Source organism: Lipotes vexillifer, unplaced genomic scaffold, assembly GCF_000442215.2.
Source record: "Lipotes vexillifer unplaced genomic scaffold, Lipotes_vexillifer_v1.1 scaffold1208, whole genome shotgun sequence".
Lineage (NCBI taxonomy): Eukaryota > Metazoa > Chordata > Mammalia > Artiodactyla > Lipotidae > Lipotes > Lipotes vexillifer.
This window is the reverse complement of record NW_006799247.1, coordinates 32,738-104,375: the sequence shown is the minus strand read 5'-3', so window position 1 is coordinate 104,375 and position 71,638 is coordinate 32,738. Positions and strand designations below refer to the sequence as shown.

The following is a 71,638-nucleotide window of genomic DNA, read 5'->3' as shown; positions in this document are numbered from 1 at the left end:
CCCAAAAAAAAAAAAAAAAAAAAAAAAAAAAGAATATGCACGGAGCAAAGAGCGGGGAAAGTGGCTGAGCCAGTAGGATGGCAGAAAGCCTGACGCTTCCTCAAATCCTCAGAAAATTCTACAATCCACAAACACCTGGTGTAAATTGGTTTCTTGCAGAAATCAGTGAAGGGAGAAGGGCCAGGAGACCCCAGCTAACATCTGGGTTCCTACTGAAAGCCTTATCTCACCCTCTCTTCCTGACCTTTGAAGGGGTGATGACCGTGAACAAGCGACAAAGCACTTCATCAGTCTCTCTGACCAGCCTCCAGCTTAACCTCTTTGCTTCTATCTTAGATAACTATGTGATCTAAGGGCAGGACTCTCAAATTCTAGACTCCTGACTGCCCAGTGCCATAGAGGCAAAGCTGTGAGACAGGTGTGAGAAGGATCATTCCATCTTGGGGAGAAATGAATTGAAGTACATTATGTGATTTGCCAAAACAACACTCTGAATTTAGCATTGGTGCCATCTGAAATTCTGCCAAGGAAAAACATCTAATCAGGGTGATTGAGCAAAGTGCTTTTCGCCTGCTATGATGCTGCTGAGCTTAATCAAAAAGCATTTGTGAAGTACTTAATTACGGGTGTTGCTGTGCTGGATACCCACAGAGAGAACTAGGTGCCCCAGGCCCCCCTCCTGCAGTTTACAGTATAGAGAAGTGGGGGGGGGGAGGGAGGGCAGAGGGAGAGACAGGAAGGAAGCTAACACATCATGAGTTCCTCATTTGTGCCCAGTCCCATCAACATGTGATTTAATCCTTATGGAACCTTATAAGACAAGTATCATTTTGTCCATTTTATATATGAGGAAAGGGAGGCTCAGAGGGGAAATTGTAGAGCTGGAATTTTCTAAGTGCCAGGCTCTCTCCTGGACACCACAGTGCCTCCGAGAAGACAGGCTGACGTGGAAAGTGTGCTCAGAGCAAAATGGCCCCTTAAAACAATAAGACAGCTTCCCAGCATTTGGGGATGGAAGGCAGAGATGATGAATGAAATGTAATTCGGGATCAAAGAAAGTATGTCCTGTAGACATCCTGAAAGAGACTTCTTTATTCAGTACTGAAAGCTTGAGGCAAAAACACTTTGCTTATTCTCTCAGGCTTGGGGTGGTGCAGAGTGCAGGGGACTGAGAAGCGGCTGCCCCTCCCACGCCCCTCCAGGCTGTTATGAGATCCCGAGATTGCCCTTCGTCTTTAACGCCTCTGGACAGTGAATCTGCCACAGATGCAGGACCATTCGGAGAGTAAGGTAAGGCTGCAAGGCTACGGCGGGGTCCACAGAAACGCCCAAGCACAGAGCCCGCTGCTGCTGGTGGCGGGGCCAGGACCCTGCCACCACGCAGACGTTTGCTCGCTGCCTGGCATCCGTCTGCCACTCACTGTCAGCACGGAATGTCTGTGTGTTTGGTGCCTCTGCTGCCCTACGCCAGGCACCTACACGGTTTATCTCCCTGTGCCCCTACCAGCCCTTGGTGTTTCACGTAGATCTTGTTCTCCAGGTCTTGAACTAATTGAGGAGGGTCGCGGTGAGTCCCCAGGTCAGTGCGCCTCAGGCCTCGCCCCACTGCTTTTCTGTACCTCTGCTCAACTGCCGCAAGTGTTCTTATCTGTTCCTCCACCATCCCTCTCTCTCCTCCTCCTTCCCACATCTCTCCTAACCCATCCTTCTTGATCGTATTTATCCCACTCCCCACCTTCCAGTAACATCTTATTTTTATCCCTTTCCCCTCATTTCTCTTTGAGTTCAATTCAGCCTCCATTTGTTGCTTGTTCAGTTCTGGGCTGTGTGTGTGGATCACACTTTAAAGCAAAAGTTTGACAAAGAATCATGCTTTGGAAGGCTACTAGACATAAATTTGGAAAGTTCAGACATAAGTATCCAACAATATAAATAGAATATATATTTAAAGGCTGAAGGTGTCTATGTGTCATTGGAAAGCAGCCAAGAGAAATAAAATGGGGGGGAAATGACTTAAAAACCTACCTCAGGGCTTCCCTGGTGGCGCAGTGGTTGAGAGCCCGCCTGCCGATGCAGGGGATGAGTGTTCGTGCCTCGGTCCGGGAAGATCCCACATGCCGCAGAGCGGCTGGGCCCGTGAGCCATGGCCGCTGAGCCTGCGCGTCCGGAGCCTGTGCTCCGCGGCGGGAGAGGCCACGGCAGTGGGAGGCCCGCGTACCACAAATAAATAAATAAATAAATAAAATAAAATTAGAAAATAAACAGACGAGAAAGGCTTTGGTCTTTTTTTAACCTTCTAAGCTCTAAATATCTGGTTTAAACTTTGCTAATTTCTCAGTCACTAAAGGATAAAAGTCAACTTAAAATGTAAGTTAAAAGGTATGAGAAAAGGATACCTTGAAAGAAAGAAATTCAGGTTTGTTTCCTTTAAGCAGCTGGAGAAAATCTGCTGTTAGGGAAGGAAGAGGAGCCACCGGTCCAGACAGGAGCGTCAAGGAGCCAAGGGCATTACATTAGTGCATCTTTCTCCCGAGTCAGGCCTGATCCTTTACTCTCTGACTCCCCTTGTCCAGGACTCCTCCTCACATTCCTGTTGATGTTTGTTTTCCTTACAGTATTTTTCTTAATTTCTTCGGTTATAGTTTCCCATCTTTGATTCAATATATTTAATTCAAACCATGTTTTAGGCATGTTGACTATGAGGTAGGGCCACTGTTGTGGCCTCTCCCGTTGCGGAGCACAGGCTCCGGACGCGCAGGCTCAGCGGCCATGGCTCACGGGCCCAGCCGCTCTGCGGCATGTGGGATCTTCCCGGACCGAGGCACGAACACTCATCCCCTGCATCGGCAGGCGGGCTCTCAACCACTGCGCCACCAGGGAAGCCCTGAGGTAGGTTTTTAAGTCATTTCCCCCCCATTTTATTTCTCTTGGCTGCTTTCCAATGACACATAGACACCTTCAGCCTTTAAATATATATTCTATTTATATTGTTGGATACTTATGTCTGAACTTTCCAAATTTATGTCTAGTAGCCTTCCAAAGCATGATTCTTTGTCAAACTTTTTTTTTTTTTAAATGAAAGCTTCTTTCTTTCTTTCTTTCTTTATATATTTATTTTTGGCTGTGTTGGGTCTTCGTTTCTGTGCGAGGGCTTTCTCTAGTTGCGGGGAGCGGGGGCCACTCTTCATCATGGTGCGTGGGCCTCTCACTGTCGTGGCCTCTCTTGTTGCAGAGCACAAGCTCCAGACGCGCAGGCTCAGTAGTTGTGGCTCGTGGGCCTAGTTGCTCAGCAGTATGTGGGATCCTCCCAGACCAGGGCTCAAATCCGTGTCCCCTGCATTGGCAGGCAGATTCTCAACCACTGCGCCACCAGGGAAGCCCTGTCAAACTATTTTTAATTGTAAAAATAACATACCTGTTCCAGAAAATGCATCAAGAAGCACAAGTGTACTTAAAGAAGGAAGTAGGAAAATGTTCATTTATTGCATTATTTGAAATATCAAATAAAACAAGCTAAATATCCATTATTTGATGGTATTATTTGAGAATATATATTGAGTTTATATAATATGTGAGGATATATATTGAGGTTAAACTATGATATTCATAATTAGAATACTATTCAGCAATTTTAAAAAAATGAAGTGGATCCATATACATTCTCCAAAAAAACTCAGTTCTACAGTGTAGAAAAAAATAGTTATGATATCATTTTATTCATTAAAAAAGTATACATAATAGAAAAACCAAATGCAAGCTATATAAGTATACAGAAAAAAGTCTGCAAGAAAACACGTGCCAAACTGCTCATGGTGTAGTCATGAATCACCTGTTTAATGAAACATTTAAAAGTTAAGTGTTAAAAGTCACATATAGTAAACACTTTAAAGTGTGGAAAAATTTAACCTGGAAAGAAAGTATTCTTCAATACCCTTAACTCCTACTCAGTAGAGGTAACCACAGCGGAAACATATATAATATACGTATAATTGCAAATTGGAAATTTTTTACTTGCTATGGCATTGAGATCTACCCCTATGCTCTTTAATAGTAAGTTTCTTTGGTGCAATATTTTATTTAACTAGTCCCCTACTGATGGATATTCGGATTATTACTGTTTTTAATAAAGAAGAGAGTTTAGAAACAATATTCCAACAAATGTCCACAAACAAATATCTTTCTTATCTTTTCTAGTATAACATCAGGAAAAACTCCTAGAGTCAAAGGATAGATGTTTAAAACTTGGATTTGATTTGATGGGTTAGACAGATTTGGCCAAATTTTTCTCATAATGGTGTGTGAATGTTTCCCACACTGTCATCTAAACTTTCCACCTTTGTCAACCTGATAATTAAAATAGCATCTTCTGTTGTTTTAATTTGCCTTTAAAAAATTATGGGTGAAATTGAACATATTTTTCCTATGCTACTTGCATTTCTGTTTCTGTGAACCACTTATTATCATTTGCCCCCTCCCCTTTTTTTACATTTTTGTTTAACCGTGATTTGAAGCACTCTTTGTATAATAAGGAAATTAGCTCTTTATCATGACAGTTAAAGTTAGAATCATGCAATGATTCATAATTACACAGTAAGCAGTTTTGTGTGTGTATTCCAGACTTTTTATTAACTATATTTTTATTGTGGTAAAATATTTATAACATATGATTTGCCATGTTCCCGATTTTTAAGTTTACAATTCAGTGGCATTAATTACATTCACAATGTTATGCAACCATCACCACTATTTATTTCCAAAATTTTTCATTTCCCCAAACAGAAATCTTTACCCATTAAAAATAATTCTCTACTTCCTCCTTTCTCCAGACCCCTGGTAACTTCTGATCTAGTTTCTGTCTCTATGAACTTGTCTATTCTACATATTTCTTATAAGTGGAAACATATAGTACTTGTCTTTTGTATCTGGCTTATTTCACTTAGCATAATATTTTCAAGGTTCATCCATAATGTAGCATGTATCAGAACTTCATTCCTTTCGATGGCTGGATAATATTCCATTGCATGTATAGACTGAACTTATTTATCCAGTCATCTGTTGATGGATGCTTGAGCTGTGAGTGAGGGGAGGTGCTGGAAGGGAGAGGCCTGGCCTCCGCACCCTAACCCCTGCAGAGAGAGGCTCATGTCCCCAAGATGCCCAAAGAGTTCAGGCCAGGTGCCGGGGCCTGACTGGCACAGGAATTGCTAAAAGAGGAGTTGGTGGGTGATTATGTGCACGGTGTGACTGTCTTGTGTGTCTCACCATGCACCTGTGAGGAACAGCTCAGCTCTGGAGCTCTTCATTCCATCTGTTTACATTTGTGATGTTTCCAGAGCCTCATCTGTCAATCTTCTTAATTTCAGTGGCAGGAAATCGTAACTCTAGCTGAAAATTACAGGGATTTAAGTCCCCTGACTCCTTTCATATGTAAATATGTAAAATCTATCCTATGTATACATATACAGTATATATATATATATATTCACACACACACATTACCATTATTGCCTTTAACAAGACTGCTATTATTTCTACTCATACTATTTAATGATGTTTATATTTCCTATCTGTAATTCTAAAATAAACATGGAGAACTGCAAAACAACAACAAAACAGAAAGAAAAGAAAAAGGAGTGTTCCACCTTTTGACTATTGTTAATAATGTTGCAGTGGACACTGTCAGACAAGTACCTGTCTGAGTGCCTGCTTTCAATCCTCTTGGGTATACACCTAGGAGTGGAATTGCTGGTCTTATGGTAATTCTGTTTAACTTTTTTTTTTTTTTTTTTTTTTGCGGTATGCAGGCCTCTCACTGTTGTGGCCTCTCCCGTTGCGGAGCACAGGCTCCAGATGCGCAGGCTCAGCGGCCATGGCTCACAGGCCCAGCCGCTCTGCAGCATGTGGGGTCTTCCCGGACCGGGCCACGAACCCGTGTCCCCTGCATGGGCAGGCGGACTCTCAACCACTGCGCCACCAGGGAAGCCCTGTTTAGCTTTTTTGAAGAACTGTCAAACTGTTTTCAGCTACCTCATTTTACTTTTCTACCAGCAATGTTTGGGGATTTCAGTTTCCCCACATTGTTGCCAATATTTGCTGTTTTCCATTTTTCTGAGTATAGTAGGTATGATGTGCTATTTCATTGGGGTTTTGATTTGCATTTCTCTGATGACTAATGGTGTTGAGTACTTTTTCATGTGCCTATTGGTTATTTGTATGTCTTCTCTGGAGAAATGTCTGTTGAAGTCCTTTGCCCAATTTTTAATTGGGATGTTGTTGAGTTGTAGGAGTTCTTTATATATTTTGGATATTAAACCCGATCAGATATATGAGTGTCAAATATTTCTCATTCTGTGGGTTGTTTTTTCACTTTCTTGATAGCATCTTTGGATGCACAAAAGTTTTTCATTTTAATGAAGTCTAGTTTACCTTTTTATTCTTTTGTTGTCTGTGATTTTCGTATCATATTTTTTAAAAATTGCCAAATTCAAGGTCATGCAGATTTGACTCTATATTTTCTTCTAATAGTTTTACAGTTTTAGCTCTTAAATTTAGTTTTTAATCCATTTTGAGTAGTTTTTGAATATAGTGTGGATATCCAGTTTTCCCAGCGCAACATGTTGAAGAGATCATTCTTTCTTTCATTGAATGATCTTGGCACCTTTGTTGAAAATTAATTGATTATAGATGTGTGGGTTTATTTCTGGGGTATCAGTTCTATTCTACTTGTGTAAATGTCTAACCTTATGCTAGTATCGCACTGTTTTGATTACTACAGATTTGTAACAAGTTTTGAAATCAGGAAAAGGATGAGTCTTACAAATTTGTTCTTCCTTTTCAAGATTATTTTGGCTATTCTGGGTCACCTGAAGTTCTGTATGATTTTTAGCATGAGTTTTTCCATTTCTGAAAAAAATATTGTTAGGATTTTCCCAGTGATTTCGTTGAAACTGTTTATCACTTTGGATAGTATTGTCATCTTAACAATGTTAAGTCTTGCAATCAATGAATGTGGATGTCTTTCCATTTATTTAGGTCTTTAATTTTTTTCAGCAATGTTCTTCAGTTTTCAGTGTACAAATCTTGCACCTCCTTGGTTAAATTTATTCCTAAGTATTTGATGCTATTTTAAGTGGAGTTCTTTTACTCTGGAATGTTTGCTGCTAATGTTTAGAAATGCAAATCATTTCGTGAGTTGATTGTGCATCCTGAAACTTTGCTGAATTTGCTTCTTAGCTCTAATGGTGTTTTTGCGGATTTCCTAAGGTTTTCCAGATGTAATATCATGTCTTCTGTGAATAGAGATAGTTTTACTTCTTTCTTTTTTATTTGAATGCTTTTTATTTTCTTTCTCTTGCCTAATTTCTTTAGCTCTGTATGCTTTTATAGCATATATTTCCATATCAAAATATTTGTTTTTTGCATTATGTGTGTACTTTCTTTTTCATGAAAAAATTTTGCAACCTGCTTTTATGACACATGAAATTATAGAGCTGCTTTTTTTTTGCCAACATATATAGATCTATCTCATTTAAAAAATTGTTGGATAGTATTCTAATTATACCATACCATAGTTTATTTAACCATTCCACAAATAATGGATATTTAGGTTATTTTCAATTATTTGGAATTTATATTTTAACTTTATGCTGTCTTTTATTCTTATGCAAAAGTTTCAAATCTTTTATGTAGTCAAATTCATTACACTTTTTTCCTTTGGTGCCTCTGGGTTTGGGGTTATGCATGGAAAGTCTTTCTTTACTATAAGTCTATGTTAAAAATTTTCTTTTTTCTAGCACACTTGTTGATTTATCTTTTATGTTTAAATCTTTATACTTTTAGGAACTTATTTTGGCTTAAGGAATGTGGGAGGGATCCAGTTTCATTTTCTTCTGAACGGCTGTCTGGTTTTCCCAACATCATTCATCAAATAATCCACCAACTAGGAGGTACTTATAAAAGAAATATAAAGTTCAAGTTGAAAAAGGACTAGGACATTTTTATTCCTAGGAGGGTTATGCAGACAAAGACTCATGCTCTGGAGCATGAGTCTCCTGAAAGAAGATGAAACCTACTTATCATTCAGAACTGAATTGGAGCCAGATTAAGAACAACTGCTCAGCCCAGTGTGTGAGACTATGGCTTCTAATTTGGGTTCTTTGCTCATTCCCTTTAATCCAAATATCCCTCCCTTTCTACTTTTCTCTGTGGAATTCAACTCAGTTACCACCTCAACCACAATGAAATATTTATTTGCTCTCCAAAAGTTTCTGGTTTTTCTCGTGCTTTACTTCAAACCCACATATCAGGACATCCAGGAATCCTTTTTAACTGTCAGCTGAGAATAGAAACCTGAAAATGAGAAAAGGTTGACAGGAGAATTGGGCTAGTGCTGGAGACCAGAACATCGTATGGTATGAGGGTATAATTGGGAGAATTACAGGCATTTATGAGTATAGGGTACTCAGTCCATATAGAAATTAAGCCTAAAGACAAGAGTCTAAGGGCAAATCTGAGAGCAGCATTTACAAAGACTAGCCAGGAGGCAAAGAATAAAAACAAGGAAACATAGGACTTACTAATTTTTTTAGTTTCCCACAATGCCTATCAGTTTCCCATGTTGGAGGACTTTAGCAAATATTTATTAATGAATGAATAAATGAATGAGTGAGGGAGTGCTGAACATAAAGTCAAACTCCAGTGTCCCTGTGATTAACAGATGATCTTGGGAAAGTCATTTAAACACTCTTACCAATTTTCTGAACTATAAAATGAAAGTAATAATATTGTGCAACCCCACCTCTGAGGATTGTCATCAGGACCAAAATAGAAATGTTGTTTAAACATGTGTAAAGGCTTTGTCAATTGTCATCCCTCCATAAATGCTGTGCCTAGGCTCCTTCTTAGAGAGGCAGGATATACACATGTCCGTGTACAAATTTACATATTATTTTATTTTGTCTTCTGTTTTTTCTCCTTTTAACACTCTAGTAACTTAATTTTCACTTATTTTTTTTTTCTTTTTTTTTCTTTTTTTTTTTTTTTTGCGTTACGCGGGCCTCTCACTGCTGTGGCCTCTCCCGTTGCGGAGCACAGGTTCCGGACGCGCAGGCTCAGAGGCCATGGCTCACGGGCCCAGGCGCTCCGCGGCATGTGGGATCCTCCCGGACCGGGGCACGAACCCGTGTCCCCTGCATCGGCAGGCGGACTCTCAACCGCTGCGCCACTGGGGAAGCCCAATTTTCACTTATTTTAAAGAACAAATTCATCGCTAGCTTATATTAACAAAGATGCTGTAAACAGCAAATCATCACACATCCTGCTTTATGTCACCTCTGCCCACACAACTTCAGAGACTGAAGCTACAAGTGTTTCTAAATACTGGAAAATCAAAATAACTACTTTATAAGTTATTGGAGGACATTTCAAATGTCACAATTCAGCACACAGAATTGTGAATTGTATTTTAAAAGAAAAATTTTACTTCTTAATCTTACTTGATTAAATGAGACATCACTGCAGAAAGCTGAAAGCCTCATCTTCTGGTTCTTTCTGGTATAAGGAAATCCTCCATGAAAATGTTAAGAACTAACCTGGCTGGATTGCAGAGCCTGGGACTTAGCATTAGAGTAGAATAAGGCAAGAGCAGAGATCAGATGAGACCAGCTCTAGAATTATTAAGTAGTAGCCTTGATTTCCATGAAAGTTACAAAATTCATTTCTTCCTGAGTTATGATAAAAGTTTTTTTCTAAACTTTCAGGGAAATTTTGGTTCTGGTCTAAAACTTCACATATTTGGTGTCTATCCAAGGACAAATTATTTTTGGAAGTTTTAGCAAATTTGTTCTCCCACTCTCGAATTAGTCAGTGAAACCAAAATAAAATTTTTCTGTCTTCAAAAACAAGTGTGTTTATAAAAGTCAGGCACAAGAACTCCTGGAGAACATAAACCAATAACGTGGGAGGAAGTACTGGATCATGTCTGAAATTTCATTGGTTCTGAGGACCTCTAATGGACCATTTTCACCCAAATTTGAAATGTGTGGTTGCAACTGGATTCTATTTGTGGTACACAGTGCTCTGAAAGACACGAACATTTATGGAACAAATAAATGGAAACTGTGGAATATCTCCAATTACTCACAATATCCTTACATTTCTTTCTGGAAAAAGTTTTCTAGAAAAAGTACATAAGCCAAAGATAATTTGACACACTAAAATAACTGTTGACTTACTTTTTCTGACTGTTCATTGAAAGGGAAAATTTCAGTGACACATCTCTGGGGAGCTAAGAGAAACTTAACTACAAAGTATTATCCAAAGCCAGAATTTGGAATATGTGCATTCGTGAGGTACAGGGAAACTTAAGAAAATTGTGAAAATGTCACAACTGTGAAAGAGAGTAAAGAGATCTCACTTTAAAATCAATGATAAATATTAATTAGGTACCTATCATTTGCATAATACATGATACTAGATATATTAGGCTGAAAAATGTGTGAAATAAAATTTGTAATTTATGGCAAGACAAGAAAAATTTAAGCATAAAAAATTTTCTCTGCCTTTTGGCCTCCTATGTCCCCTCACTGTGCATTGTGTGTCTGCATTGTTCATCAAACAAACCTCTCCACTGGCAGAAATATCTGCTCAACCATAAAGAGCAACATTCTCCTAGCACCAACAAGACAACTCCTTAAAAGATAACGTTCCTTCTTAATCTTGTAAGGGGCCACAGTGACCCATGACCCACTACTCGCTTTGTATGTATACACCTGGATTGTGTAAACTGTCAGTAATATGTACGTCATTTGATGGACAGCTCTCTATCTCAAAACTTTATGTAACTGTGCTTTGACTTTTAATGGGTAGAATAGTTTTTGGAGCTTTCTGAGAGGCTGTTCCTGGCTTATAATCCTCACTTTGTTTCGAGTAAAATTTTCCATTTCTTTGTTATATCAACATTAATTTTTCGTTGACAAATGGAAGTTACAGTGAATTAAGGACACATTGTGTTTTGACGTTGGAAAAAATGAGATATTATTAACACTGTAGTATCTGTGATAGGGGCTAAGCACTGTGCTTGGAACTGTATAAATGGTGACAACACTCATAGGAAAGATGGCACTTCAGACCTGAATCTTTACCAGGTGAACTGTTTAGCCGAAAGACAGGTTCTCTGCTCTCCTCTTACTCCTCATAGGTAAACAAGTGCAAGAATCTTCACCAAAAATATTTTAATCATGCAAAAACGAAGTGTCAGACACTTTTATAAATATAATTTCTTCATAGGGCTATGTTTATTTAACTTGTTTTGTCTATCACTAGAGCATTATGTAGACATGAGATTTTAATAATCTTTCCTGATGATGACAAGGTTTTAATTCCCCATACCTATCATATATGTGTTCAGTTCTATAAAAACACAATTTGGAGGCTGCCTTTCGGACAGAATTCCACAGAACCATATTCCTGTACCTAACCCATTGTTTCTGCTTATAGTCCCTTAGTATGGATATTGATGACTTTTAGTGGCAATTATATATTTCTCTTTATTTCTAACTTTTGACCCAGACACAGTAAACGTGACATAGCATCTACTCCTGCATGTCTAGGCCTACACAAATTGGTGAGGCAAAGATAAGCTTGTTCTACTTCTTCCTTCTAAATATTCACTCTTACCTTTCCATAGAGCACCCTTTTCCTCCACTCACTGTTATTCCTGGAAGTTAAGGTCTCCTACGGAAGCACACCTCTTAAGCTGACAACCTCACTCCCCACCAACCCACTCCAATAAAACCTCATGAAGTTCAGAATTCTATTTCTTAAGACCATTGCTCCCCCTGGTTTATACTGGGTAATCATAGATTATTTCTACCCTAAAGTGTAAGCAAGTCCTTTAACCTATCAAGTACACCATCATCTTTGTCCCTTTGTAATAGGGAAGAACCTTTGTATTCTAAGTTAATCACTAAAGGGATGTTGCCTATAAGCTTAAATTATACATAATGACCCATCACTGGGAACCCTGCCTCCCAGGTAATGAGCATTAATCTAAAATACCTTTGTTTAGCTCACAGGAAACATCCTGCCAGGCCCACCTGTGAATGACTGCAGGGAGGAAGAAATTAACACATTCCCCTCTGGAGGCTGATGGGAACCAGGAAGTGTTTGATTTTACTCCCTCCCCTTTTAATATAAAAGAAGCCTGAATTCTAACTCAGGCAAGATGGTCCTTTGGGACACTGGTCCACCATCTTCTTGTTTGGCTGGCTTTCCGAATAAAGTTGGTGTTCCTTGCCCCAACAACTTGTCTCTCGATTTATTGGCCTGCTGTGCAGCACGCTGTACAATCTTGGACTTGGTAACACCTCCAACTATTTTTATTTTGAAAAATGTTAACCTTTGGAAAAAAGACTTGCTGAATGATTTGAATAATAGTATTTTAATGTGTTATTAAAACAGTGACTATGTATGTTAATAATGCTTCAACAAACTTGAATTAGACAAAAATGTGACTAATATTTGCTGGGTGTTTTGTAGAGACCACCCTGTACAAGAGCATTACATGCATATTTCATTTAGTCAAATAGCTCTCTGAAATTAGAAATAGTAACAGTTCCATTTTTACAAATGAGGAAACTGAGCCCTAGAGAACTTAAAGATCACACCCTTAGTAAGATGCAGAATTCAAACCTCCATGACTAATTCCAGAACCCTGGCTTACAGTTTACTATACCTGTTAAAATACATGTCAACATAATAACTAAATGCAGTGTGTGAACCTTGATTGGATCCTAGATGGTGGAAATCAAAGCAGCAAAAAAGACATTTGGGGGACAATTTGGAATTTTTTTGCAAATATGGAATTACTATTAGTTTTCTTAAGTGTAATAATATAATTGTAGTTAGGTAGGAAAATGTCTTTATTTTTAGCAATGAAGTATTTAGGAATGAAGTTTCATTATGTCCTCAACCTACTTTCAAATGCTTCAGTTAAAAAATGTGTGACACACACACAAGCATGCACCCTCACACAGAGCAACTAACTGTTGGCATAATGTTAACCACTGTTGAATCAATGTGAAGGGTACCTGGATGTTCACTGTACTAGTCTTTCAACATTTCCCTAGGTTTGAAATTTTTTTAAATAAAATGTTGGGGGAAATGAACATTTAGACAAGCCTCTTAAATAATTCATAGAATCTCAGGAAATTTTAAAGATTTAAAATTTTCATGAGATTTTAAAGATCAAGTGGAGTCTTACACCATCTTTTCCTTTGCTGCTACTTAAATGATTTTATTTCACCAACGGTATAAACAAGATTACACCCTACACAATGTACAAATAAGCATTAAAAACTATGAAAGTGTATGTATTGTAGTATCAGCATAGGGACTGGTATTAACAGAAAATTTTACTTTCCTTACAGTTTTACAACGATCGTGTATTTTCAGAAAAATGTCATAAAATTTTCAATTCCACTTAAAAAAAGGAGAGAGAGAGAAAGCCCTAAAAATTCCTTATTGCCTCCTGTCCCTCTGGTGAAAACTGTATGTCCTGGAAATCAGTCTTTATTCTGTTCGTGTCCCTCTGCAGGTGGAATTTTGAGCTGTAAATAGGAACTTGGGATTCCACCGCTTTTTCTGTGCACGGAGCTGTGCTGCAAACAATAATTAAGCACGACCGAGAAAAGTTAATGTTTTACAAAGAAGTAAGTGGCGGCCAAAAACAGTTCGATTCTTGGATTTGGAACGCATCCTTTGGTGCCCAAATCTCCGGCCAACCTAGAACGCGAGCGCAGGTTACGGGATCCCCAGGCACAGCAGCGTTCCCAGAGACAGCGGCGGCCGGAGGCTGGCCTTCAGGGAGTATAACGTCCCCCGACTCCTCGGCCATTCCGGATCTAGGTGTCGGGGCATCTGCCAATAGTAAGCGAGAGGCGAGGCCAGTCCATCCTGCCCTCTCTGCCAATCGGGAGCGAGGGGGCGGGTCCGGGAAGGCTGCTGGCCGTGGAGCCCTGGAGCGAGGAAGAGGGGTCCGCCCTCTGCGCCTCGGCTAATTGAAAGCGAGGGGCGGGTCCCGGGGCGGGTCCCGGAAGGCGGTGCCAGGCGCAGGTGCGAAGACTGGGCGGTAGGGCTGCGGCCTCCGCCGGCGGGCAGTATGGAAGACGTGAGTGCGCGGATGCTGGTGGCGAGCGACAGGCCCGGAGCCCACTCTTCCGGTGCTGGGCGCGCTGGGCGGAGATGGGGGTGGGGGCATCCCTGGCCAGAGGAGCGCCTACTGCGCGGGGCTGCCCGGGCGCGGGGCTGTGGGAGGAGGCACCGGGGCGGCGTCGGGGTCCGGGGCGGTGTCGGAGTCCACGCCGGCCCCGGGCTTATTTTCCGGGCAGAAGGCCGGGCGCGCGCCAGCCCCGTGCGGGCGCGTGTCGGGTCACGGAACTGGGGCGACCCGAGGTGAGCGCGGGGCCCCGGGCGCTGGGTCGCTCGGACGCCCTGGCGTAGGGGCGAGTCCCCGTCCTCTTGGGTCCCGGCCTTGGCCCTGAGGGCTGTGACTTGGAGCGGCTGCGGCAGACCTGTCGTTATCATCACTCGAAAACCCACATTAGAGAAAAACAATGTCGTGGTATTTTGAATCGAAGCATGGTAGGAGTGAAGGGATTTTTAAATCTCTTTACTTAGATGGATCCAAACCAGATTATTAAAAAACCAGTGCACTAGTTACAGTGTATATAGTGTACAGAGTGAAGAGAAATTGCAAAAATCTTTGCTTAAATGTATTAAAACATTTTTAGGAAAAGCATGTATTTGTGCCCCAAATTAACTGGGTTACCCATTGGCACAAAATTCTTGCTCTTGAAAAATGCAAAGTTGATAGTTATATTAAAGCACTGATTTGAGTTAATTAATAGGAATATTACTGTGATCCTACCACTGAATGAGGTGCATCAGGCAAGACACATGAAACACAGTTCCAGCCCTACACAAGACCTTAGATTCTTGTGCAAATAGTGACTATAGTTCAGTTATCTTGACTAAATAAAGACCGAACAATTTCTAATGATAAGACTAAAAAATTCTATTTTTTTTTTCAGTTGAGAACGTGGAAAGCTAACTGTAACACCTGGAAGTAGATTTGAGACTCATATATATTTAAAGAAAAACTGTTTGTTTCTAAATTTTTTAAGAGTGAGATTCATGAACTGACAATGTGTGGAGAAAATGAGTAAGAGGAAAATTAGAGACTCATCAAAATGTGTGCAGTAAATGCTTCTTGGTTGGTGCTAAGCTGCCCCAGGGTTCTTGGGTCTGTAGCTTTTAGCGTTAGGATTAGTACAACCCTAGAAATTTGTTTCACCAAACAGTTGGAGAGTAATGTTTCACCAATAACTACATAGCTTTAGATCTGAGCAAGTCGCCTGCTTTTGGTATTTTGTGGATATGGTTTCTGCCACTCAGTAGAAAGCTAAAAACTGTGTGCCATGTCTTAGGCCCAGACACCTAAATGAGTTAAAAGAGGCAAAGGCTTTTTAGTTAACGGTTCTTTGTTTGCAAGTGGGTGAACCAACTGTGGCTACTTTAAGGAAGAAAGGGATTTATTTGAAAGGATATAGGGTAGATGAACACCTAGGCTTCTGAAAGGAACCAAACAAGGGCAGCTCAAGGGATCCAGAGACAGGGGTCCTTTCAGAATCTGCCCTGGGATGGATCGCCTCAACCATGGACTCCGTTTGCTTTGCTGCTCTGAGAGAGAGTTGGATTGGCCCAGCCCTTTCTGGTTCCATGACCACCCCAGGACAGAGGAGGGTGAAGAGCATCAAAGGATGTTCCCCTTGAGACTTAATGCAGAGGTAGACATTGGGTCCCCAAAGGAAGTAGCTATTGTCACAAAAGAAGAGGGAGGAGATGGTGTGGAAAAAACAACAGCTATCTTCACTTGCAGATGGTGAGTTCCAGAGGATGCTGTTTGTATGGTTTTCCCACATTTCCTATAGGCTCCAAAGGGCAGTGTATTTGATGTAGTCACCAAATACATTGTATTTCATGAACATTGAAAAAGTGACATAGAAACCATATTGTCCCCAGCCCCTTCAGTGTAGTCAGGGAAAACAAAAGGCATACACATAAAGGAAGCAATACAAGGCAGCATAAGAAATATTCCAAATTAATATTATGGGCAGTAATTTTTTAGGAGTTTTAAAGTAGAAAGAAAACACTTGGCAGGACAAGTTTTATAGAGAATATAAGTTTTGGTTGGACTTCGAAAGATGAGTTGGATTCTGAAAAAGATAAGAGAGGATATTTGTGGGGCATTCCAGAAAGCTCACACAGGCTAGAGGAGAAGGTGCATGAAAGGGAACGAGTGGGAGATAAAGTAGACTATTGTCTTACAGTCAGGGTTTCAATGCTACCTTTTAAAAAGTTCCCAGATCCCAACTGTTCAAGAAGTTGGGCCGTCTTTCATTCACTCAACACACATATTGAGTACCTGCTGTGTATCAGGTACTAAAGGTACAAAGAACATAGTATAATGTAGAGTCCTGCCCTTGTGAAGCACACCTTATTCGAACCACTTTGATACCTTGTCCTTCCTTATGCCTGAAAGAACCAAAAACCTGTATATAATATATGAAAAAACAGGCGCGGCCGCCCCCGGAAGTGGACTTCGCCTGCCAAAATCGGTTTCACGGGGAAGGTTATCAGGAAGGCTATGAAGAAGGAAGTAGCTTGGGTATGATTGAAGGAAGACAGTATGGCACGTTACATGGAGCTAGAATCGGATATGAGGTCGGGTGCTACCAGGTTTTGCTTTTGCTTGGAGATGCCTGCTGCACGGCTACGCCACTGAGAAAGACAGCAAAAAGATGAAGGTCTTAGAATCGTTGATTGGAATGATTCAGAAATTCTCTTATGATGACCCTACTTATGATAAACTTCATGAAGACTTAGAGACAATTAGAGGGAAATTTAAGCAGCTTTGTTCATGACTAAACGTCCAGCTTGACTTTAAAACTAGTGCAGCAGGTTCTGGACTTTCATTTTGAGGATGACAGACGCACAAAGGTAAAACATCAGGGAACAGATGTTCTTTTGTCAAGTGTTTAAAAATGTGATTAAAGGCAAAACAGTGATGGGGGATTCATTGTTTTGCAGGGCAGGTTCCAGCTTGGCTGGTGAAAGGGCTTCCTTCCCCCGAGGTCTGCCGGGTAGCCTCGGTGCTCCCCACGGGCCCCCTCCACATAGGCCTGTCCTTTGTTGGGCCCTGTCTGCTCTGCAGCGTGAACGCGGCCCTGGCAGAGCCCTCACCATTCTGCTCTTCTCTGGTCCAGGGTCCAGGCCCCTGGCTCACGGGTTCTCGTCACCTGGCAGGCCTGGCTGGATCTAGACTCAGGTTGGCTCTGGATAGGATAAACCTCCCCTTTACCCCCCAGGCTTTGGTCAGTGCTCAGAGGGACAGTTTTTTTTAAAATGAGAGCCACAGGGTTGGCACGAAGCAGGTTAATGGGAAGGAGTGATGGGTACTGTGACATTTATTGACCCTTGAGATGTGCCAGTGCTGTGACCTGCTTCTCATGTTTGATTTAGTCCCTTCAAGAGCCCATGAGGTAGGCGTTATTCCCATTTTATAGACAAGGAAACTCAGGCCCAAGAGACTGCCTGGTCCAAGGGCAGTGGGCGGCAGAGCTGGAACTCCAGCCCTGTCTCCTGCTGCCTGCTCTGGAATGCATGGTTGCACCCACAGTCTCGGGGTCCCTGCCTGCAAGTCCCCACTATGCCCCGTGGAGCCCTGGGGCATCTCATGTGGCCATGGGTGTGGGCATCTGGCTGAGAGGAGGAGAGGCCAGCCCTGTCCCCAGGGAGCCGGGACGTGCTCTTCCTGTGTCCCCGGGTGGGTGGGGATCTGCAGTATCAAAAATGGTCAAGGGGAGGAGACTTTAGGGTCACTGCTCTATGTGCAGAAACTTTGGAGCCTTACTGCAGCCTCCTTCTAGTGTGAGTTCTTCTGTCTTCTGCCGGGACTTAAAAGGCATCATCTGTACATGGTGCATGGCCTCAGGTGCGCCTTTGTCACAGACACCAGCAGCGCTTATCTCTGGCTGGTGGGATGGAGGGGCTTTTGTTGTTGTTTTTCTGGGTGATTTTTTGTGCTTCCTAAGCTATCTGTTTGGAAGATGTATTATTTTTATAATTGGAGAAAAAATAAAGAGTATATTTTAAAGCAAAAAAGCCCCCCAAAATGAAACAAAACAAAAAATACATGAAAAAATACTTGTTGAGATCATAGACATCAGGCGATGAAGGACAGTGATCTTGGAGAGATGGGAAGCAAATGACGTGAGCCATATGATTGCCCCAACTCACTTCCTTGAGAGAGTTTTCGGGGTGGGCAGAGGAAGGGGGACCAAGTGGGGCTTCAGTAGACCCCGAGTTGAGGAAATGGAGCTGAATCTGGGGATACCGAAGCAGCTGGAGTTCACAAGACAGAGAACCCAGAAAGGAGAGCGCTGCGCAGAGGGAGAGCTCGGAAGAGGTGCAGAGTCCCCTCAGGTATTCAGCTGAGTCCTGTTCTTCATGCCTCTGAGGAAACTCCCTGAGGACTGGGAAAATAACCACTCAGAAAGACCAGAGGGAGCAGTACTGTCATGCAGGGCCAGGAGTAGGGCCTGTTCTTCCAGCCAGACTGGAAACCTCATAATCACAGGGTATTAGGTTTTCAGAAGGGTCTTGCCTCACTTGTGGGGAATAATTAGCACTAGACCAAACATGGTATGGTCCCACCTAAGAAAGCCCCTTAAAAGAAAGACCAAAAAGATCAAGTGACGTAACTGAATCCCAGAACAAAGCTCAATAATATAGGAATACAAAAATGTCCAGCACCCAAAGAGGTAAATTTTGCAATGTCTGGCCTCCAGTCCAGAATTACCAGGCACTGCTAATTATGTGATGTAGTGGAGGTGTTAGGTAATGATATGGTGGTAATCATTTTCCAGTATATAAGTGTATCAAATCAACTCATGGTATGCAAACTTACACAATGTGACATGTTAATTATATCTCAATAAAGTGGAAAAAATGATCAAGCATGCAAAGAGGCAGGGAAATACGACATAACGAGTCAATTAAAACTGATTCAAAAATGACATGCTAGAAATAGCAAACAAGGACATTTAAAAAAATTATAACTTTTCTATATGTTCCAAAGGTTAAAAAGACACAGGGGAGATATAAAATAAACCCACTCAAACTTGCAGAAATAAAAACTACAATGTCAGATGAAAAAGGAACAGCACTGAGGCATCAGAGAAGGCAGCATTTTTGCTAAGACAGACACTTGACAGGTGGGGAGGGATGAAGAGGCACAGAGACTGGAAGGATGGCCTGGAGAGATTCATGGACATTAGTTAAGGGAAGAGCCGTAGAGGTGGGACAGCCTCTAACTGAGAAAGCTAGAAGCAGAGGAGTCTTGAAGAGAATAGAAATCATCAGAATTGCTCCATGAGGTATGGCAAACTAAACAGGAAGCTATCTAGGCATTGAATTTAAAAAATTGCAGCAGCATTGAATGCCTGGGAGTGGAAATTGAGAAGCCCATTCCAGATCTGATCATTTCCCAGATTGCTGTGTTATCTTTATAATCCTGGTGCACAGCAGCCTGCCCTTACACCATTGGTCCCCCTCTCTACCCCTTCCAAAGTGAAGAGCCCATATCCTCTGTCTCCAAATCCAATTCTCAGACTTCCCCTTTTCCCACTAAATTTTCATTTCCCTCTTGTTCTAGTGCAATTATCTAACCTAAATTTTTTGCATCATTTGTACTATTCATTTGCTAATTTATTATGTACTGCCCCATAATATGCCACACACTATATTCTATTGTGCATTCTTATATTGTTCAGTCCTGCATGCCTTTATCCTAACCTCCCCGATGAAAATGTAATCTCCTTTTGAATAGGGACTGTGTCTTACATTCTTTTATCTCAGGAACAGTGCCTTATATGTAACAGTTTTCAGTGAGGCTCTGAGACTGAGAGATTGTTTTATGCACCAGATACCTAAGATGCTGTTCCTGTCAAGACCCTAACTTTAAACATGACTAACAAGATTTTGAGGTTGCAGCTCAGCCTTTGCTGGCTACTTCAGTGACATTGCAACTAGTTGTTTTCATTGAGAATCTGGTATCTACAAACTGAAATCTCCAGGGTCTATCAGGGTGATCTGTTTCTATTAACACTCTTAACATATTTCTCTCATGATTGAAAGTTTGTTTAAGACCTCTTAGTAATGCCTCAACCAGCTTTCCAAAATTTTGTGGAACACCGAGATATAGTTTAAGAATTGCAATCATATGTAATTTTTATCAATAATATAAATAATGTTGGGGACTACCCTGGTGGTCCAGTGGTTAAAACTGCGCTTCCCACTGCAGAGGTCACAGGTTTGATCCCTGGTAAGGGAACTAAGATCCCACATGCTGCACAGCACAGCCAGAAATGTAAATATGTGTGTGTGTGTGTGTGTGTGTGTGTGTGTGTGTGTATAATGTTAAATAAATCAATATCTAAGTTTTGAGGGCTTGAAGAAAATTATTTCAGATTAATGAGATTAATAATTGATAATTAATGAGATTATTTATACATAATCTCATTATGTCTTACCTCATTTGGAGATAAAGAATTAAGATTTCTTCTACTTGTTTTAATAATTGTTTTTACCAGTTTACAGTAGTCATCAAGAAGTTTATGGTATTTTTTTAAAATTGGCTTTAGGTAGGGAGTGTGTTTTCTTGCCTATAATTTGTGTAATGAATTTTAAAGCTTTATAGTTTAGTAGATTTGTCTTGGAAACATAATCCAAAGAGTGGTGATTATAACTTGCTTTTTTCTGCACCTCAGGGTTCCTTGGATCTCATCCAAAGTATTGAAGATGACCCCCTTCTGGACAGCCATCATCTCCCACATCACTCATTACACACTCATTTTAGGCCCAGATTCCAGCCTCTTCCTACAGTCATCATTGCAAATCTTCTCTTGTTGATACATGTAAGTTGACTGGGAGAAAGTGATCCATCCAAAGGTGATGTTTTTCAAAAATTTATAACCTCTTCAGAGGGCAGTTTGGCTATATCTATTAACATTTAAAGTGTGCATACTTTTTTACTCATATCTCTACTTCAAATAATTTATTGTAGACATATTTGCACACATGTAAGGATATCATTTATGATAGCAGTGTTGTCTGTAATATGAGGAAACTACAAACTGCCACCATCCAGAAGATGCTTTGTATGTCCTGTCCATATGAAGGAATGCTTATACAATATTAAAAGAGAAACTTAGAAGAGAAACCTGGGGTGGATGTGTACCCTTCACGGTTCATTGTTGAATGGAAAAAAATGAGGTTTACAGTGGTGTGTACAGAATGTTCCTGTTTGTACATTTTAAAAGGGTGTTGAGAGAAATGTGTATATGGGTGATGTTGTGACTTATAAGAAATATATTTGGTCATTCAGATGATCAAAATATAGTTCTCATATGTCTTTGGTCTTCATCCATGGTTTCTGGCTCATAGCTCCCAAAACCCTTGGAATTTCCTGATAAGAGCAATGGGAGCATCTTTTGTTATAATTTTTGGTCTTTTGTCCTCAGTCCCTTCAAAGTCATAAAGGTGAAATGGGTGTCTTGATATTCATAACAACCCCTTTCCACCACTGCTGTATTTATGTTGGTGAGGTGACTTTGGAAAGCACCTAAGGATGGGGGCTGTTGCCAGGGGAACCAAGCAGGAACAAAGGGTTGGAACTTTCAGTCCCACGCCCTGGCCTCTGGGGATGGGAAAGGTGCTGCAGGTTAAATCATGCACCAATGGCCAATGATTTAATCAACCAGGCCTATGTAATGAAGCCTCCATAAAGACCCAAAAGGAGGGGTTTCAGAGAGCTTCCAGGTTGGTGAGCTAGAACACTTGTTATGAACCACTGCCAGGCCCCCAGACTCTACCAGGACAGAAGCTCCTTTGTTTAGGAACTGGCAGGAAGTATGTCTTCATCGGGCTATTGATTTGTATCTTTTAATATCCTTTGTAATAAATTGGTAATGTGGTGAGTAAACAGGTTTCCTGAGTTCTGTGAGCCAGTCTGGCAAACTAATTGAACCCAAGAAGGAGTTGATGGGAACCTCTGATTTATAGCCTGTCAGTCAGAAGTGCAGGTAACAACCTGGATTTGCAGGTGGTATCTAAAGTCCAAGGAGGGGGTTGTGGGAACCTCTGATTTGTAGCCAGTGGGTAAGAAGCACTGGTGACAACTTGGACTTGCAGTTAGCATCTGAAGTGAGGGCAGTCTTGTGGGACTGAGCCTTCAACCCATGGGATCTGATGCTCTCTCCAGGTAGTGTCAGAACTGAGTTGAGCTGTCTTCACCAAGACACCCATTTCACCAGTTGAGCTCCCAGTTGGTGTCAGAGATTTGCCGCCCGCCTCCGCCGTCCCCTCCCCCCCACAAACACATTGGAATTGGTACTGGAAACTTTTAACGTTTATTCCTGTATTCTGTAATAGAATTATTTCCAGAAGCATTCACAAGACCCATTTTTTAATTTTTTTTTTTTTTGCTCTACGCGGACCTCTCACTGCTGCGGCCTCTCCCGCTGCGGAGCACAGGCTCCGGACGCGCAGGCTCAGCGGCCATGGCTCACGGGCGCAGCCGCTCCGGGGCATGTAGGATCCCCCCGGACCGGGGCATGAACCCGTGTCCCCTGCATCGGCAGGCGGACTCCCAACCACTGCGCCTCCAGGGAAGCCCCACAAGACCCTTTTAATGCTAGTTGCACTGAGTGCCTCAATGGAAGGGACACCTAGTATATTTTAATGTTTACTTTTTGTACTATTTGAATTTTTTTATCATATGCATGTATTTTTCAGTTATAAAAACAAAAAAAGATACAAATAAATCTATATATGTTGACATGGAAATTTATCTATTTATTTATACCTAGGAAATAGTGTTAAGCAGAGAAATCAGTGTACTGTTGCCCCATGTTTTATATGATAAAATTACAAATGTCTGGGGATTTTTTAAAATGTGTGTTGCAACCACTGATTTTTAAAAATCAGTGTACTGTTGCCCCATGTTTTATATGATAAAATTACAAATGTTTGGGGATTTTTAAAAATGTGTGTTGCAACCACTAGATAAATAAATCCAGGAGATCTAATGCATAGCATAGTGATTATAGTCAACACTAATATTATAAATTTCAAAGTTGCTAGGAGACTAGATATCTTAATTGCTCTCACCACAAAAAAGAAATGGTAATTATGTGACATGATACAGGTGTTGGCTAAAGCTACGGTGGCCATCATTTTGCAATATACAAATGTTTCAAATCAACACATTGCACACCTTAAACTTATACAGTGTTATGTCAATTATATCCCTCAATAAAAATAAATAAATAAAGTTCAGTGTCATAAAAACAAAACAAGACACATGTATGAATGGTCTTGTAGGCTTACTGGGGGCTCTGCTCCAAGTCTGTTAATTATTTCCTCATTTTGGTTACTGCAGTCTCAAACACTAGGGGCTGTAGTTCTTTGCGGCAATGTGAAAGATCAAAAGAAGGCAGATTCTCGCCGCTCCTTGGGTGTTCATGAGGAGGGTGGATGTGGTTGAGGACTGGCCCAGCTGCTGCTCCAGTGAGGTGCACTGTGGAAGACTTGCACTCAGAACTGAGTGCATTGAGGACAGAGGTGCACCTGTTTTCCTCATGTAGATCTAGTAAGTGGCCTGATTCTGCCATGGCTTCCTGATCCCCAAATAGCAGCTGAAGCGCTTTTTTCCTTGTGCCTCTTTGTATTGATATAATTTATAAATTATATAATTATAAATTATATAAAGAGTATAACATACTCTTTATGTATGTACAGTACACACACACACCACTTAAAAAAAACTTTACGTTAAATTGCCTGCCTTCGATACTGTGGGATTGATTGCCCTAATTTTAGGACTAAGAAAATCTTATGTTAAAGAACAAGAAAAACTAATGTCTTTATATACTACTTTGTATAAAATGGATCAGTTGGGTTCAATGTACAGTATATTACAGTAAAGGGAATATGTTGACTTTTCCACTTTTGCTTTATGAGGATGTGCATCTTGAGCTGCTATAGCAAATATTACTGCTCTTGACAAACCACATAAATTTTAAATAGATTTATTACATGCTAAGATTGGCTGCTATTGGATGCTTGGTGATGGATGCTAATAACAGCATTTAAAATTTTCTTTGATTTTTTTAAAAATTATAGAATAATACTGCCTTATGGTTAACAAGTAAAACATTACCAGAGTATACAAAGATATAATCTTCCCTTTTCTCTGCTTCACCCCTTCTCCCTGAGTTAATAAATGGGGTCAGTTCACTGTATCTCTTTCAGTGTCTTTTGTTAAGTTCATACAAATGTATACAAAAAGATTACCACGTTATAAAAGGATGTCCCCCATTTCCAAAAAAGAAAAAAATTGGATAATACGGTATTTATTACTCATCAGCAGTGTTCCTCAAACTTGAGCATGCACCAGATACCCTGGCAGGCTTATTACACTACAGGCTGCTGGCCACACCCCCAGAAATTTTGATTTGGGGCCTGAAAATTTACATTTCTAACTGGTCTGGAGATCACACTTTGAACTACTACTTTACACCATACTTTCTTTAATCTTAACATATCATAGATATCCACCCAAACTAATACATAGAGCTTTAGTTAATTCTTTTTTTTTTTTTTTTTTTGTCTGTGTTGGGTCTTTGTTGCTGCACTTGGGCTTTCTCTAGTTGTGACGAGAGTGGGGGCTACTCTTCATTGTGGTGCACGGGCTTCTCATTGTGGTGGCTTCTTTTGTTGTTGAGCACCGGGCTCTAGGCATTTGGGTTTCAGTAGTTGTGGCACCAGGGCTCAGTAGTTGTGGCTCATGGGCTCTAGAGCACAGGCTCAGTAGTTGTGGCACACAGGCTTAGTTGCTCCATAGCATGTGGGATCTTCCCAGACCAGGAATTGAACCCATGTCCCCTGCATTGGCAGGAGGATTCTTAACCACTGTGCCACCAGAGAAGTTGCCTAGTTCTTTTATAGCTGAATAACATTCTATTATGTGAGTGGGTATACCTTAATTTATTCAAATATTCTGCTATGGATGCATACATATACTTGGGCAATTTACAGTTTTTTTTCAAATACAGAGAACGCTGCAGTAAATACATGTGTCCATATATCCTAGGTACTGTGCTTTTACTTCTGAGTGATAGGGTCCTAAGGTAGGATTTCTGGGTCAAGATATTTCCAAATTATTTTTCAGCAGCACTTCCCAGACCAGTCAGCATTTTATGAGACTGTCTGTTTGCCCATATGTTGACATCAATCTTTTAAATTTTTGTCAATCTAATTGGATAGTTGTTCTCTTAAAACTGAAGCTAGAAATAAACTTTTTTAATTCACGATTTTTATTAGTTTTGAGGTGCTAAATTAACTGTTTTTACTCTGTTTAATAAAAGAGAAGTGGGCAGGAAATTGAATTAACATTAAGTACTCATCTTTGTTAGATGGGATTTGGGGTGATTTTTATTTTCTTATTTGTGATTTTATCTGTTTCCCAAATTTTCTGCAAATTTTTCTCCAGATTATCTGTTTAAAAAGTTTGTAAAAATGGCAAAAAATAAAGTATTTTTAAACTCAAAAAAGTAGGATACTGAAAGTCATAGGTATAAGAATATGTGCTGGGGATGGTCATTATTGTTTCTTAAATCCAAATATTGAATATTAATTCTACTGTTTTCCTTTCCACCAGATTGTGTTTGTTGTTTTAGCATTTTTAACAGGTGTGCTTTGTTCTTACCCCAATCCAATTGAGGACAAGTGCCCAGGAAACTATACGAACCCATTGAAAGTTCAGACAGTCATAATACTTGGAAAAGTTATTTTGTGGATTCTGCATTTCCTCCTTGAACAATACATCCAGTATCACCACAGCAAAGTAAGAAACCGAGGCTATAACAAGATCTACCGGTCAACAAGGCATCTTAAAAGCCTTGCGCTGATGATACACTCCACTGGTAAGCCCAGTTGTCTCACTCATCTATTCGGCGGCTTGCTTGAATGTAATAAATGACAGCAGAAAGAAAATGTTAAGTTTGATTTTATAATCAAATACATGCTCTCATTTTTGTGAGAGTGATGTGGCCACTAAAATTAGGATCACCTTAATGTCTTGAAGTTTTTCTTATATTTCCCTTTGAAATCTGTATTTGTTATGTAAGGGAGGAAAAATATTCCCTCTGCCCTTCTAGGTTCTTGCCTGAGATTCCACCAATAAAGGACAGATTAACAGGAGAAAAACGAATAGAAGTTTAATAACATTATACCTCCTGTATACATGGGAGAGACCCAGGAAAGCAGAGTAACTCCACAATGGCCTAAGCCACCCTCTTAAATAATATCTCCAGCTAAAGAACAAAGAAGATGGGGAGGGTTGGGGGAGGGGCGATAGTTCTGGGAGGTGACCAGGAAAAGCACAGTAAACAAGGGTAAGTTTGTTATGCTTGCCTTCTGCATTGATTAGAGTTTCTAGAGATTTAGAGTCATCCTGGTACAGAGAGGGATATAACCTTACAAATGGAGATTTCCCTTATAATTGTAGATGTCTCTTATAAAAGGTAATGGTTTTCAGAGCTTCATCTGTGTCTGCCGTTTCTTAAAAATAATCAGCTTAAGATAATCCTTAAGACAAAGGAGGCATATTTTGGGGTAGTATTTTCTGTCCCCTTCATTATAAGCAAGGTACCCCTGTGTGAAATGTGGACTTTTTCCCCCTTTTGATACTAGCAGACTTACTCATCTCAAGGAGATATACAGCTGATGCTAGTTGATACTTGTAGGATAAGAGGGGATTGTTTTATTTTAAATGAAGCTCGGTGCTTTTCCCGCAGTAAGAGAAAGACTGTTATATAATAAGATGTATTACTAAAACAGAAAACCTGGAAAACAATTTATGAAGGCAAGGTCAGGAAGTCTATCCAGGATGCAGACAATTTAAAGGCTTAATGGAATTAAATTGAACTTCTTTAGGTATTTCTGCCTAATTGTCAAGGTTTCTACCTTTTCTAAAAAGCCCTCTTTTTCAATTTGAGTCCAGAATAAATGTTTGAACATTTTGAAACCAAATTAGAAATTAATTTTTCCCCAGAAAAACAGCTCTACAGAATTTAATGTTATTCCCATGTTCTGGTAGTGCATTTTCTTAAAGGGCAGGCTGTGAGTTCATCTGCTCAGCGAGGTTGTCAATGGGAGTGGGAGGGCCCAGCGGTTGCAGAGAAAGAAGCATTGTATTGGAGTGGCTGGTCTTGAAGCACCTCCAAGGCGCGGCCTTTACTGCCCCCAGAGGAAGAGTGCAGTTTCTACTTCTAGTGCTGATTGCAGTACTTGTTTTTGGCCAGAAGATGTCCCTATAATCTTTGCGCCTCTGACAAAGAGACCAGCAGAAACCTATTTGTATACTGACCAAAATAATGTTCAGTTTCTCCACTGATGGTTTGGAAATAGTATTTTTGAGGCCCACCAAGAGATTGTCTAATCTTTGCCTTTCCTCTGACTTTCAAATTATTGCTACACATGTGACCCTTAATCACAGTCTGTTTCTAAACAATTGGACCCTCAGTTTAATCACAGATGGCATCACTTTTAAGTTACTCATATAAGTACCCAGAAAATCCAGGAGAACTGGGGCAGATGTTTACTTTGTTTCTATTTTCTTTAAATATTTTTTTCTTATTTGAAGAAAAAGAAGGTAAATCTATGAAGATATAGAACTTCCAGCTAATCCGAAGGGTGTAACCATTCTTTTTTTTTTTTTTTGCCTGTGATGGTATTGCCGGGTATTGTCTGGCTTCATCCTGATGCTTGTTATTCTCTGCAGAGAGAAAAATAAATTGATTTTACTTTATTTTGTGGAGATGGGAGAAGGGGCTTTGCTTTCCTTCCAAATAAGTTGAAAATATTTATCTGATTTATCTGTTCTCCTTCGTTAGATCGAAATACATCCTGAACTCTATCAAATGTTATTAGCTGCATAGCAAGTTGCATATTTGTTCTTTTCATTGAAGCGAAAACTTGACCCTTGGAGACATGGTGCTGGGCAGGGTGCTCTCATGATGTCCACAGTGCTTATCATTCAGGGAAATGTCTTACTTTTGCAGTCTCTGCTGCCAGCCTGCAAGTTCACCCTGTGACCTGCCACACTGCTGACACAGGCCTTGCTCAGGGCATCAGAAATCCTCTGGAAACTGTGTGTTCACTCTCCCTGCAGAGGTTTTTCCCTAGTTTTTTCCTCTCCCTAAAGCTGTAAAGTTATATTTGTCTTGTACACAAAACCAATTCATAAATTGAGCTATTGGTCAACATGCTAAGACACTGACATTTATGAGTGCAAGGGGAGGGCATAGGGATTTGTGCTGGACCATTGCTTTGTGTAGAGGGACTTCTGATAGGTTATTTAAACAGGGTTCTTTGGCTCATAGTCATCCCTTTGTACCAAGAAGCAGAAGGTAAATCAAATGAGCATCTCCCCAGCCTTGATCAGACTTGGATAAATATGTTAGTTTTAGGTAATTCTAAGATAAAACATTACAGGAATGACTTCTGCCCCTAAACTTTTCTTTGACAGTCTTCAGACTGTAAGTGCAGAATGAGTTTTAAATGGTTTTCAAAAATAAATAATGGATATGCTGAGCAGGGGGGAAACAGCTCATATTTATTGTCAGCCCATTTTTCAGACAAGGAGTGGAGGTGTTAGGTCATCTGTCCAAGGTCAGCAGCGTGTCCCCGGTTTTTTTCTGGATACTCGCCGCGTCCTTTACTGTGCTGCATGACCAGAAGGGGCCACCGGGTCCTCGTAGAAACTCATTCCTTGAGTTTTAAAAAAGTCCAGATTCTTACGTATTTGTGTCATGAGGCATCATTTGCTCTTAGCCGTGTTGCGTTTGATTTCCATCGTCTACCTTCCTTCGTCGCCGCGTAGCTGGGTGGGTGCCCGCGCCCTCGCGGTACCCCTGCGGGGGCTGCGGCCGGGGCGGTGGCGCGGGCTCCGGGACTCCGCCCCACCCACGCAAGCACGCTGCGTCTCCTCCCCGCAGGCAACACGGCGCTACTCCTCCTGCTCTGCTTGCAGCACTCCTTCCCCGAGCCCAGTGCGCTGTACCTGGACCTCATTCTGGCCACCCTGGCCGTGGAACTGGTCTGTTCCCTGACGTGCCTGCTCGTGTACACAGGTGAGAATGACAAGGAGCCTGTTCTTATAGAAAGGCCTTTCACTGCTGGTCGCATCCCCACCTGAAGCCCAGCCCATTACCTTTCTGGCGGGAAACTTTTTCTACGTGGCCGTTACCCTACTGAGCACCCATACTTCATTGCTGACCACATCCAGACTCCTCTAATTTCAGACTACCAGGAACATACCGGTGAGTTGCATTTCTAAAGTTGTGTCATCAACAAATTCTTACCAACTAGAATGAAGGCTTTCCATTAAAAAAAAAAGAAGAAAATGAAAAAAAAAATATCTACAAACTTTTGCATCCTCAAAGGCAACTGAGATGTAAGTCTGGCTTTAAATTAAAATATAGCTAAATATAGGACTTCCCTGGTTGTCCAGTGGTTAAGACTCTGCACTTCCACTGAAGGGGGCATGGGTTCAGTCCCTGGTAGGGGTAAGATCCCACATGCTGTGTGGCAAAATAAAAGTAAAATAAAATAAATAAATAAGTTAATACATGCAAAACTGTATTTAGCCCAAACTTAATTTTGATAAACCATTTAAGAACCCACTTCTTTCTAAATTTAGAACTGTCTGAGGATTGTTCTGTCTGGCTGTTTCTCAAAACTCAGTGGTAAAATTAAATAAGCTTCAAACATGTTAACATGAAAAATAGATGGAAGGATGCCTGAAGAGAAAAAACTCCAAGCCCGGAAGAAACAAGATTTCATTCCTGCTGCAGTACTGACATGCACTAAAATCTGTAATAGCAGCTAATTTGGTGGCATTGAGCAACAGTTGTTTTGTGACAATAAAATACCTTATCTGTCCATTTTGAAAGAGATTATTTCTTCAGTTATGAAGGAAAAGTCACATGGGCCAAAGCTTGTGTTTCATTTTACTGTTTTGTGCCTCTTCTTAAGGCTTCTAGGGCAAATGTTGACTTTGTTCAGTGTATCACAAAAAATTTAAGGTTGTTTCCCTGATACATGCATTTTTCTCGCTTCTATATATTAAAAAGATTTAAAAGATACCTAGTTTTGGTAATGCTGATAGTAATTCTTCATGATATGATTCTTTGATATACTAATTCTAATCTAAATTTGACTAATTTTTCTGCAGTAAAGTAGTTAATCTCTAAAAGTCAAAATGGACTCTTCTCATTGGGCACCTGACTGCCTCTGTAGGAAAAAACTAGGGAAATAAAACTTAAAAGCTTTGTGGTGATTTGATTAGCTTTCCATTTGTTTAAAAATAAGCAACGAGGCTTCCCTGGTGGTGCAGTGGTTGAGAGTCCACCTGCCGATGCAGGGGACACGGGTTCGTGCCCTGGTCCGGGAAGATCCCACATGCTGTGGAGCGCCTGGTCCCGTGAGCCATGGCCGCTGAGCCTGCGCGTCCGGAGCCTGTGCTCTGCAACGGGAGAGGCCACAACAGTGAGGCCCGCGTACCGCAAAAAAATAAAATAAATAAATAAGCAAGGATTCAAAAAATGCCACTCAGTTACCAGCTTTCCAGTAGCCCTGATGTTCGGGCTTCAGCTCAGGAGGAAAGGACTGTAAGGGGCAGCAGGCCCATGTCCAGTGTCCTGTGGTTTAGTGAGAGCTCTCCTTGGCTTATTGTGGTGGAAAGGAAGAGTGGAAGATTCTCATTCCATGTAGATTGCACTGGTGTTATTGCCTGGCCTGTGATATGCTGACTGCATGGAATTTAATTTATTTTAAAAACCACAAACACCAGAAACTATCACAACATTGTAAATCAACTGTACTTCAATTAAAAAAAAAAAAATGGAACACCTTCAGGGAAAAAAACCCCACAAAGATGAGTCTGAAAGATGGACATTTTTCTGTTGTTGAGCTATTGTTTTTTATTTCTGCCTCTTAACTTTTACTTTAATATCCTGTAACTGTTATTTCTTTTTGCCCAGTTCAAGAAACTTAAACTTGTTCCAAGTTTCTTCATTTATCTTGGAGTTATTATGTGGAAGACACCATTATAAGGAGATGCCATATGAACGTAACTCCAATTTAGAGGCAAGCCTCATGGGACAGTCGAGTCTCAACCTTCATCTCCTGAGTGGCGCTGGACACAGTGGCTCACTCCCTTCTTGAGATGCGTTCTTTACTTGTCCTGGGAAGCTGGCTTCCTGGCATCCCGCCTGGCCCCCTGATGGCCCCATCTTCTCTTTTGTTGAGCTCTCTTGGCCTGCATGGTGGAGCCCAGCACTCAGTCCCTGTCTGCACTTGGGTGGGCGCGCTGTTCTCGTGCCATCGGAAGCCAAGGGGCTATTCATATCTCTTTTTTTTTGAAGTATAGTTGATTTACAGTGTTGTACTAGTTTCAGGTGTACAGAAAAATGATTCAGATGTATATATTCTTTTTCAGATTCTTGTCCACTGTAAGTTATTACATGATATTGAATATAGTTCCCTGTGCTATACAGTAGGTCCTTGTTGTTTGTCTATTTTATATATGGTAGTGTGTATGTTAATCCCAAACTCTTAATTTATCCCTCCCTGCACACCCCATTCCCCCTTTGGAAACCATAGTTTGTTTTCTGTGTCTGTGAGTTTATTTCTGTTTTGTAAGTAAGTTCATTTGTATCATATTTTAGATTCCACATATAAGTGATAATCATATGATATTTGTCTTGCTCTGTCTGACTTATTTCATGTAGTATGATAATCTCTGGGTCCATCCATGTTGCTGTAAATGGCATTATTTCGTTCTTTTTCATGGCTGAGTAATATTCCATTGTATATATGTGTCACGTCTTCTTTATCCATTCATCTGTCAATGGACATTTAGGTTGCTTCCATGTCTTGGCTATTGTAAAAAGTGCTGCAATGAACCTTGAGGTGTATGTATCCTTTTTTTCTTTAAACAGATTTATTTATTTTTACTTATTTATTTTTGGCTGCATTGGGTTTTTGTTGCTGCGTGCGGGCTTTCTCTAGTTGTGGCGAGCAGGGGCTGTTTTTCATTGCATTGCAAGGACTTCTCATTGCGGTGACTTCTGTTGTTGCGGAGCACAGGCTCTAGGTGCACAGGCTTCAGCAGTTGTGGCACGTGGGCTCAGTAGTTGTGGCTCGGGGGCTCTAGAGCACAGGCTCAGTAGTTGTGACGCATGGGCTTAGTTGCTCCACTGCACGTGGGATCTTCCCAGACCAGGACTGGAACCCGTGTCCCCTGCATTGGCAGGCAGATTCTTAATCACTGTGCCACCAGGGAAGTCCCCTGCATGTATCCTTTTGAACCATGTTTTTCCTCTGGATATATGCCCAGGAGTGGGATTGCTGGATCATATGGTAAATCTGCTTTTAGTCTTTTAACAAACCTCCATACTGTTCTCCATAGTGGCTGTACCAATTTACATTCCCACCAACAGTGCAGGAGGGTTCCCTTTTCTCCACACCCCCTCCAGCATTTATTATTTGTAGACTTTTTATTTTATTTTATTTTATTTTATTTTATTTTATTTGTATTTGTAGACTTTTTTTTTTGTAGACTTTTTTTTTTTTTTTTTTTTTTTTCTTTTGCGGTATGCAGGCCTCTCACTGTTGTGGCCTCTCCCGTTGCGGAGCACAGGCTCCGGATGCGCAGGCTCAGTGGCCATGGCTCACGGGCCTAGCCGCTCTGTGGCATGTAGGATCTTCCCAGACTGGGGCACAAACCCATGTCCCCTGCATCAGCAGACGGACTCTCAACCACTGCGCCACCAGGGAAGCCCTTTTTTGTAGACTTTTGATGATGGCCATTCTGACTGGTGTGAGGTGATACCTCATTGTAGTTTTGATTTGCATTTCTCTGATTAGCCATGTTGTGCATCTTTTCATGTGTCTGTTGATCATCTTGATGTCTTCTTGGAGAAATGTCTGTGTAGGAGTTTTGCCGAATTTTTGATTGGGTTGTTTGTTTGTTTTTTTGATATTGAGCTATATTAGCTGTTTGTATATTTTGGAAATTAATCCCTTGTTGGTCTCGTGGTTTGGAAATATTTTCTCCCATTCTTTAGGTTTTGTTTTGTGGTGTTCATGGTTTCCTTTGCTGTGCAAAAGCTTTTAAGTTTCATTAGGTCCCATTTGTTTATTTTTGCTTATATTTCCATTACTGTAGGATATGGATCCAAAAAAACATTGTTGCAATTTATGTCAGAGTGTCCTGTCTATGTTTTTCCTCTAGCAGTTTTATAGTCTCCAGCCTTACATTTAGGTGTTTAATCCATTTTGAGTTTATTTTTGTATATGGTGTTGGAGAATGTTCTAATTTCATTTTTTACATGTAGCTGTCCAGTTTTCCCAGCAATGCTTATTGAAGAGATTCTTTTCTCCATTGTATATTCTTGCTTCCCTTGTCATGGATTAATTGACCATAAGTGTGTGGGTTTATTTCTGTGTCCTCTGTTCTGTTTCATTGATCTGTGTGTGTCTGTTTCTGTGTGAGGGGCTTCTTATTTCTAACTCTCTTGGCCACCACCTAAAAATCAAGGGCTTCTGGTTACACTCCCTCACTGGTTCTCTTGGCATCTCACTGCCCACTTCCTTCTGGTCCTTTCTGATAAACCCTCTGCATGTCTCCTAACCTTCTCACATTTCTCTTTCACCTCTTTGTTTAATCTTCTTCAGCCTCATTCTCATCTGAGAGTCACATCAGAATCATCTGTGGGTCCTGGGAGTTCCATGACAGGTTGAACATATGACTCAGCACATGCACTTCTGGGTCCATGTGTACTTTTACACAGATGTTCCAAATGGCATTATTTATAGCAGCCAGAAGTGGAAACAACCTAAATGGTGTTAGGATAAAGTGATGACTAGACCAACAGAAGGTGTTCTATCCATACAGAGGATAGTATTCAGCCACAAAAAGGGAGGAATAGTGGAATGAAGCACTGACACTTACAGTATGGATGAACCTTGAAAGCATTATGCTGAGAGAAAAAAAAGCCAGACGTAAATATTGTATGATTCTGTGTACTTGGAATGCCCAGAGCAGGCACATCTATAGAGAAGGAGAACACATTAGTGGTTGCCTAGTCCTGGAGGTGGGGATACCTAGAGAGTGACTGCTCATGGATCCCAGGCTTCTTTTTGGGGTGACAAGATGTTCTAAAATTCATTGTGGAGACAGTTGCACAACTGTTTGAATGTACCGAACCATTGAATTGTACACTTTGAAGGAATTGCATTGTATGTGAATTATATCTCAAGGGTTGTTACAAGAAAGGAAAGAATCATATGTGGAGTTTTTAAAAATTGTGCTGGGGCCTAACCCACCTCCCCTCCCCCTTCCCACGTGTTGAATACTTGACCCATTTGGAGCTGCACAGACAATTCTCAAGGCCAGTCTCATTGGACAGTCACTACCATCAGCCCTTTCTCTTGTCCCCTTGTCACCATCTGTGGTGGGAGTGCTCATTCCAGCCGTGTCCCAGGGTTATTACGCAGGTGGGTCAGGGCCCCCGGACAGTGGCTCTTACTCAGACATGCAGATTGTTCGGCTCAGTCTGTAGCCAAACCTGCGAGGTTGGGAACAACAGCCTTGTTGTGTCTGATTATTCAGCTCTCTGCAGCAGACTTCTACCCATGTGCATTAGGCTGCTGGGGCTGCCAGAGCACATACCCAGCCTGGGTGACTAAGACACACAAACTTATTTTCTCTCAGTTGTGGAGGCTGGACCTCTGAGATCAGGGTGTCACAGGCCTGGCTTCTCCAGAGGCTTCTTCCTTGGTGTGTAGGTGGCCGCCTCTCGCTGTGACCTCACGTGGCCTTTGCTCTGTGCAGGTGCATTCCTGGTGTCCCTTCATCTCTCAGATCAGCACCGCCCCCATTACTTTGTTCTTACTTTGATTACCTCACCAAAGGTCACGTCTCCAAGGACACTCATTTTGGGGTTAGGGCTTCAGGTTCGTCAGTGGCCTCCAGGTCGCCGAATTCCCTGGCTCTTCCACGTGTCTTTACTTCCGGGCAATGAGCGCTGATGGCTCTTTCCTGACTCTTCTCCTGCCTCTGCATCAGCATTTCCATTCCCTTTTAGCACATTTTCCCTATCTGTTTATGAACCATTTTTTTTTTTTGCATATTACTTGAAAAGAATAGCCAATTACTAATGAAATTTGAATAAATGGAATTAGAAAATTTTTCGTGATTGGATAACCTGACAATAATGACTTTATTATTTTAGTGAAAATTCGAAAATTTAATAAAGCCAAGCCACAGCCTGATGTACTTGAAGAAGAAAAAATCTATGCTTACCCCAGCAATATTACCTCGGAGACTGGATTCAGGTAAGTGTGGAGTAAAAGATTAGTGAAAGAAATTTAAAAGTTTATTCCATCTGGAAATCTAGAGGCCATTCTGATACTTGGAGTTTAGGACTCTGCATATGTTAAAATATGTTTACAACTATGTTTGATTTGTTTACTTCCTCTCAGCTGTGGTGAAACCAAGTCTAAAGAAAGAATCTCATTTGGGGATATTGCCTTGGCTTATAAAATCTAAGAAAAAGTAACAGATATAACCTGCTGTACTGAAAACTAGTAGAGATCCATTTGCAAAGAGACTTTTGGTGAACATGTGTAACTCATGAATACCTTGGTTCTGTGCAGGACTCTCTCAAGCCTGGAAGAGATTGTGGAGAAGCAAGGAGACATCATAGTGTACCTGAAGCGGCACAATGCCCTGCTCAGCCAGCGTCTGCTGGCCTTCACGTCCTCTGACCTCAGCTCTCAGCCAAGTGGGATTTGACAGCAATTCCAAAGGAGCCAGAGTAATTTAGACTGACCGGCTACCTGACAAGCTGTCTTAGGGAAATGCAGCTTTGACAAGTAACATTCTACAATTTCTGTTGGAAACCTGAATTTGGTTCTCACCTGTGTGGCTGTTTAATAAGTTGGACTCACGGATCATTTGAAAGACACTTTGTAGCGCCTCGCGAACTCAAGGGGAATGTCTGTTTTGCGCATTTTGAAATTATTTAACTGCCTGGTTTATCCTAGGATCAAAGGTATAGATTAAACATCTCCTTGACCAGCACTTCTTCCATACTCATTGGGACCTGGTAATAATTTGGCTTTTTATAGAGGAAGTCTGAAATGACAACCTATTTAAAACTGGGCTTGAGTTTTTCCCACATTTATACTGGTGGGAGAAGTCATCATTTCTCATGGTTAGTGTTTTTTCCCATGGAGCCTTATGTATTTTATATGCTTGTGTGGTATTGGATAGCCTTGGCCCTTATAGCTTTTATAATAATTTCGTCACTGTAGGACCAAGGTCTCACTGGATGATTTACTTTGCAGCCCCTACAGGTTTCCATTCTCCAGAAATAAGATTTGAAGATTACCTGGACCAGCATTAGACCGACCAGTGCTGCCTGTGAAAGCAGGAGCGCCTGCCATTGGCAGCAGCTGAAATAGTTAAGAGAAGACTTCAGGCTTTCTCTTTATTTTGGCCCTTCTTTGAGAGGTAGCCATGTATTTCAGTATCGACTGTCTTTGGATCAATAAGTTCAGTGATAGGAAAGGGGTCTTCTGTAGCTTTAAGTTTGAAAGAAAAAAAGAATATGTTTTTTAGTCTTGGATTATACTTAAAAATTATGATGAAAAAATGTCATATCAGCTTATATATAGATATTAAACATATCTAATTCTCCAGATAAAATGAAGCATATTTATGAGTAAATGGCATTTTTTCTCCAGTTTTCCTAGCATGCCCTTTTCACATATCAGTTTGCTTTTGGCACCTTTACATGCTGCCTCAGAAAGTCTTCTGTGTGAAAGCTTAACGTAAGGGAAGGGGATATGTGTGATTATGTATGCTGCTGAATTTTTTTTTTATTTAGCTGAATAATCAATATTTGGTTTAAAAATCCTTGGGCTATACATAACTATTTGGCAAGGGATGTGTTCATTGAGTCATACCATACATCTGAAGGGCAAACATCTGTTTCCTTTAGATACAGCCATTGCGGAGCATTCTCAAGGTTTTCTGCTGAGGTCAAGGTGATTGTGTGTCACCTGTAGTCAATACCATTGAGTCCCCAAATTGAAAACATTCACAAACTGAAGCCAAAATTGTATTTTTAAAGTTAAGATTGTATCCAAGTTTCCTGACTTTTCCTTCCTCTCTTTTTTTCTTTTTTCCTTCCTTTTTAATATGTCTCAAAGCCATTGCCTTCTGTGGAAACCTGTCTCTATGTTCTGGAAGAGCTTTTGCCTTTAGCTGTTTTCCTTAGGGAAAATACATGTGGTAGATGATTAATTCTCATTTACTTTTAAATTCAGTTTGGATCTACAGTCAGTTTCTAAGGTTTATGTGATGAACATTGGTTTACAGAGAAAGGTCTAGTTAAAAAGTTAGAATACTCAAGTTCCGATGGGCTGTCTGTATAATCACCAACACTCTTTTCTAAACTCAGTACTGAACATTTCAGGGCTTCCCTGGTGGCGCAGTGGTTGAGAGTCCGCCTGCCGATGCAGGGGACACGGGTTCGTGCACCCATCCGGGAGGATCCCACGTGCCACGGAGCGGCTAGGCCCGTGAGCCATGGCCGCCGAGCCTGCGCATCCGGAGCCTGTGCTCCGCAACGGGAGAGGCCACAACAGTGAGAGGCCCGCGTATGGCAAAAAAAAAAAAAAAAAAAGTTAGGATACTCAAGTTCCGATGGGCTGTCTGTATAATCACCAACACTCTTTTCTAAACTCAGTACTGAACATTTCAAACAATAAAAGAAAATGAAAGAAAGGAATGAACAAAACAATTTAAATGTTAATCATTCTGCGCACCAAGTAGATACTGTGCTAGCACCATGGATACAAAAATTAATAAGACAGTCCTAGCTTGTAGCTTACATTCTAAGGAGAGGACTGGGATTTCCGGGCTCTGTGAAGCCCGGAAATGCTCTGTGAAGCATTTCTAAGTGAAATGATGACACTAAGCCCAGAGTGCCATAGGGGCTACGGCTCAGAGAGTTTCCTGGGGGGAAAGGCTCTAGGTATTCCAGGAAAATTTATGAGTAAACAAGAAGGTCGAACAGCTACAGATGATCATCTGCACTGTGTATAGCTTGAGCCCAAAGGGTGGTGCTGGACATGGGAGGAGGAACGACCAGTGACAGATTCTGGGGACCCTAACACTCTCTAGGCCAAGGGGCCTCCATTGGAATGGGGCCCACTGAAGGGTTCCAGGCAAGGAAGTGGCAGTCGGTTTTAGTTTCAGAAGGATCAGACTGCCAGTGTGGTGTAGGAAAGTGGGTGGCAGAGTATATGGCGCTGAACTAGGGCAGGTAAAGTAACATTTTATCATGGGTATATATGTATATATCTGTATTGTATTTCTATATTGTTAATTTGGGGATTTTATTTCAACTGACAATAGCATCATGACTTACTGAATTTCTTTGAATACTAATGAATTAGAGCTTTTTTCCCCATATTCTTTGGCCTTTTACAAATCTTTTGTGATGTACATGTGTAAGTCTTTTGCTTATTATTCTCCTGGGATATTCTTTTTCTAACAAACATCTTCTTTTATATATAAGGATAGTCTTCAGTTTATATTTGTTGGAAATATTTTCTAATTTGTTTTGGGTTCTTTTGCCACGTACTCTTCAAACACTACAGCCTGGATTCTTTCCCCATAGCACCAGTGGAAAGTTCACACAAGTGAATTCCTAAAGCCACATCAGGTGAGAGCCAGCAGTGTTTGAGGGAATTTTAATATACCCATGCTTGGGAATTCTCTGGCTGTCCAGTGGTTCGGGTCAGGGAACTAAGATCCCACAAGCTTCGCAGTGCAGCCAAAAATACACACACACACACATGCGCACACACACACACACACACACACACACAGAGGCTTCTGCTGGAGGCCGTTTTTCTTCATATGAATTGAGTTATTTCTTTTTCCTTTTTTCTCTAAGGCAGGGTTCTCTAACCTTGGCACTATGGACATTTTGGGTGGTATAATCTTTGTTATGGTGACTGTCCTGTGTGTTGTAGGATATTTAGCAGTATTTCTGACTGCTAGGATGCCTGTAGCAACCTCCAGTTGTGACAACTAAAAATGTCTCCATACACAGGCATTTCATTTCATTTAATACTTAACGTTTAGTTGAGAGCCGGTGTGCACCAGAGAACAGGGGTCAGTCAGACAGAGGTGGTTTCTGTTCTCATGGAACCTACATTCTCGTGGTGGGGTTGGGGCATGACCGGGGGGAGGAAGTGAACACAGCAGACAGACAAGCCAGTATCGGGATTGAAGAATACAATTCTCCTTCTGTAAATTAGGCCTCATGGAGATTCTGATGTTAATATGACTTATGGAAAGAATTTAGCTTCCATGTTCTGCAACCATTCAGAAAACAGAATGGCAAACCAAATGAACTTTACGTCCTCTCCCCATCCTTTTTACAGAAGACACTGTTATTTGGTAATCTCGCAAACTGATCAGAGATGCTCTTGTGAGCCTTGAATACAAAACTCCCATTTGTTAGCCTCTTGAATTCTTCAGGAAACAAACCTTGAATATATGCCAATCACAAATCACAAAAATTTCAAAACGTTTCCTAGGTTTCCTAAGGAAGGTTGTTTATTTGTAAACCACGTAAGCCTGTCTCTAATTCTTCCCCTCGCAGCCTCTCTTGTCTGGCCCAGCTTTTTGTCCTGCTGTTCCACTGGAACATCTTATCCAGGCCAAGGGTAGGATACCTCTTACCAGGGCTGAGTGCCCTCCTCAGCCTGCCTGCACCCTTCCTCTCAGTTGCCCACTCCCTCCTTGATTGATTTTCTTTACTCTGGCTTCCAGGACACTGCGGCCTCCTGGCTTTCTTCCAGCCACAGTGGCCTCCTGTCCTGTCTCCTTTGCAGCCTCCTTTTCTTGGTGTTAGTGTCTCCTGGGCCTCTTCTCTCTCCATAGGCACTCGCTCTTGCTGACCTCATGGCTATAGCGCAGTGTACAAGCTGGCCACTTCCAGATGTGTCCTCCCTGACCTCCAGATGTGTATATGCTGCTTCTCTTCTAGATCTCCACTGCAACGACTGAATGGCATTTTGCAAAGGTGAGCTCTCCTCCACAGCCTTCTCTATCTCCACGGGGATCGCTGGCTTTTCCTTTACCGTAGAGTCAGACTCCATCACCTTCACATGGATTGTTGCAATAGTCTTTTAAGTGGTCTTTCAGATTCTAACCATCACTCTTCCCCCTGCCCCTATCCCCCGCCATCACAAGCATCAGTGTTTAGTGTAGCTGCCAAAGAGATCTTTCTGAAACACATTTGACATAGCGTGTTACTCTGAGGTTTCCCTAATCAGTAAAATCCCAAGTCCCTGGCAGTGACCTCCAGGGCTCTAGAAGATCAGCTCCCACCCACCTCACCTCTTTCTGCTCCTTCACTTTCTCTGTTTCAGTCACATTGTTGTTTCTGGACTCTGAGACACGTCCCCACCTCAGGACCTTGCACCCCTGTTCCCTCAGCCTGGAATGACCAATTCCTAGGTAACTTTACCTCCTTCAAGTCTTTATTCATGTCTCTTTCTCAGTGAGGCCTCCTCCCCACTCAGCCCCTTCTATCTCCCTTACCTTAGGGGTTCAGAATATGTCATCTCAAAATATGTCACTTTGGCATATTGGTTATTTTGAACAAAAGTTACTTGAGGAACATCCACTACAAGAAGTAAACTCTTGGAACTTCCCTGGCAGTCTAGTGGTTAAGACTGCGCTTCCACTGCAGGGGGCATGGGTTCAAACCCTGGTCGGGGAACTAAGATCCCACATGCCCTGCAGCATGGCCAAAACAAAACAAAAACAAAAAATCCCAAACAACAACAACAACAACAAAACCCTACCACTCATAAAAGTCACTTAAGAAACAAAAAACAAGTAAACTCTTACCCTCCCTTTTCCCTGAGAAAGCAGGAGATAAATCTGCCATGTGAAAGGTACCCTCCCCAGTGAAACTGAGCAGGACCCAGCAGGGCTCTCCTGGGTACAAAAGCCCCTCTATGTCTCTGTTTCTTGTTTGTTTGTAGAAAAGGGCTTTAATCTCCTAGGCCTTCTCTGAGTTCCAAAGAGCAGGCACAAGCAGTTACTAATTAGAGGAGTGAGGGAATGCAGACACAAAGGAAAAGCAGTCAAGAAACAATACTGCAGAGATAAAAAGAGTCCTGCTTCCTCCTCAAGTGCTATACATAGCAATCTGCTGCATATCTTTGAGTTGTGCAGCAGGAACTAAGACCCCACTCAGGCGGAGGATGGTGACTACAAGCTGACCACAAGCACGTAGACCGCAGACTGGTTGGAACCAGAAGGTTGATGATTAAGGTTCCTGGAGCACCACCTGGTTACCTCACCACCAAACAATCAGAAGAAAGTCATGTACCCTGCAACCCTCACCCCAATTGTTGCCTTTAAAAGCCTTTCCCTGAAAACCATCTGGGAGTTTTGGGTCTTTTGAGCATGAGCTGCCCATTCCTCTTATTTGGGCCCTGAAATAAATGCTGTACTTTCTTCACCACAGCCTGGTGTCAGTAGACTGGCTTTGCAGCATGGTGGGTGAGTGGACCCAGGTTTGGTCTGGTAACACCAGGAGGGTAGAAGACATCCTTATCACCAGACAGGGAATTTAGGGCCAAGAGGGCTGTACAAACAAACCTTGTGTAGGGGAGGAAAAATAATATCCCTCTATCCTTTTAAGTTCTTGGTTGACACCCGTCTGTAATAAAAGATAGTAAACAGGAGACAAATAGAAGTTTAATAACATGTATACCTTGTGCATACATGGGAGATACCCAGGAATACTGAGTAACTCCCCCAAGTGGCCCAAGCCACCACCTTAAATACCATCCAGCTAAGGACAAAAGAAGATGTTTGGGAGTGGGAGAGCTGGTTATGGGAGGCTACAGGCAAAGCACAGTTGACAAGAGTATGGTTGTTACGCAGATTTAGGTCTTTGCCTTCTGCATTGGTAAGATTTTATCAAGATGTAGTCATCCGCCTCTTTGGCACAGAGAGGGAGATCCCCTTACAAATAGAGATTTCATTTATAAATGTAAATGTTTCTTACAAAAGGGTAGCTTCCTGCTTGATCACTTCTTCACAAGTCATCTTTTTATGGGGCTCCCATGCATACAAAATTAAATTTGTTTTTCTCCTGTTAATCTGTCTTATATCCATTTTATTATTAAAGCAGCCAAAGAAACTAGGAGGGAAGAAGGGAAGATTTTTCTGCCTCTACACCCTGTTTGTTTTTTTCCCATTGCACTTCCCACCTTCCATATTATATAATTTACTTATTTACGTTGTTTTTCTCTCCCCTGACTGGAATGTAACATCCCAAGTTCAGATGTAGCAAAGATTTAAAAGTAAAAAATTACAGCCATTATCCTTCATGATACACAAGTGCACAAAGACATGTGAAGTCATGGCAGTAATGTTTATAATAGTGAAAAATGGGAGAGGCAAATATCTCAATATGATAAAGGGATTTCATAATACATACACTGAAATGGTTTCAGGTGATTAAATATATATATACAAATACACATATACTGATATAGAAGTTGGCTGGTACCATATATAAAATTAAGAATAAACCTACCAGTATGAAAAACATATTTACAATGCAAGAGTCAAATATTCCTATTTAAGATTTTCATTTTGAAAAGAAATAATTTAACAGAAAACAGACAAAGTTAGTAGGAAACGTCAGATATGTTCCCATTTACTTCAGAATTAAGACAAAAATGTCCACACATTATTCTGGAGGTTCCAACAAAATATTCAGATAAGAAAAAGAATATGGGTCTTTATAGATTGAAAAGGTAATGAAAGTTACCTTTACTTGCAGATAATATGATTGAATACCCAGAAAACTCCAAAGATCCTGCTAGAAAAGCTTTTATTAAAAAATACAGAAATAAAAGCATTCAGTAAGGTGTCTGGGTGAAAACAATGTGTAAATATCCGTTGCTTCATACAAGCAACTACCAGTTAGAAGATACAGTTCAAGAAAAAGCCCCATCTATAATAACAACAAAAAAGATTAAATCTTTTTGAAGACAACTTAAGAACACTACTGAAAGTTACAAAAGAAGACTTGAAAGGCATGGCATGTCCTCAGATAGAGACTTGACACCAGAAACATGGTGATTCCTCCTCAGTCCATCTATGAGAGGACTAATGCTATAGGATATTGGGCCCATTATTATAATAACAGTAACAAACAGTGACATACTGTCCATGACAAAGAAACGACATAGGAAATAAAGACATAGACCAAAGCGTATATGGGAATTTAGTACATAAAGGTGACACTTAAAATCACAGAGAAGTGAGCTCAATAAGTAGATGGTATTAAGACAACTGGGTAAAGCACCAAGGAAAAAACTTAGGTTATTAGCTCTACCTTACAGTTTGTAACTTCTGAATCAGCTGATTCAAAGATTTCATGGTTTAAAATGAAACTATTAAAGTATTAGAAATAAACAATGGGGTATGTTTTCAAAATCATCTCAGAGAGGGGAACTCTAAGAGTTTTTAGGATTGGCATAGAAGCCATAAGTGGAAAGCCTGATATACTACATAACTACATAAAAATTAAACTTTCCCCTTGGGAAAAACTGTTGTAAGATGAACATGACAAAAGTTAAAGGACAAATAAACTGGGTAAAAAATATTTATACTTCAAGTCACAGGCTGAGAGTGTGATTTATAATAAGAAATATATATTTGACACAGAGCTTCTAAAACCCTTGAAATTTCCTATGTTTAACAACAATGGGAGCATCTTTTCTTATAATATTTGGTCTGTTGTCATCATTTCTTGAATAGCTCCAAAGCCAACCGCAGCTGAACTGAGTTTTATGAGGTGACTTTTGGAAAGGCCCTAAGGATTGGGGTTTGCTGCCTGGGAAACCAACCGAGTGATCAGAGGGCTGGAACTTACAGTCTCCTCTCTACCAGCCTCCAGGAAGGGGAGGGGAGGGAGGCTGGAGGTTGACTCAGTCACCAGTGGCCAATGATTTACTCATTTGTGCCTTTGTAAGGATGCCTCCCTAAAAACCCCAAAAGATGGGGCCCAGGTGTTCTTGACGAGCACTTGGAGATGGGGAGAGGGTGCTGTGCTCAGAGGCGTGGCGGGGGGGCAGTGGGGGGCAGGTCCATGCCCCTTCCCACACACCTCGCCTTATGCATCCTTTCCATCTGGCTGTTCCTGAGTTATTAGAAGAAACCGGCAACGTAGTCAGTAGAATGTTTTCCTGAGTTCTGTGAGCTGCTCTAGGAAATTAAAGGAAACCAGGGAGGGGGCTGTGGGAAACACAGGCGATGATGTGGGCTCGTGACAGCTCCCCAGGTGTGTGGGGTGGGTGGGACCGGCAGTTTTGTGGGACTGAACCCCTAAGCCTGTGGGAGCTGATGCTGTCTACAGGTGCGTGGTTGCAGAATCACAAATTGTGGGATCCCCCAGCTGACCTGGCAGGACTGTTTGATGTGTGAGATGAGAGCAGACACACAGGCTGGGGGGTGCTCCTTACACAGACTAAGGGCAGAATTCTCTAATATAAAAAGAGCAACTGCCACCGAAAGGGCCAAGCACAGGAACAGAGTTCACAGAAAAGAAAACACAAATGCTTCATAAGCCTTTGAAAAGATGATAAATCTCAGTCATAAAAAAAATGAGAACTCACCTGCAATGAGATAGCAAACCAGACGTGAGAACGTGTTAACTGCTCCGTGAGCGAGGGTGTGGGAAGCAAGCGCACTTGTGTCCCACTGGGACCTGTAAACTGTGGAAGGCAAATTTAGAAATATCTGTCAAAATCACAACTTCATATGTCCTTTGACCCAGCAACACTGTTTCCAGGAATTTATCCTGGGGATATACTCCCACCAATTCGAAAGCATTAATTGAATGATTATTTGTTTTAATCAAAATCAGAATACAAATTAAATGTCCATCAGGAGAGGATTGGTTAAATAGCACCATCAAAAAGAATGAGGCAACCTTCTGTTTACTGAGAAAAAATAATCTCCATATATGTTTTCGAGTAAAAGGGTACAGACTAGATAGTATGCTACTGTTTGTGTAAAAAGAAGATAAGTGTACATTTTCCTTGTACATACAGTTCCTTATATATCCATTGACTCTCTCTAAAACTTTAAAAACTAGTATCTTTTGTTGCCTCTGAGAAGGGGAATTAGGTGGAAGTGAGACTTCATTGTATATCCCTTTCTACCTTTTGAATTTTGAATCTTGATTTTTATACCTATCCAAATATTAAATTTCAGATTTAAAAAAGCAAAGCAAAGAAAAATAAGCAAAAGATAAATACATGCAGCTTGTAGATGATACATAGTGGTCAAAACTATAGACGCATCTCAGAGATGTTGCAGGTTCCGTTCCAGACACCACAGTCAAGTGAATATCACAATAAAGCGAGTCACATGAATGTTTTGGTTTCCCAGTGCAAATAAAAGTTATGTTTACACTATAGTCTATCAAATGTGCAATAGCACTGTATCTAACAAAACAATGTACATACCTTAATTAAACAATACCTTATTACTAGAAAGTGCTAACCATCTGAGCCTTCCACAAGCTGTAACCTTTTTGAAATAGTAACATTGTGAGAACTACCCAAATGTGACACAGAGACAAGAAGTGAGAAAATGCTGTTGGAAAAATGGTGATGAGTTACTCAAGGCAGTGTTGTCACAAAGCTTCAATTTGTACCAAACACAGTATATTTGAAGAGTAATAAACCAGTAGCTCTCACTAGAAAGAGGTGACTCTGGAGTGGGAGACTGAAAGGTGGGGGCTGAACAAGGGATTTGGGGCTCTTTATTCTATTTCTGTATTAATATTTTTACAGTGACTAGGAATTATTTTCTAATTAATAAAGAAATGTTCAACATGTATTACATTTTAAAATGTAAGTTACAACCCAGCCCACTTAATAAACCACCTTTTAAGTAATAACATGTGCCATATATACAAAGAAAATCTGGTGTTTGCAAGAAAGGAGGGTGGGTGGATTGAACATACAGATTTACTACTCTTTCCTCCTTAGACCCCTAGAATGATAATAAAAATTTAAGGCATAAACTCATAATGACCAAAGAAAAGGAGAGGAAATGCCTTTTAGAAACGTGGAGATTTTAAAACAGGTGGAAGAACACTTCCAGAGTGTGGCCAGCCTCCCCAGAGGACAGTCTCTGAGATTAAGGCCCTGAGCGAGCCATGATGTAAATCAACATCTGTCAGCAAGTGTGAAGATGAGCTGACGTTTTCACAGCAAGACTTCTCAGCAGAGGACGTGGTGTGTTGGTTTGCATTCCCCTGCAAGCTCCTTATCTCCTGGGGGTCCAATAACAAATAGTTCAAGGATGGCCACTGGGGTAACTCAAGGCTGTGTTAACTGTCTCTTCTCTGATTCTCTCGACCTCACATTTCTAGCTCACTTGGCTTCCACTGCTCCACAGAGACTGCTGTTGTCAAGGTGACTAGAGGCCTCCGTGTCTCTGAGATGGTTCTTACCTCTTATTTTCCTAGATGTCAGCAGCTTCGGAGTTTATCATGCCCTCCTTGATGTACTTTCTTTACTTGGCTTCCAGGTCAAAAATCTTTTTTTTCTTTTTCAATGTTTCAAATTTGATATATTTGTTTCATTGATTACATCAAAAATTCCACAGAAGTCCATACTGTGGGCCAAGTGTTTCATAAAAATTTCTTGGAGAACCATCTTATTTGGACAGACTGTTTATTGACATTTGATAAATTATGGGTAATCTATCATTGAAGGGATTCCTTTTAAACATTCATTGATCTGCAGGTCACCACAGTCTTGGGGTTTCTTTCCACCTTACTGGTGGGATTCTCAGTCTCCTTTGCTCTTTCCTCTTTTCCTACCCCCACTTTTAACATTTAAATACAGTAAAATTCACTGTTGGTATGCAGCTTTATGACTTGAAAATGTACATGTAAAGTTGTATGACCAATACCACAATAGTAGTAGGTTGGGACTTTGGGGAGGTTGAGATGAGGTGAATGTCTTTTGCACGGGGGCCAGATGTGACTCTTTGGGAGCCGGAGGATGGGTTGTGGTGGACAAGATAATGCCCCCACCCCCGCCAAGATTTTCATGTCTTTATCCCAAGAACTCATGAACTTATTTCCTCACATGGCAAAAGGGACTTTGCAGGTGTAATTAAGCATCATGAAAGATGGAGGTGCCGGTGGGCCCAATGTAATCACAAGTGTCCTTATAAGGAAAAGAGGAAAGCAGGAGAGTCAGTGAAGTTATGATAAGGGGAGTTGACATTAGAAAATGCTACACTGATGGCCTTGAAGACTGAGGAAGGGGCCTTGAGCCAAGGAATGTGGGCTGCCTCTGGAAGCTGGTAAAGGCAAGAAGGAAGTAATCCGTTTCTTTCCTGGAGCCCCCAGAAGGAATGCAGCCCTGCCAACACCTTGATTTTAGGACTGTTTACCATCTTTACTGTAAGATGGTAAATCTGTGTTGTCTTAATCCACAAATGTTTTGTAATTTGTTATAGCAGCTATTGGAAACTCTTACAACAATGAAGAGAAAGAACAGTGTCAGCAGCCCTTTTCCCCAAAATACCCTAGATCTACATTCCCTTTATACCCAGACCTTACCCCCACTCTTAACTGTGGGCAAGGATACATCTGTTCCACACCTCCATAGTTTTATCTTTTCCAAAATGTCATATAAATGGAATCCTACAGTATGTAGCCTTTTGAGTCTGTCTTCTTTTGCTTTTCTGCTTCTTTTGCTTCTTTTGCAGGTCCCCTTCAGAGTCATGAATTGGACCATGGTTTGGGGGGCATTTCATTGTCATTTCACCCCACGGTGCTGGGAATACTCATTCCCAGGTCTGGCGAACATTTCACTGATAGGCCACTCAGTGTGCTATTACTGGCCTAGACAAAGTAACCAAAAGTCTCTGGACCACCTGTCTTAATAGTCTCTTATGGTCCAGGAAAATATCCCCTCTTCTTGCTTCTTCCCATATCTAGAGTTACATTATTACAATCTTTGATCTCATATGGAGCTATATATCAACATTTTATCAGAGGCTCAGTCACACATTTGGTAGTGCAAGAAACAATTTTGTAAAACAGGCAATATTAAAAAAAGTAACATAGATAGTTGTATTAGTAAGGTCATAAGTAAGAATTTAAGTCAAGTACTTCCATCAGGTCCTGCACAGTACATTTCCAAGTCATCTGACTTAGTCTGTTCTGTACCAATCCTTATCTTTAAGAGAAATTATATATTGGCATTGGCCATAAGACACCTAGTGCAATTTCCTAGTGTTACTAGGCCGGTTATCCCTAGTGTGGTTTAACTGTCCCCAATATAAAGGAGCCTTTAATTTTAAATGACCATAGCCTGGTGCTAATCTCCTGGTTGCAGATCATGGAGCATCTGATCTTCATCCAGAGATAGATTACTGAGTTAAATTTCAGAAACAAATTTAGAGTGTCCTTTTAATAATTCAATTAAACTTTGCAACAGTATAACATAACAGCAAGGAGCTATCTGGGAAGTGAATCTTAGTGAAAACAGACCTCAATAACACAATAAGATTTTGATGTCCATTGAAACATCTCTTTTCCTCTAAAATAACCCTCATTTTTTATCAAAGATAGTTAAATCAAAATTAATTGGTTGAAATATTAAGTCTGATGAAATCATAAAATTCCTCACAGGGCCAGGAAAGCCATGCCAAGGGCTTGCCACAGATTTCACCTTACAAATTTAGGGGAATTCCTCCCTTTTTGATGTCCACAAAATACCTTCAGATTTCTGCACCTGTTAGGAGGTAGCCTTCCTAATTTATCTGATAAAGCTGCTGGGAACCTAAGAGTGTACAATCTCTGGAGGGATCAGGTAGAGAGAAAAGAGAAATGTTTCCATTCTGCTTACAAAGGTATAATTTACCAAATTGCTATAAGTCATAATTAGCTTGAAGGGAAGGGTTTCTTTATATCTGGAAAACACAGATTAAAATCTTATAATGTTTCAGACAGAAACCATAAAAATTATAACCACATTCATCAGTTTACTCAATCCTATGTAACTAATCCTTTTTGTTAGCAGTTTCCAATAGATTTTTTAAATTTCTTACCTAGTTTAGTAGTGTGATTTAAAAGTTATCAGAAAAGTGTACTTGTCAAAAGTCAATTCTTCTTGAAGATGAAGCAATTTTGCAAAGCATCATTTTAACTATGTATGAATGACAAATATACATAAAAAGGCAAGGCTAAGGATCTGCTTACAATGTTTTTGGCAAAGAAGATTAACCAAGTTGCTGTAACATAAAACATTTTAAGACAACAACTAAAACTATGTATTTTTAAATATTTATTTATTTATTTATCTAGCTTTGACTGCGCTGGTTCTTAGTTGTGGCATGTGGGATCTTTCATTGCGGTGTGTGGGCTCTTCATTGCGGCATGCAGACTCTATATAATTTTTAGAATATCTATATTAATAACATCCATACAGTACTGTGTATTCTAAATAGGTTTATCACTCATGTGACAATGTTCTCTGTGTAATTTAACATACCAAATAATACTAGTTAAATATTTCTCTGTGAGATGTCTCAGGGACCCTCTAAAGTGTCCTAAATTTAGCTGGAGGTAAAAAGAGATTTAATTAAAAGTTGATATTTGGGAAGTTTGTCAAAAGGTTTCAAAACATTGGGTCAAATAAGATCCTAGCTTACTCTGAGATAATACTTATTCTTTAACCAAAGTGACAAGAGATTTCAAAAGCAAATACAGATCACTTAAAGGAACAGAAACTCACAAAATCGATTATCAAAAGCAGCATTCCAAGGAAACTTTGTTCTCTGAACAGAGAGAGAAAACAAAATCCAGTCTTTTACCAGCTTGCCTTTTTTTTTTTCCTGATAGGTTTTTAATTTTTTTTTTAATTTTTTTTAAATTTTATTTTATTTTATTATTTTTTATACAGCAGGTTCTTGTTAGTTATCGATTTTATACATATTGGTGTATATATGTCACTCCCAATCACCCAGTTCATTCCCCCCTCCGCTGTCCCCACTTGGCATCCATACATTTATTCTCTACATCTGTGTCTCTATTTCCACCTTGCAAACTGGTTCATGTGTACCATTTTTCTAGATTCCACATATATGCATTAATATACGATATTTCTTTTTCTCTTTCTGACCTACTTCACATTGTATGACAGTCTCTAGGTCCATCCACGACTCTACAAATGAACCAATTTCATTCCTCTTTATGGCTGAGTAATATTCCATTGTATATATGTACCACATCTTCTTTATCCATTCGTCTGTTGATGGGCATTTAGGTTGCTTCCATGACCTGGCTATTGTAAATAGTGCTGCAGTGAACATTGGGGTGCATGGGTCTTTTTGAATTATGGTTTTCTCTGGGTATATGCCCAGTAGTGGGATTGCTGGGTCATATGGTAATTCTATTTTTAGTTATTTAAAGAGCCTCCATACTGTTCTCCATAGTGGCTGTATCAACTTACATTCCCACCAACAGTGCAAGAGTGTTCCCTTTTCTCCACATGCTCTCCAGCATTTGTTGTTTGTAGATTTTCAGATGATGCCCATTCTAACTGGTGTGAGGTGATACCTCATTGCAGTTTTGATTTGCATTTCTCTAATAATTAGTGATGTTGAGCAGCTTTTCATGTGCCCCTTGGCCATCTGTATGTCTTCTTTGGAGAAATGTCTATTTAGGTCTTCTGCCCATTTTTGATTGGGTTGTTTGTTTTTTTAATATTGAGCTGCATGAGCTTTTATATATTTTGGAGATTAATCCTTTGTTCATTGATTCATTTGCAAATATTTTCTCCCATTCTAAGGGTGCTTTTTTCACCTTGTTTATAGTTTCCTTTGCTGTTTAAAAGCTTTTAACTTTCATTAGGTCCCATTTGTTTATTTTTGTTTTTATTTCCATTACTCTAGGAGGTGGGTCAAAAAGATCTTGCTGTGATTTATGTCAAAGAGTGTTCTTCCTATGTTTTCCTCTAAGAGTTTTATAGTGTTCAGTCTTACATTTAGGTCCATTTAGGTTCAATCCATTTTGAGTTTATTCTTGTGTATGGCATTAGGGAGGGTTCTAAGTTCATTCTTTTACATGTAGCTGTCCAGTTTTACCAGCACCACTTACTGAAGAGACTGTCTTTTCTCCATTGTATATCCTTGCCTCCTTTGTCATAGATTAGTTGACCAGAGGTACGGAGGTATATCTCTGGGTTTTCTATCCTGTTCCATTGATCTATATTTCTGTTTTTGTGCCAGTACCATATTATCTTGATTACTGTAGCTTTGTAGCATAGTTTGAAGTCAGGGAGTCTGATTCCTGTAGCTTTGTAGTATAGTCTGAAGTCAGGGAGTCTGATTCCTCCAGCTCTGCTTTTTTCCCCCTCAAGATTGCTTTGGCTATTTGGGGTATTTTTTGTCTGCATACAAATTTTTGGATTTTTTGTTCTAGTTCTATAAAAAATGCCATTGATAATTTGGTAGGGATTTCATTGAATCTGCAGATTGCTTTGAGTAGTATACTCATTTTCACAATATTGATTCTTCCAATCCAAGAACATGGTATACCTCTCCATCTGTTTATGTCACCTTTTATTTCTTTCATCAGTGTCTTATAGTTTTCTGAGTACAGGTCTTTTACCTCCTTAGGTAGGTTTATTCCTAGGTATTTGTTCTTTTTCTTGCAATGGTGAATGGGATTGTTTCCTTAATTTCTCTTTCAGATTTTTCATAGTTAGTGTATAGGAATTCAAGAGATTTCTGGGTATTAATTTTTGTATCCTGCCACTTTACCAAATTCATTGATTAGCTCTAGTAATATTCTGGTGGCATCTTTAGGATTTTCTATGTATAGTATCATGTCATCTGTAAACAGTGACAGTTTTACTTCTTCTTTTAAAATTTGTATTCCTTTTATTTCTTTTTATCTCTGATTGCCGTGGATAGAATTCCGAAGCTATGTTGAATAATAGTGGTAAGAGTGGACATGCTTGTCTTGTTCCTGATCTTAGAGGAAATGCTTTCAGTTTTTCACCATTGAGAATGATGTTTGCTGTGGGCTTGTCATATATGGCCTTTATCATGTTGAGGTAGGTTCCCTCTATGCCCACTTTCTGGAAAGTTTTTATCATAATTGGGTGTTGAATTTTGTCAAAAGCTTTTTCTGCAACTATTGAGCTGATCCTATGTGTTTTATTCTTCAATTTGTTAATACGGTGTATCACACTGATTGATTTGCATGTATTGAAGAATCCATGCACCCCTGGGATAAATCCCACTTTATCATGGTGTATGATCCTTTTAATGTGTTGTTGGATTCTGTTTGCTTGTGTTTTGTTGAGGATTTTTGCATCTATATTCCTTAGTGATATTGCTCTGTAATTTTCTTTTTTGTAGTGTCTTTGTCTGGTTTTGGTATCAGGGTGATGGTGGCCTCATACAAGGAGTTTGGGAGTGTTCCTTCCTCTGCAATTTTTTGGAAGAGTTTGAGAAGGATGGATGTTAGCTCTTCTCTAAATGTTTGATAGAATTTACCTGTGAAGTCATCTGGCCCTGGACTTTTTTTTGTTGGAAGATTTTTCATCAAAGTTTCAATTTCATTACTTGTGACTGTTCATATTTTCGATTTCTTCCTTGCTTGGTCTTGGAAGTTTATACCTGTCTAAGAATTTGTCCATTTCTTGCAGGTTGTCTAATTTATTGGCATAGAGTTTCTTGCAGTAGTCTCTCAGGATGCTTTGTGTTCCTGCAGTGTCCATTGTAACTTCTCCTTTTTAATTTCTAATTTTATTGATTTGAGTCTCCTCCCTCTTTTTCTTGATGAGCCTGGCTAATGGTTTATCAATTTTGTTTATCTTCGCAAAGAACCACCTTTTAGTTTTATTGATCTTTACTATTGTTTTCTTTGTTTCTATTTCATTTATTTCTGCTCTGATCTTTATGATTTCTTTCCTTCTGCTAACTTTGGATTTTGTTTGTTCTTCTTTCTCTAGTTCCTTTAGGTGTAAGGTTAGTTTGTTTATTTGAGAATTTTTTCTTGTTTCTTGAGGTAGGCTTGTATTGCTATAAACTTCCCTCTTAGAACTGCTTTTGCTGCATCCCATAGGCTTTGGATCACCATGTTTTCACTGTCATTTTTCTCTAGGTATTTTTTGATTTCCTCTTTGATTTCTTCAGTGATCTCTTGGTTATTTAGTAATGAATTGTTTAGCCTCCATGTTTTTGTGTTTTTTACGTTTTTATCCCTGTAATTGATTTCTAATCTCATAGCGTTGTAGTCAGAAAAGATGCTTGATGTGATTTCAAATTTCTTAAATTTACCAAGGCTTGATTTTTGACCCAAGATGTGATCTATCCTGGAGAATGTTCCATGTGCACTTGAGAAGAAAGTGTAATCTTCTGTTTTTGGATGGAATGTGTTATAAATATCAATTAAAACTATCTGGTCTATTGTGTCATGTAAAGCTTGTGTTTCCTTATTAATATTCTGTCTGGATGATCTGTCCATTGGTGTAAATGAGGTATTAAAGTCCCCCACTATTATTGTGTTAATGTCAATTTACTCTTTTATAGCTGTTAGCAGTTGCCTTATGTAGTGCTCCTATGTTTGGTCCATATATATTTATAATTGTTATATCTTCTTCTTGAATTGATCCCTTGATCCTTATGTAGTGTCCTTCCTTGTCTCTTGTAACATTCTTTATTTTAAAGTGTATTTTATTTGATATGAGTATTGCTACTCCAGCTTTCTTTTGATTTCCACTTGCATGGAATATCTTTTTCCATCCCCTCACTTTCAGTCTGTATGTGTCCCTAAGTCTGAAGTGGGTCTCCTGTAGACAGCATATATATGGGTCTTGTTTTTGTATCCATTCAGCCAGCCTGTGTCTTTTGGTTGGAGCATTTAATCCATTCACATTTAAGGTAATTATCTATATGTATGTTCCTATTACCATTTTCTTAATTGTTTTGTGTTTGTTTCTGTAAGTCCTTTTTTCCTCTTGTGTTTCCCACTTAGAGAAGTCCCTTTAGTATTTGTTGTAGAGCTGGTTTAGTGGTGCTGCATTCTCTTAGCTTTTGCTTGTCTGTAAAGCTTTTGATTTCTCCATCGAATCTGAATGAGATCTCTGCCAGGTAGAGTAATCTTGGTTGTAGTTTCTTCCCTTTTGTCACTTTAAATATATTGTGCCACTCCCTTCTGTCTTGTAGAGTTTCTTCTGAGAAAGCAGCTGTTAACCTCATGGGAGTTCCCTTCTATGTTCTTTGTCGTTTTTCCTTTGTTGCTTTTAATAAATTTTCTTTGTCTTTAATTCTTGTCAGTTTGATCACTATGTGTCTCAGCATGTTTCTCCTTGGGTTTAACCTGCCTGGGACACTCTGGGCTTCCTGGACGTGAGTGGCTATTTGTTTTCCCATGTTAGGGAAGTTTTCGACTATAATCTCTTCAAATATATTCTCGGGTCCCTTCTCTCTCTCTTCTCCTTCTGGACCCCTGTAATGTGAATGTTGTTGCGTTTAATGTTGTCCCAGAGGTCTCTTAGGCCTCTCCATTGGTGTAAGTGAGGTATTAAAGTCCCCCACTATTATTGTGTTACTGTCGATTTCCTCTTTCTTTTCATTCTTTTTTCTTTTCATTCTTTTTTCTTTATTCTGTTCTGCAGCAGTGAATTCCACCATTCTGTCTTCCAGGTCACTTATCCATTCTTCTGCTTCAGTTATTCTGCTATTGACTCCTTCTAGTGTAGTTTTCATTTCAGTTATTGTATTGTTCATCTCTGTTTGTTTGTTCTTTAATTCTTCTAGGTCTTTGTTAAACATTTCTTGCATCTTCTCAATCTTTGCCTCCATTGTTTTTCCAAGGTCTTGGATCATCTTCACTATCATTATTCTGTTCTTTTTCTGGAAATTTCCCTATCTCTTCTTCATTTGGTTGTTTTTCTGTGGTTTTATCTTGTTCCTTCATCTGATACATAGTCCTCTGCCTTTTCACTTTGTCTTTCTTTCTGTGAATGTGGTTTTCATTCCACAGGCTGCAGGATTATAGTTCTTCTTGCTTCTGCTGTCTGCTCTCTGGTTGATGAAGCTATCTAAGAGGCTTGTGCAAGCTTTCAGATGGAAAGGACTGGTGATGGGTAGAACTGGGTGCTGCTCTGGTGGGCAGAGCTCAGTAAAACTTTAATCTGCCTCTCTGCTAATGGGTGGGGCTGAGTTCCCTCCCTGTTGGATATTTGGCCTGAGGTGACTGAGCAGTGCAAGCTACAGGCTCTTTGGTGTGGTTAATGATGGACTCCAGGAGGGCTCATGCCAAGGAGTACTTTCCAGAACTTCTGCTGTCAATGTCCTTGTCCCCCTGGTGAGCCACAGCCACCCCCTGCCTCTGCAGAAGACCCTCCAACACTAGCAGATAGATCTGGTTCTGTCTCCTATGAGGTCACTGCTCCTTCTCCCTGGGTCCTGATGCACACACTAATTTGTGTGTGTCCTCCAAGAGTGGTGCCTCTGTTTCCCCCTGTCCTGTTGAAGTCCTGCAATCAAATCTCACTAGCCTTCAAAGTCTGATTCTCTGGGAATTCCTCCTCCCATTGCCAGACTCCCAGGTTGGGAAGCCTGACATGGGGCTCAGAACCTTCACTCCAGTGGGTGGACTTCTGTGGTATAATTGTTCTCCAGTTTGTGAGTCACCCACCCAGTGTTTATACAATTTAATTTTATTGTGATTGCGCCCTTTCTACCATCTCATTGCAGCTTCTCCTTTGTCTTTGGATGTGGGGTATCTTTTTTGGTGAGTTCCAGTGTCTTCCTGTCAATGATTGTTCAACAGTTAGTTGTGATTCTGGTGCTCTTGCAAGAGAAAGTCTGTACCAGCTTGCTTTTAACAACAAAATTCACTTATTTCATTAACTTCAGTCTACACCTAGCCAATCCTGACCATCCCCAAACCCTCTATCACTTTCTGTATTCATATTAGTTTTTTCCCTTATTTTTTTCATCCAGAAACAACCAGCTCTAAGACAGACTTACTTTCCTGTCCTGTAATAAAATGCAATTCCATTCCTCATACCCCCTTTACTGAAAACACACATCCTGCTTTTCTACTGTATACTGAAATGTTTCCTTTATTTCTTTTATTAGCTTTAATTACATGTTTAAACTAGAGTTCTCAACTCTTAAAAACCTTAATTTCTAGTGACAACCAAGAAGTTAACCATTATGAGTTGTCTTTTACATTAGCATTCTGTGGATTGGTGAAAGTACCAATGATAATTCCTAAAAACATTTGCTTTCTTATAGAGAACATCTCAGGGTGGCACCAAACACATTCATTGATAGCCCTAAATACCTTTAGTTTCTTTGTTTAGTAATTGATGTCTCAGTATCTTATTTTATTTGGGAATGATCCAGCTATTCAACCAACTTTCATCATATAACTTAATTTAGCACAGCTCTAAATTTCAACTTGCTGGATCTCTGCAGGGATTATTCTTAAGTAGACATTCCTAAAATATAATTATTCCTATACAGTTTAACAAAAGCACTTATTTCATTTACATTTACTTTCTTTCAAAAAAAATTTTTTATATTATTTTCCTTGTTGATGATTTGTAACAGATATAATAAGTTTTTATTTGACTTCTATTAAACCTAGGTACAGTAAGTGTATTATATCAGTACTTAATGTTGATGACTGTTAAGACATGTCTACATTAATTAAATTAACAAGCTTAAACTAAGTTTAATACCACATATTAATTTAATACTGACTATTTCCCAGTCCATGGGAACCTGAAATTAATTCTGGCCAGTTACCTTCTGTATTTTTGAGAAGTTATATAAGCACTCAATTTCCTTTAAGCCAATTAAGTAGAGCTCATTGTCAAATTAATTTTGATAATACCATCCAAAGTTAAGGACATATACACATTGCACACAGACATATAGAGAAACACAACCAGAGATCTCATAGCTTCATTTCCTAAAAGTCATGAATCAGATATTACAATATAAAACTCACTAGTTTTTAAACAGTTGAAATAAGTTATATTTAGAAAGGCTTCTCCCCCACCCCTTTTTTTTTCCTCAGTCACAAAATTAGAGAAGATCTAGATAAGACAAGTGGTTTTGTGAGCCCTGGTCTCAAGGCACAGCGAGAGATAAGCAAGTTCTCCTAGTAGGACTTCTTCCCTAACTGTCAGAATTCTGGAAAGATGTTTTATCAAGCTTTTTTTCTCTAAGTGCATATGCAAATATGTATATCCTTGAATAAAAGCTCTCAAATATTTATCTTCTTTATTCCCAACTCCAGTCCAGTTGTTTACGGAGGAGCAGGCTGAGGCTTTGGGAGGGGAAGGAGCTTTCCCTTCACCCACCAGGGGATGAGGAGAGCCAGGAATCTATCCCAGGCTTTGCTCATTAACAAATACTTCGTGACGGCCTGTGGTGTGCCAAGAACTAACCCACAGCCTGGAAATGCAATAGTTTCTTTCCCAAACTTTTCATTTTGAAAATTTTAAAGCATGATGAAAACTTGAAAGAATGATATGATTAACACCCTTCCATCTAGATTTAATAATTCAACAATTAACTGCCTCATTTACTTTATTTCTCTGTGTGTCTGTACATGTACATATATTTCTTCTTGTTTTTTTTTTTCTTTTTAGTTTAAGACTTTATTTTTAGAGCAGGTTTAGGTTCACATGAAAATGGAGGAAGGTACAGAGATTCCCATGTACCCCCTTCCCCCACACAATATAGCCTCCCTGTTATCAACATCCCTTTCCACAGTAGTACATTTGTTACAATCGATGAACCTACGTTGACTTATAATCGCCCCAAGCTCTTTGTTTACATGAGGGTTTACTCTTGGTTTTGTACATACTGTGGGTTTGGACAAATATATAATGATACGTATCCATCATTATAATATCATACAGAGTATTTTTACTGCCTTAAAAATCCTCCCTGAGTATTCTTCCCTCTTCCATCCCAGCCCCTAGTACTTTTTATTGTCTCCATAATTTTGCCTTTTTCAGAATGTCACATAGTTGGAATCAGAATATGGAGTCATCTAGTGAGCTTGTGCCTGTGGGCTGTGAACTTCACATGTGCTTCTCAGTCCTCCCTTCTTACTTAGGTGGAACAGGATGGCTGGAGTGAGGTAGAGTTGAGTATTTCCCTTTCCCCACATGGAAGGTTAGAGCTGACTAGTGTTGGGTATTTCCTTTTACCCAGTTCAGGTAAGCTCTGATAATTCCCCAGCAGGTTAGGCTCTGCTTAACTAGCTTCTCCTAAGGGCAAGCCTCGTTAAGAAGAATAGAGTGCTCTGACATATTTCAGAATGATTCCTTTTCCTTCCCCCTAATAGAGGCACAAGTGGATTTTCCTCTGATATTTACTGTGAGAATTTGGTCAAGATCCTGGAGGTAAATTTCAAAGTATTGCGGAGGTCTCCCTAATACTGGGTCCTCTGAGAATTCTAGCTCTCAGAGTTGTCCAATGAACCTCCAGCAATTCATTAATTACAGTTCAGGTTTTCCCACACCAGCACACATTCTCAAAGGGTTTCCAGTTGTGAGTTGTGACTCAGTGTATTCATCAGTCTTGGAAAGTGTTGAGAGAGTGATTTCCAGTCTTGGGACAGTGATTTTCCTGTGAGTTCTCTCCTCTTTTACAAATTCAAGGAAAGGTGTTGATTATTCAAATCTGTTCAGCTTTTACTTGTTGTTAGGGCAGAGTTAGGACTTCAAAGATTTTTATCTGTGAAACTGAATCGTCCTTTTCTTGTTTGTTTTTCTGAAACATTTGAAGTTAAATCACATATATCATATTTCATTCCTGAATGCTTAAGCAGAAATCTCATAATAATGAGAACATGCTCTTACTTATAATGGCATACCATTATCACAGATAAGAAAATTAAAGCCTATTATTATTATAGTATTAATTATTATATCTTCTTTTTCAAGTTTCTCTAATAGTTTCCCAAATAGCTTTCATAGTCCAATAGTCACTCCAAATAGATATTTATTACACCACCACTCCCATCCTTGATCTAATTAAGGTTAAAGCATTGCATTGGGTTGTTATATCTCTGTAGTTTTTTGAATCTAGAGCAATTCTCCTGCCCCTTTTTTCTTTGCAAGATACATTCAATTTTGGAAAACCCCGGCCCAATTGCGGTGTAGAATGTTCTACATTCTACATTTGACTGATTCGTTCCTTATTCTGTCCTTTAACTTGTTTCTGTATCCCCTGTATTTCCTGTCGTCTTAGTTCAGACTGCTTTCAGGTAATACCATAAACAGCAGACATTTATTTCTCACATTTCTGGAAATAAGCTGGGAAGTCTAATTTCAGGGTGCTAGCCAGCTTGGTTCCTGGGGAAAGCCCTGGCTTGCAAATGGCCACCTTCTTGCTTGTCCTCACATGGTTGAGAGAGATCATATCTTTCTTGTCTCTTCTTCTCAGGGCATGAATCCCTTTTCTGAGGGTTCTAATCTCAAGAACTAATGACCTCCCAAAGGCTCCACCTTCAAATATCACCACATTGAGGATTATGGCCTCAATATAAGACTTCTGGGAGGATACAAACATTCAGTCCATAGCAAGTGTAAAATGAAAACCACTTCTAGAGGCTTGATTCGGGGTTAAGCATATTTGCAAAGAATACATAGCAAATGAAACTACGAACTTGTTGAAGGGTTATCTGTATACCTTTTGTACATATCTATGAATTATGTTGCTGTCTTTGCACACGATTTTATTGGGGTTTGATTTTTTTTTAATCAATGTAGTCTGAGGCTAGTCTATATTCTGATACCAAACAAGGGACTTAAATTGATCTCTGAAGTCATTGCTAATAAGACAAGAGATGGACAAAAACGCAACTCGTAATCCCCGTGGAGAGATGTTTTTTCTGGCCCAAATGTTTATCAGTGGGTGAATGAATAACCCGATAGTGTTATATCTAAGCAATGGAATACTACTCAGCAATAAAAAGAATGAACTATTGATTCATACAATATTATTCTGAACAAAAGAAGCCAGGCAAAAGATAGCATATACAGTATGATTTTATTTATATAAAATTCTAAAAAGTGCAAACTAATCTAAAGTGACAGGAAGCAGATCAATGGTTGCCTGGTGATAAAATGAGAGGAGGAGCGAAGCAGAAGGAAGAGATTACAAAAAGCCATGAGGAAGGATTGGGGGATGCTGAAGATGTTTGCTATCTTGATTATGGTGATGGGCAAAGCTTATCAAGCTCTACACTTTAAGTATATGCAAGTAAATGTAACTGAATATAATTATTATTGGGCATTTCTTGGTGTTCAGTTGATGGCTGTCAATGTTTGGATGAATGATAAAATAAATTCATATATAATTCACTAATTATTTTATGTTTTGTACACATTTTTTTTTTGCCTTTATTTCAGGAAAAAATGTTTTTATCGACATTCACAAAATGTGCCTTCTACTTACAGTAATGCCATTTGAACAAGTTTTCTTGAGTGTTTTTTCTCAAAGCTGTTTTATTTAAAATTTTTAATTTTAGAAACTGCACTCTGCTAATGCAGTGATACCTGGAATTTCAAAAAATGCTTCAATCAATATTTAGATTTGGAAATAAACAATGACTTTTGTATATCACATCAAACACTGCAATGGGATTGCAGATGATGAATTAATTTTATCAAAGAAATTATAAAATATTTTAATTTATGACATAAACCACTCTTACATGTCATGATTGTCAGCATCTCTTTTTTTTTTTTTTGTCAGCATCTCTTTAAGCAATCCCTAGATCCATATACAATTTAAGTTCTATTTCTTTAAAAAAAGTTCTTCTCTCTAAAATAATTGAAATAAACTATTTATATTAAAAATACAAATTATCTATATTATCAATATTTTAAATAAATTAATTAAACCTGGAAAGTTTAATTTTTTCAAAATTTAGTTAATTTTATTAAATGTTCAAATCTGGGTCCTCTTTTTTTTTTAATCGAGGCATAATTGATATGAAACTTTATATTAGTTTCAGATGTATAATCTAATGTTTCAATATTTGTATATATTGTGAAATGATCACTGCAGTAAGTCTAGTTATCCTCATAATTACATCACAATACAGTTATAAAAATGTTTTTTCTTATGATGAGGACTTTTATGATTTATTTTTTTCTTATGATGAGGACTTTTAAGATTTATTTGTAGAGCAGAGGAACTATATTCAATATCTTGTAATAGCTTATAATAAAAAATAATCTAAAAATATGTATATATATATGCATTTATATATATAAGTGAATCACTGTGCTGTACAACTGAAATTAACACAGTAGTGTAAATCAAGTATACTTCAATAAAATAATTTAAACTTAGCAACTTTCAAATATGTAATACAGTATTATTAAGTATAGTCACCACACTGTTTATTAAAACCCCATGACTTCTTTATTTTATGACTGGAAGTTGGTACTCTTTGACCACTTTCACCCACTTCATCCACCATTCACCTCCACACTTTTGGCAGCAACCAATGTTCCAATCTGTTCTCTGAATCCATGAGCTTGTTGTTTTTGTTTTTTCTTTTTAAATTCCACATGTAGGTGAAATCATACACTACTTGTCTTTCTCTGTCTGACTTATTTCAATTAAAATAATACACTCTTAGTCTATCCATGTTGTCACAAATGGCAATATTATATTCTTCTTTATGGCTGAAAAATATTCCATTGTGTATATACCACATCTTCTTTATCCAATTATCCATCAGTGAACACTTAGGATGTTCCCATGTCTTGCTGATTGTAAATACTGCTGCAAAAAACATGGGAGTGCATACACATTTACAAGTTAATGTTTTTATTTTCTTAAGATAATACCCTGAAGTGGAATTGCTGGATCATATGGTAGTTCTATTTTTAATTTTTTGAGGAACCTCCACACTCTTTTCCATAGAGGCTGCACCAATTTACATTCCAGCCAGAAGTGCACGAGTGTTCCCTTTTGTCCACATCCTCACCAACACTTGTTATTTCTTGTCTTTTTGATAATAACCATTTTGATGGGTGTGAGGTGATATCTAACAGTAGCTTTGATTTGCATTTCCCTGATGTTTACTGATGCTCATCATTTTTTCATGTGTCTGTTGGCCATCTGTATGTCTTCTTTGAAAAAAATGTCTATTAAGATCTTCTGCTCATGTTTAATTGGATTCTTTGTTCTGTTGTTGTTTTGTGGGGTTTTTGTTTGTTTTCTGTTTTTGCTACTGAATTCTATGAGCTCTCTCTATATTTTGGATATTAATGCCTTATCAGCTGTATGATTTGCAAATATTTTCTCACATTTAGGGTTGTCTTTTTATTTACTTTTTTTATTTTTATTTTTATTTTGTAACATCTTTATTGGGGTATAATTGCTTTACAATGGTGTGTTAGTTTCTGCTTTATAACAGAGTGAATCAGTTATACATATACATATGTTCCCATATCTCTTCCCTCTTTGTCTCCCTCCCTCCCACCCTCCCTATCCCACCCCTCCAGACAGCCACAAAGAACCGAGCCCATTTCCCTGTGCCATGCGGCTGCTTCCCACTGGCTATCTACCTTACGTTTGTTAGTATATATATGTCCATGTCTCTCTCTCGCCCTATCACACCTCACCCTTCCCCCTCCCCATATCCTCAAGTCTGTTCTCCAGTAGGTCTGTGTCTTTATTCCTGTTTTACCCCTAGGTTCTTCATAACATTTTTTTTCCCTTAAATTCCATATATATGTGTTAGCATACGGTATTTGTCCTTCTCTTTCTGACTTACTTCACTCTGTATGACAGACTCTAGATCTATCCACCTCATTACAAATAGCTCAATTTCGTTTCTTTTTATGGCTGAGTAATATTCCATTGTATATATGTGCCACATCTTCTTTATCCATTCATCCGACGACGGGCACTTAGGTTGTTTCCATCTCCGGGCTATTGTAAATAGAGCTGCAATGAACATTTTGGTACATGACTCTTTCTGAATTCTGGTTTCCTCAGGGTATATACCTAGTAGTGGGATTGCTGGGTCATATGGTAGTTCTATTTGTAGTTTTTTAAGGAACCTCCATACTGTTCTCCATAGTGGCTGAACCAATTCACATTCCCACCAGCAGTGCAAGAGTGTTCCCTTTTCTCCACACCCTCTCCAGCATTTATTGTTTCTAGATTTTTTGATGATGGCCATTCTGACTGGTGTGAGATGATATCTCATTGTAGTTTTGATTTGCATTTCTCTAATGATTAATGATGTTGAGCATTCTTTCATGTGTTTGTTGGCAGTCTGTATATCTTCTTTGGAGAAATGTCTATTTAGGTCTTCTGCCCATTTTTGGATTGGGTTGTTTATTTTTTTGTTATTGAGCTGCATGAGCTGCCTGTAAATTTTAGAGATTAATCCTTTGTCAGTTGATTCATTTGCAAATATTTTCTCCCATTCTGAGGGCTGTCTTTTGGTCTTGTTTATGGTTTCCTTTGCTGTGCAAAAGCTTTGAAGTTTCATTAGGTCCCATTTGTTTATTTTTGTTTTTATCTCCATTACTCTAGGAGATGGGTCAAGAAGGATCTTGCTGTGATTTATGTCATAGAGTGTTCTGCCTATGTTTTCCTCTAAGAGTTTGATAGTTTCTGGCCTTACATTTAGGTCTTTAATCCATTTTGAGCTTATTTTTGTGTATGGTGTTAGGGAGTGATCTAATCTCATACTTTTACATGTACCTATCCAATTTTCCCAGCACCACTTATTGAAGAGGCTGTCCTTTCTCCACTGTATATTCCTGCCACCTTTATCAAAGATAAGGTGACCATATGTGCATGGGTTTATCTCTGGGCTTTCTATCCTATTCCATTGATCTATCTTTCTGTTTTTGTGCCAGTACCATACTGTCTTGATTACTGTAGCTTTGTAGTATAGTCTGAAGTCAGGCAGCCTGATTCCTCCAGCTCCATTTTTTGTTCTCAAGATTGCTTTGGCTATTCGGGGTCTTTTGTGTTTCCATACAAATTGTGAAATTTTTTGTTCTAGTTCTGTGAAAAATGCCAGTGGTAGTTTGATAGGGATTGCATTGAATCTATAGATTGCTTTGGGAAGTAGAGTCATTTTCACAATGTTGATTCTTCCAATCCAAGAACATGGTATATCTCTCCATCTGTTTGTATCATCTTTAATTTCTTTCATCAGTGTCTTATAATTTTCTGCATACAGGTCTTTTGTCTCCTTAGGTAGGTTTATTCCTAGATATTTTATTCTTTTTGTTGCAATGGTAAATGGGAGTGTTTTCTTGATTTCACTTTCAGATTTTTCATCATTAGTATATAGGAATGCCAGAGATTTCTGTGCATTAATTTTGTATCCTGCTACTTTACCAAATTCATTGATTAGCTCTAGTAGTTTTCTGGTAGCATCTTTAGGATTCTCTATGTATAGTATCATGTCATCTGCAAACAGTGACAGCTTTACTTCTTCTTTTCCGATTTGGATTCCTTTTATTTCCTTTTCTTCTCTGATTGCTGTGGCTAAAACTTCCAAAACTATGTTGAATAAGAGTGGTGAGAGTGGGCAACCTTGTCTTGTTCCTGACCTTAGTGGAAATGCTTTCAGTTTTTCGCCATTGAGGATGATGTTGGCTGTGGGCTTGTCATATACGGCCTTTATTATATTGAGGAAAGTTCCCTCTACACCTACTTTCTGCAGGGTTTTTATCATAAATGGGTGTTGAATTTTGTCAAAAGCTTTCTCTGCATCTATTGAGATGATCATATGGTTTTTCTCCTTCAATTTGTTAATATGGTTAATCACATTGATAGATTTGCGTATATTGAAGAATCCTTGCATTCCTGGAATAAACCCCACTTGATCATGGTGTATGATCCTTTTAATGTGCTGTTGGATTCTGTTTGCTAGTATTTTGTTGAGGATTTTTGCATCTATGTTCATCAGTGATATTGGCCTGTAGTTTTCTTTCTTTGTGACATCCTTGTCTGGTTTTGGTATCAAGGTGATGGTGGCCTCGTAGAATGAGTTTGGGAGTGTTCCTCCCTCTGCTATATTTTGGAAGAGTTTGAGAAGAATAGGTGTTAGCTCTTCTCTAAATGTTTGATAGAATTCGCCTGTGAAGCCATCTGGTCCTGGGCTTTTGTTTGTTGGAAGATTTTTAATCACAGTTTCAATTTCAGTGTTTGTGATATGGTTGTTAGTATTTGCCTTATGTATTGAGGTGCTCCTATGTTGGGGGCATAAGTATTTACAATTGTTATATCTTCTTCTTGGATCGATCCCTTAATCATTATGTAGTGTCCTTCTTTGTCTCTTCTGATAGTCCTTATTTTAAAGTCTATTTTGTCTGATATGAGAATTGCTACTCCAGCTTTCTTTTGGTTTCCATTTGCATGGAATATCTTTTTCCATCCCCTTACTTTCAGTCTGTATGTGTCTCTAGGTCTGAAGTGGGTCTCTTGTAGACAGCATATATATGGGTCTTGTTTTTGTATCCATTCAGCCAATCTGTGTCTTTTGGTGGGAGCATTTAGTCCATTTACATTTAAGGTAATTATCGATATGTATGTTCCTATTCCCATTTTCTAAATTGTTTTGGGTTCGTTATTATAGGACTTTTCCTTCTCTTGTGTTTTTGTCTAGAGCAGTTCCTTTAGCATTTGTTGTAAAGCTGGTTTGGTGGTGCTGAACTCTCTCAGCTTTTGCTTGTCTGTAAAGGTTTTAATTTCTCCATCAAATCTGAATGAGATCCTTGCTGGGTAGAGTAATCTTGGTTGCAGGTTTTTCTCCTTCATCACTTTCAGTATGTCCTGCCACTCCCTTCTGGCTTGTAGAGTTTCTGCTGAGAGATCAGCTGTTAACCTTATGGGGATTCCCTTGTGTGTTATTTGTTGTTTTTCCCTTGCTGCTTTTAATATGCTTTCTTTGTATTTAGTTTTTGACAGTTTGATTAATATGTGTCTTGGCGTATTTCTCCTTGAATTTATCCTGTATGGGACTCTCTGTGCTTCCTGGACTTGATTAACGATTTCCTTTCCCATATTAGGGAAGTTTTCAACTATAATCTCTTCAAATATTTTCTCAGTCCCTTTCTTTTTCTCTTCTTCTTCTGGAACCCCTATAATTCGAATGTTGGTGCGTTTAATGTTGTCCCAGAGGTCTCTGAGACTGTCCTCAGTTCTTTTCATTCTTTTTTCTTTATTCTGCTCTGCAGTAGTTATTTCCACTATTTTATCTTCCAGGTCACTTATCCGTTCTTCTGCCTCATTTATTCTGCTATTGATCCCATCTAGAGTATTTTTCATTTCATTTATTGTGTTGTTCATCATTGTCTGTTTCATCTTTATTTCTTCTAGGTCCTTGTTAACTGCTTCTTGCATTTTGTCCATTCTATTTCCAAGATTTTGGATCATCTTTACTATCATTATTCTGAACTCTTTTTCAGGTAGACTGCCTATTTCCTCTTCATTTGTTAGGTCTGGTGGGTTTTTATCTTGCTCCTTCATCTGCTGTGTGTTTTTCTGTCTTCTCATTTTGCTTATCTTACTGTGATTGGGTTCACCTTTTTGCAGGCTGCAAGTTCGTAGCTCCCGTTGTTTTTGATGTCTGTCTCCAGTGGCTAAGGTTGGTTCAGTGGGTTGTGTAGGCTTCCTGGTGGAGGGGACTAGTGGCTGTGTTGTGGTGTATGAGGCTAGATCTTGTCTCTCTAGTGGGCAGGTCCACGTCTGGTGGTGTGTTTTGGGGTGTCTGTGGACTTATTATGATTTTAGGCAGCCTCTCTGCTAGTGGGTGGGGTTGTGTTCCTGTCTTGCTATATGGTTGGCATAGGTTGTCCAGCACTGTACCTTGCTGGTCGTTGAGTGAGGCTGGGTGCTGGTGTTGAGATGGAGATCTCTGGTAGATTTTCGCCATTTGATATTATGTGGAGCTGGGAGGTCTCTTGTTGACGAGTGTTCTGAAGTTGGCTCTCCCACCTCAGAGGCAGAGTCCTGACTCCTAGCTGGAGCAGCAAGAGCCTTTCATCCACTCGGCTTTTGGGAGGTCTGAAGTCTTCTGCCAGCATTCAGTAGGTGTTCTGTAGGAGTTGTTCCACATGTAGATGTATTTCTGGTGTATTTGTGGGGAGGAAGGTGATCTCCGCGTCTTACTCCTCCACCATCTTTCCACCGCTCTCTCTGCCTTTTTATTTTATTGATGTCTTCCTTTGCTGTGCAGAAGCTTTTTAGTTTGACGTAGTCCCTCTTGTTTATCTTTGCTTCTGTTGCCTTTGCTTTTGGTGTCAGATTGAAAAAATCATTGCCAAGGAGCTTAACATCTATGTTTTCTTCTAGGAATTTTATCGTTTCACATCTTATATTCAAGTCTTTAATCCATTTTGAGTTTTTTTGTGTATAGTATAAGGTAGTGCATAGTATAAGATTCATTCTTTTGCATGTAGCTGTCCAATTTTCCCAATACCATTTATTGAAGAAATTGTCCTTTATTTCATATTCTTGGCTCCTTTGTCATAAATTAATTATGTATGCCTTGGTTTATTTCTGGCCTCTCTCCTCTGTTCCATTGTTCTATGTGTCTGTTTTTATTCCAATATTTTACTGTTTTGATTACTAAATCCTTGTAATAGAGTTTGAAATTAGGAAGCATGATGCTTCCAGCTTTCTTCTTTCTTAAAATTTCTTTGGTTATTAGGGATCTTGGGTGGTGCCATCCAAATTTTAGGATTGTTTGTTCTATTTCTATGAAAAATGTCATTGGCAATCAGAGAAGAAAAAGAAATAAAGGAATCCAAATTTGAGAAGAAGTTAAACTGTCACCGTTTGCAGATGACATACTATACATAGAAAATCCTGAAGAAGATACCGGAAAAAGAAGATACCAGAAAACTACTAGAGCTCATCAATGAATTTGGTAAAGTTGCAAGATACGAAATTAATACAGAGAAATCTGTTACATTTCTAGACACTAACAACGAAAGATCAGAAAGAGAAATTCAAGAAAAAATCCTTTTTTCTATTGCACAAAAAAGGATAAAATGCCTAGGAATAAACCTACCTAAGGAGGCAAAAGACCTATACTCCAAAAACTATAATATGCTGAAGAAAGAAATCAAAGATGACACAAACAGATGGAAAGATATACCATATTCTTTGACTGGAAGTATCAGTACTGTCAAAATGACTATACAATACAAGCCAATCTACAGATTCAATACAATCCATATCAAATTACTAATGGTTCATCAAAATTACCATTTAATAATAATGATAATAATAATAAAAAAATAAAGAGGGAGGGAGGAAACTTTGGGAGGTGATGGATATGTTTATGGCATAAATTATGGTGATGTGTTCATGGATGTATATGTATATGCAAACTCATCAAATTCTATACATTAAATATGTACAGCTTTTTGTATATCAATCATACCTTGAAAGAGCAGTTTTAAAAATTACCATTTAATGTAACCGACAAGGACTTAACCTCCAAAATATACAAACAGCTGATACAACTCAACAACAAAATACCAAACAACCCAATCAAAAAATGAGCAAAAGATCTAAATAGACATTTCTCCAGAGAAGACATACAGATGGCCAAGAAGCACATGAAAAGCTGCTCAACATCACTAATTATTAAAGAAATGCAAATCAAAACTACAATGAGGTATCACCTCACACCAGTCAGAATGGCTATCATCAAAATGTCTACAAATAATAAATGCTGCAGAGGATGTGGAGAGAAGGGAACCCTCCTTCACTATTGGTGGGAATGTAAATTGGTACAGCCACTGTGGAGAACAGTATGGAGGTTCCTCAAAAAACTAAAAATAGAACTACCATATGACCCTGCAATCCCACTCTTGGGCATATATGTAGAGAAAAATATGGTCTGAAAGGGTACATGCACCCCAATATTCACTGCAGCACTGTTTACAATAGCCAAGACCTGGAAGCAACCTAAATGTCCATTGACAGAGGAATGGATAAAGAAGTTGTGGTACATGTACACAATGGAATATTACTCAGCTATTAAAAAGAATGAAATAATGCCATTTGCAACAACATGAATGGACCTAGAGACTGTCATACCGAGTGAAGTAAGTCACACAGAGAAAGAGAAATATTATATGATATCACTTATATGTGGAATTTAAAAAATGATACAAATTAACTTATTTACAAAACAGAAACAAACTCACAGACTCAGAGAACAAACTTTTGGTTACCAGCAGGGGAGGGTGGGGCAGAGGGATAGTTAGGGAGTTTGGGATTGACAGAAAAGAATTGTATATCACTATATTGTATATCTTTAACTTATATAATATGTACATCAACTATACATCAGTTAAAAAGTTAAAAAAAGAAAAATGTCATTGGTATCTTGATAGTGATTGTGTTGAATCTGTAGATTGCTTTGGGTAGTATAGACATTTTAACAATATTAACTCTTCTAATCCATGAACATAGAATATCTTTCTATTTATTAATATCTTCAATTTCTTTCATCACTGTACATGTCTTTCCCTTCCTTGGTTCAATTTGTTTGTTTTTAAATGGGATTTTTTCTTAATTTATCTTTCTAATAGTTTGTTGTTAGTATAAGGAAACATGAAATTTTTGGCTATTGATTCTATATCTTGCAACTTCACTGAATTTGCTTATTCTCACAGGTTTTGGGTGGAGTGTTTAGAGGTTTCTAAGCCCCCTCCTGACAACATTATAGCTCACAATTTCCCAGGACTTCTTTTGTTTAGAGCGTGGAAGTTTAGCTATTTAGAGAAACATTTGTTTTAAACCTGATTGGTATTAGTCGCATGTGCATATTTCATGTTATAGGCGCTTAGCACTGAGCACCACATTCTGAGAGGAAACCATGAGTGTATTAGTGTGTGTGTGTGTGTGTGTGTGTGTGTGTGTTGTAATCTGCAGTTCCCTTTGAAGCATGAAGACTCTGGCAAGGCATCTTGCTCGGGTATAAATGTGGAATAATATTTGTAGCCCTTTGTCAGTTGTATAAATTGCAAGTATCTTTTCTCAAATTTCCCCTCACTCTCTTTATACTGCCCTCTAATTAAAAGGAAGTCTAAAATTTCATATGGTCAAACTTACATTTTCCTTCATGGCAGGTGCATTTTTGTAGATATTAACTAAAAACAAATTTTAATTGAGAGATCCTGAAGATATTCCTCTATTTTAGCTCCCAAATGCCCTATAGTATGTCCATTCATATGTGGCTGGAATTGACTTATATACACAGAATCAGTTCAATATTCTGGATCCCTTCTCATTAAATGACTGAAATTTAATTGAGGGAGGAGAATGACATCATTATAACATTCAATCTTCTTAATATTTTATGTGGTAATTCCTGTCATCTATTTTTGTCCTTTTAAAGATTTTCTCTGTAATGCTTTACAATCATCTGTGCGGAGACATGCATATTTTTGTGAGATTTCTTCCTAGGTATTTGCTGTTTTTTGGTTCTATTACAAATAGCAAGTTTCATTTTCTGATTGATGCTCTTATACAGAAATGCACTTGAATTTTGCATATTGATCTTGTATGTAGCAACCTTGCAAAATTTACGTATGTATTAAATTCATTTGTAAATCATTTTGGATTTTCTATGTAAAAAATCATATCATTTAATAATAGGAAAATTTCTATTTTTTTTCTTTCCAATTATTATAGTTGTTCCCTCCTTGCCTGTTTGTGCTGCTTATGAATGCCAAAGCATTGTTGAATAGGTGTCGCATTTCCATTCTAAGAGAAAACTATCAGAATTGTATCAGTGTTGTAGGGTTTTGATAGATATCCTTCAACAGCTTAAGGAAGATCGCTTCACTGTCTAATTTTCTAAATTTTTTTTTTCTTCTCATGACTCCATGTATTAACCTGGGAAAGCTGACACAAAACACCACAGACTGACTGGTTTAAACAAAACAAATTTATTTTCTTGCAGTTCTGGAGGTCCAAGATCAAGGTGTCTGCAGGTTTGTTTTCTACTGAGGCCTCCTTGGCTTGCAGATAACCGCTTTCCATGCCCTCCCATGGCCTTTTCTCTATGCATGCACATCTCTGGTGTCTTTCTCCTTTTGAGGACAGTCATTGAAGTAGGGCCCAACACCGTGTTAAACAGGTGATAGCAAGAATCCTTGTTTGGGGCTTCCCGGTGGCACAGGCACATCTCTGGTGTCTTTCTCCTTTTGAGGACAGTCATTGAAGTAG

General features: G+C 39.4%; 1 protein-coding gene across 2 annotated transcripts; it reads left to right on the top strand.

Annotated features, from left to right (window-relative positions):
- Positions 1 to 14,158: 14,158 nt before the first annotated feature.
- TMEM192 (transmembrane protein 192) lies at positions 14,159 to 36,046 on the top strand. 2 transcript variants are annotated; one of them, XM_007471528.1, is made up of 6 exons: positions 14,159 to 14,167; positions 20,889 to 21,035; positions 25,841 to 26,105; positions 29,181 to 29,315; positions 35,484 to 35,586; positions 35,908 to 36,046. In XM_007471528.1, the coding sequence occupies exons 1-6, from the start codon at positions 14,159 to 14,161 to the stop codon at positions 36,044 to 36,046; spliced, it is 798 nt and encodes a 265-aa protein (XP_007471590.1). The 2 variants fall into 2 exon arrangements, with proteins under 2 accessions (XP_007471590.1, XP_007471589.1); XM_007471527.1 differs by lacking the exon at positions 14,159 to 14,167 and adding an exon at positions 16,706 to 16,726.
- The last annotated feature ends 35,592 nt before the right edge of the window (positions 36,047 to 71,638 follow it).

What these genes read in the sequence shown, in the direction of transcription:
- TMEM192 (XM_007471527.1), top strand. Translation starts at nt 16,706, where the DNA reads ATGAAGAAGGAAGTAGCTTGG. An exon ending in TGAAGAAGGAAGTAGCTTGG is followed by an intron (nt 16,727 to 20,888) that starts GTATGATTGAAG and finishes TCTGCACCTCAG; the next exon opens with GGTTCCTTGGATCTCATCCA. An exon ending in GCTGATGATACACTCCACTG is followed by an intron (nt 26,106 to 29,180) that starts GTAAGCCCAGTT and finishes TCCTCCCCGCAG; the next exon opens with GCAACACGGCGCTACTCCTC.